The sequence below is a fragment of the Phragmites australis genome, chromosome 6 (assembly GCF_958298935.1).
Source record: "Phragmites australis chromosome 6, lpPhrAust1.1, whole genome shotgun sequence".
Taxonomy (NCBI): Eukaryota; Viridiplantae; Streptophyta; class Magnoliopsida; order Poales; family Poaceae; genus Phragmites; species Phragmites australis.
The window spans coordinates 25241109-25313197 of NC_084926.1; the positions used below are offsets into that span (position 1 = coordinate 25241109).

At 41.8% G+C, this 72089-nt stretch overlaps 2 protein-coding genes and 2 long non-coding RNA genes across 4 annotated transcripts; all 4 read right to left on the reverse strand.

Moving 5' to 3' along the window:
• Positions 1–15697: 15697 nt before the first annotated feature.
• On the reverse strand, positions 15698–16206 carry LOC133920568 (uncharacterized). Its single transcript, XR_009910124.1, has 2 exons — positions 15957–16206; positions 15698–15873 (listed from the first exon to the last, which is right to left on the reverse strand). It is a non-coding gene; the product is annotated as an uncharacterized LOC133920568 (long non-coding RNA).
• Positions 16207–16868: 662 nt separating this feature from the next.
• LOC133920569 (uncharacterized) lies at positions 16869–17864 on the reverse strand. Its single transcript, XM_062365173.1, has one exon. It carries the CDS (start codon positions 17764–17766, stop codon positions 17092–17094), a length of 675 nt encoding a protein of 224 aa, XP_062221157.1. The 5' UTR covers positions 17767–17864; the 3' UTR covers positions 16869–17091.
• Positions 17865–42658: 24794 nt separating this feature from the next.
• Positions 42659–47385, reverse strand: LOC133922167 (uncharacterized). The gene is made up of 5 exons (XR_009910401.1): positions 47078–47385; positions 46022–46082; positions 44544–44596; positions 43710–43789; positions 42659–43621 (listed from the first exon to the last, which is right to left on the reverse strand). It is a non-coding gene; the product is annotated as an uncharacterized LOC133922167 (long non-coding RNA).
• A 14367-nt stretch (positions 47386–61752) lies between these two features.
• On the reverse strand, positions 61753–63045 carry LOC133920570 (probable long-chain-alcohol O-fatty-acyltransferase 5). The gene has a single exon (XM_062365174.1). It carries the CDS (start codon positions 62944–62946, stop codon positions 61891–61893), a length of 1056 nt encoding a protein of 351 aa, XP_062221158.1. The 5' UTR covers positions 62947–63045; the 3' UTR covers positions 61753–61890.
• Between the last annotated feature and the right edge of the window lie 9044 nt (positions 63046–72089).

The following is a 72089-nucleotide window of genomic DNA, read 5'->3' on the forward strand; positions in this document are numbered from 1 at the left end:
CCAACAGTGACAGCATAACATCACTGTCGGATGGTTAAATGAGCCGGCAGAGTGATGTCCCAGCTATATAAAAGTCGCCCTCTCCTTCCGCAAGCTCGAGCACAACAGAGAGGAGCTCTATTCTTGCTCGATGGCGGCTATTTTTGCTCACCAGGATCTTGGTGGCTTCAAAATTTTGAGGAATCCTCATGCCCTAGGTGTTCCAAGGTGTGTAACTTCCTCTCCAATCCATTTCTATTTGAAATTTATTTGCTAAATTGCTCTAAATTGAACCTATGGCCATGATGTTTTGAGACAATGTAGATGCAATTATACCTCATTTATGATATGGAAGCTTCAATTCTGGTGGAAAGTGTCTTTATTATTGATTTACATTAGCTATCTGTATGAGCATATTTATTTTTGGTTTTTCATGAATTAGAAAATTTAGCATTGATATTAAGGTATAAAGCAAACTCCAATTATATTTTTTATATTTTAATTAATTAGCAAGCTCCAATATAGAAACTTTAGGTATGAGCATATTTATGGTTGATTTTTAGTGAATTAGAAAAATTAGCCGTGATATTTAGGTATGTAAAAAGCTCCAATTATATTTTTTTCCATTTTAATTAACTAGCATGTTCCCAATATGAAAACTTTAGGTATGAGCGTATTTATTTTGATTTTTAATGAATTAGAAAATTTTGCCATTATATTTATGTATGAGCATATTTATTTTTCATGTTTCCTTAATGAGTCATAGATAAGGTGTTGAATAATAAAGAAAATTTCTAGGGATGGCACCAACAAATACTCATCGGAAGCGAATGTGAAAGCATGTAAAAGGCGGCTCCTCCAACCCGGGCCAATTGGCGGTAGGAGATGACGAGGTAATTTATTTGTTGGTGATCACAAAATGTTCTAGATGTTATGAATTTGGATTTACAATAATGATATAATTGTAGATGGACAGAAGATGGATGTACGATGCGAGCCATGTGAGTGCAGAGTATAAGAACAGCATGGATTGTTTCCTGGTACAAGTCACGACGCACAAGTCAAATACACAGTCTCAATACATGTGCTGTCCATGTGTCGATTGCAAGAACAAGAAGCAGTTCTTCACCACACAGCAGATACATTCCCACTTGATGCCAAGGGGCTTCTGCCTAGCTATACCTGTTGGACCGAGCACGGTGAAGCTGAGATCATACAGGAAGGGCAGTACATTGAAAGAGAAGACGAAGACATATGCACTGATATGCCAGTCAACAAATACATAGATATGCCACCTGCCAGAGTTACGTTGGCTGATGATGATCTAAAGGAGATGTTGGCCGACGCCGACATTGATGATCTGGAGCAAATGTTACGCGATAGGGAGGGGAACTTCACCAATGAAAGAGAGTTTTAAAAGTTCCAGTGTATGTTAGAGGACTTTGGGCTGCGAGAAGAAGCACACAAAGTTGTGTACCGTGATTTCACTGCTACACAAAGCAATAGGTGGTCTGATACAAGCTTCACAGAGTTGTACTATTCTTGAAGAAATTGCTTCCATTGGAAAATGCGCTGCTAGAGAACATGTACGAGGCCACGTAGGTTGTGTGCCCATTAGGGTCGGAAGTACAGAAAATACATGCATGTCCAAATGGCTGTATGTTGTATCGCGAAGACCATGCAGACATGCAAGAGTGTCTCATCTATGGTGTAGCATGGTACAAGCGTGACGGTGATGATATCGACGGTGAAGGAAAGAAGAAAAGGCGTCCCGTGAAGGTGATGTGGTATTTTCCTATAGTCCCCCGTTTGGAGCATTTATTCACGAAAAAAAGGCATGCCGAACTGATGTGATGGCACGCCGATGAGCGCAAGGATGATGGAATGCTGAGACACCCTGCTAATTCTACGTAGTGGAGAAACATCGATAGAAAATACAAGAAGCCCTTTGCAAAAGATGTGAGGAATATAAGATTTGGGTTGAGTACGTATGGGATGAATCCATTCGGCAACATGAGCAGTAGTCATAGCACTTGGCCTGTGACTCTGTGTATCTACAACCTTCCTCCTTGGTTGTGTGTGAAATAGAAGTATATTATGATACCGGTGTTGATACCAGGGCCGAGGCAACCTGACAACGATATCGATGTCTACCTGAAACCATTAATGGAAGATCATGTAATATTGTGGAACGATGGTGTGCATGTATGGGATACATACAAACAAGAGAACTTCACCTTACGCGCAATGCTGTTCGTAATAATCCAAGATTGGCCAGCCCTTGGCAACCTATCGGGCCAGACTGTCAAAGGCTATTGTGCATGCGTGCATTTGCTTGGATGAAACAGAGAGCTTGTGGCTGAAGAATAGCCGAAAAATGGTGTACCTAGGTCACGGTAAATTACTTCGCAAGGATCACCCATACCACAGCAACAGGAGAGCTTTTGGTGGGAAAGTTGATACTCGATCACCTTACGAGCATCGCACTGGGAGACAGGTATATGAGATGGTAAAGGGACTTAGGGTTATCCTTGGACAGAGACACGGGAGTACACCGGTTCCAAAATCTATTCTTAGAGCACCTATGTTCAAAACGAAACCTGTCTTTTATGACTTAGCATATTGGCTGGATTTGGTGGTTTGATACGCAATCGATGTCATGCACATTGAGAAGAACGTATGTGATAGCAAGGCGGAGAAAATTGCAATGTGCAAGTGCTTGCATGGAATCAAAGTTCCATCTAGTTACTCCGCCAACATAAAGAGACTAGTAAACATGAAAGACTTGAAATTAACTGGCATGCAGTCTCATGAATGTCATGTGATGATGACACAGATGCTTCCAATTGCAATTAGAGGTATTCTGCGCCGAAGGTCTGAAACCCTATCATAAAGTTGTGTTCATTCTTCAACGCGATATCACAAAAGGCCATCGATCTGACCAAGCTAGATAAGCTGCAAGAAGATGTGGTCGAGACTCTATCCCAGCTTGAGGTGTTGTTCCCTCCATCATTTTTTGATATCATAATGCATCTCATTGTTCACATTATGAAATAGATACAGATTTCTTGGCCCCATGTTTCTGCATCAAATGTACCCTTTCGAGAGGTTCATGGGAGTTCTTAAGAAATATGTTTGTAACCAAAATCAACCGAAAGACTGCATGGCCGAGGGCTAGGGAACCAAGGAGGTAATTAATTTCTGCGTCGACTACATGAATCTCAAATCGATTGGTGTGCCTGTATCTCGCCATGAGGGGAGGCCACAGGGGAAAGGGACGATAGTTGCAAACGCATTCCACACTTACGACCCTATTTCATTCACGTAAGCACATTTTGCAGTTCTGCAATAATCAGTTGTAGTGGACCCGTATGTCGAAGAACACCAGAAGATACTACGCACCAGAAACCCAGGGAAGTTCGATGTTTGGATCGCGCGAGAGCACAGAGATCATTTTGGCGCTTGATTACGCAGACAAGTGATGGATAAGCAGATAGAGTGTGCTCAGTTGAATGTGGTGGCTCACGGACTGTCAACTACAATTCTCACATTCCAAGGATATGACATGAATGGCTATAAATTTTATACGAGAGCTTAAAATAATAAGAGCTCCAACCAAAATAGCGGTGTCCGTATAGATGCCTACGACTGCAATGGAAATAGGGAGACCTATTACGGATTCATACAGGAGATCTGGGAGCTCGACTATAGAGTGTTAAAGGTTCCTCTTTTACGGTGTCAATGTGTCAGACTCCTAGGGGGTGCGAAAATCGACAAGTACGGTATGACTGCAGTGAACCAAAAACTTGTTGGATACAAATGCGAGCTCTCGGCGGCGGCGATCCGCATAGCTCTTTTGCCGTGACTGTGCCGTGAGAAGGCTCTTGCAGATATTTAGGACATGATCTTCCGCCTCCTTGACTATATCTGGACCCAGAAAAGCCCGTTCGCCAGATTCGGACCAATTTAGCGGCGTTCGGCATCTCCGGCCATAAAGAGCCTCAAACGGTGCCATCTCAATACTAGCCTGGAAGCTATTGTTGTAAGAGAATTCCGCGAATGCAGGCATATGTCCCACTTCTTCCCATAAGTGAGAACACAAGCTCGGAGCATATATTCTAGAATCTGGTTCACTCTCTCCGTCTGAACATCCGTCTGAGGGTGATACGCTGTACTATGGAAGAGCTCGGTCTCCATAGCTTCTTGGAAGCTCCTCCGGAAATGAGAAGTGAACTGCGTGCCTCGATCCGAAATGATCTTTTTCGGAACCCCGTGAAGGCACACAATTCAGGTGAGATACAACTCTGCATATTGCTTCGCATTGTACTGGGCCTTGACGGGCAAGAAATGGGCGGATTTAGTGAGCCGGTCCACAATCACCCATATGGAGTCATAACCACTCGAGGTCTTCGACAAGCCGGTAATGAAATCCCTCCCAATCTCCTCCCACTTCCAGGAAGGAATGGGCAAAGGCTGGAGTGTACCAGCGGGCCTGAGATGCTCGGCCTTGACCCTTCGGCAAACATCACACTCGGAGACATACCGAGCTATCTCCCGCTTCATGCGAGTCCACCAAAAGCGAGGCTTTAGATCTTGATACATCTTCGTGCTGTCCGGGTGAATGGATAGCAATGAATCGTGGGCCTCATCAAGAATCTTCTTCCTCAAGGCCTCAACTTTCGGAACCACGAGACGGTTCCCAAACCACATAATTCCCTGATCATCTTCTGAAAAGCATAAGGCCTGGCCGATCTTCATCTTGTCTCGGATCCGGGCCATGCCCTTGTCATCCTTCTGAGCTGCCTTGATATCATCTAGGAGAGTGGACTTGATTTCCAAATTGGCAAGAAAACCATCCGCAACCATCTCGAGCCCAAGCTGGCGGAACTCATCACAAAGTGTGGAATTCCCGGGCTCGACCGTAAGACAATGGCAATGAGATTTCCGGCTCAAGGCATCGGCGACCACATTCGCCTTGCCAGGGTGATAATGCACTTCCAGCTCATAGTCCTTAATCAGCTCGAGCCATCTTCGCTGCCTCATATTCAAATCTGCCTGAGTGAAGATGTACTTCAAACTCTTGTGATCTGTATAGATATGGCACAAGTTTCCCAATAAGTAATAACGCCAAATCTTCAGAGCATGCATGACAGCACCAAGCTCCAAGTCATGCGTTGGATAATTCTCCTCATGGCGCTTCAATTGATGTGAGGCATAAGCTACGACTCGGCCTTCTTGCATAAGAACGCAGCCGAGACCCATGCGAGAAGCATCACAATAGACGTCAAAACCCTTGTCCACATCAGGCTGAGCAAGGACTGGAGCGGTCGTGAGCAATTTCTTTAAAGTCTGGAAAGCTGTCTCGCAGTCACTCGACCACTCGAAAGCATTACCTTGCTTCAACAACTCGGTCATCGGCTTGGCAATCTTGGAGAAATTCTCGATGAACCGGCGGTAGTAGCCCGCAAGTCCGAGAAAACTCCGGATATTAGTGACATTCTTGGGCTGAACCCACTTAAGCACATCCTCCACCTTGCTTGGGTCAACAGCAACACCATTCTCTGACAGAACATGCCCCAGAAATGCCACCTCCTTGAGCCAGAACTCACACTTGCTAAACTTGGCATAGAGTTGATGATCTCTGAGCTGGCCAAGAACAATACGGAGGTGCTCTACATGCTCTGCATCAGTCTTGGAGTATATGAGAATGTCTTCGATGAAAACCACGACAAACTTATCCAATTCCTCCATGAACACTGTGTTCATCAAATACATGAAGAATGCCGGCGCATTCGTCAATCCGAAGGACATGACGGTGAATTCATATAGACCATAACGGGTCGAGAAAGCTGTCTTTGGAATATCCTCCGGCCGGACTTTGATCTGATGATAGCCCAATCTCAAATCAATCTTCGAGAAGACTCTGGCTCCGGTCAGCTGATCAAACAAGATATCAATCCTAGGGAGCGGATACCTGTTCTTGACAGTGACCTCATTCAACGGACGATAATCCACACACATCCGCAAGGTGAGGAACTCGAACGTATGAAACCCTTCACAAGCAGCTCTTGCAATTGCTTCTTCAATTCTGCCAATTCATTTGGCGGCATCCTATAGGACTTCTTCGAGATTGGAGCTGCACCAGGCACGAGATCAATAGAAAACTCGACTGCTCGGTTGGGCGGCATTCCCGGCAATTCATCCGGGAAGACATCCGAGAACTCTCACACCACAGGAATACTCATCATATCTCTGGTAGGGACAGCCTTCAAAGCAAAGAGACAAGACTTGACACCCTCCAGCTTCAATTGAATCCGGGTGCCGAACGGACCATTTAGAGTAACTGTCCGCTGGGCACAATCTAACACGGCCTTGTTCTTGGAGATCCAGTTCATCCCCAATATGATATCAATTCCCTTCGAGTTCATCACTAGCAAATTTGCCCCGAAAGGCATCTCGTTGATGATCACTGAGGCATTGGACACACATTGCTTAACAAGGACCTTGGCTCCTGGTGCATCTATGAGGTAAGGCGTGGGGGTAGTGCTAACTGTCAACCGATGACGCCAAACATAACTTGCCGCTATGAAGCAATGAGAAGCTCCTGAATCAAAAAGGACAACTGCAGGTGCAACGACAGAGTTAGAATGCATATGCAACGTACCCATCAGGACGGTGTCACCCTCCTGAACGTCCTCTACAGTGGTGTGGCGTGCTCGGCCACGCTTGGGAATGTGGGTTGCCTTAGAAGACTGAGGCGCCGACTGAGCTAGTGGTGGCCGTGGAGCAGTCACCATGGCTCCTGGTCTCGGATACAGGCAATCCCGCATGTAGTGGCCGACACGGCCGCAGTTGTAACAAGGGCCGCCGGGGCCACCGATCACACTGCTCTGTGAACCGGTCGGTCAGGGAGGCTGTCCTTGTGGAGCGGAGAAAGACAGCTGCTGCACGAGCCACATTGGACGCGGAGCACCTAATGCCGGCACGCGAGATGGTGGAGGTAGACTCTCCGTGCGGGAACGCTGCGAACTCCCGCCCACAGAAGGCAAGGAACCCCTCTTGCGCTTCTTCTCCTCCTGGTGGTTCTTAAGCTTGAACTCCACCATGAGGGACGTGCTCACCAACTTGTTAAAGTCGGCGAACTCATGCGCCAACAACCGGTCTTGCATCTTCGAATTGAGACCGTTAACGAAGTGGTATTGCTTCCGCTCGTCGGTGCTCACTTCATCTTGAGCATATTGTGCAAGGTGATTGAACACCTGCACATACTCCATCACAGTTCGGCCTCCTTGCTTGAGGACCTCGAACTCCCGCCTCTTGATCTCCATGAGGCCGCTCGGGATGTGGAAAGAGCGGAAGGCCTCATGGAACTCCGCCCAAGACATTCGGTGGTTAGCGGGGTGCATGGCCAAGAAGTTGGACCACCATGCGCCCGTCGGGCCCTGAAGTTGGTGCGCGGCATAGAGCGCCTTCTCGTGATCCTCACATCTGAGGAGAGCAAGCTTTTGCTCGATCCTTTGGAGCCAGTGATCGGCATCCAGAGGATCCTCAGCCCGCGAGAAAACCGGCGGCTGAGTCCTCAGGAAATCTGAGAATTCATCTCAGCGCCCGGCTCCGCCCCCTCCATGAGGAGCCGTGTTGCGTACAAGAGCCTCCAGAAGCGCCTGATTCATCTGGCGGTTCTGCTCAATCATCATGAGCACTTCCGCCATAGTCGGCGGTGGAGGAGGGTTGTTCTCATTCGACCCCTCCGGATCATTCATATCACGACGAGTCCTAACCATTCTGTAACGACATAAGAAAAGGGAAACGTCAAATTCCAACTTAGCACAACGCATTCGCCAGATATATTGTTAGAATCCCGTAATACATGTATATGGATCATGCATGCATGAATGCAATATGAGAATGACGGTATGCTCGATCCTAGCTACCGTTTCTTTCTCGTGCACTTCTCTCCGCAACAAACATCGAAACTCACAAGCAGTTATACTTAGGAGCATAATATTGCATTTTCATACATATTGATCATGAAGAGGCATAAACAAAACTTAGTGAGTTGTTTAGGTGAAGTTGATCACTTACTAAACAACGTTCTAAATTCTGTTTAGGCTACTTAATTAAACCAGACTCTGATACCACGCTGTGAGGACCCGTCCAAACAGTATTCGAACTAATCATCGGGCGGATCATTAACATAATCACAACCTTGACGATTAATCAAAATACCGCTCCGGCAGTCCCGGCACGTGTTTTGTGCCCAAAGATCGGAACACATGCCTTCCAACATGTACATCACAACATAGCTTAATAAAGAGTGAGTAATAAACATTTATATTACAAGTATTAAGCATGCAACTGATTTCAATAGTTTACAACAAAAGCGAGCTAGGAGGAGACAAAACCCCTCAACTCCTAACCAACAAAAGATCTATGCAGCGGAAGAAAATAAACTATACAACAAAAGGATATGGAGCCACATGCCCTTAGGCTCCATACCAAGAGCATCGAGTTCGGAGTAGAATGTGCTACTCCTGCCCGCCACCCTAATCGGCAGGCACAAAGTAGCCAAACAGCGCCTCTTCCTCGCCAATCTATGAACCTGCAATAACTTAAGGGCAGCACCCTGAGTACGAAGGTACTCGCAAGTCTTACACAGTATGGGTATATATGTTCCTGACTCCAAGGATCATGCATTAAGCTGGTAGCAAGAATTAACATGGTTAAGTTAATTAAGCGGTAAGCAACCTGGACGTATGTGTGAGCAACTAGCTTAACCAACATATATGAAACTACCCTGCCATAACCAAAAACTGAGCATATATAAAAGTAACAACAAGTATATCAATGTGAACAAGTGCCAACTCGAACCACCAACCACCATACCCAGACCAAAATCACATGCCCACCCATCAACCTCATTCCATCATCCACAAACCACAACGAGAACTCTACGACCGGTGCAGATGAAACAATAGCATGCTCATGACTGAGAGCGCGGCATTTCGAAATGTTTATACACCCTGCAGGGGGATACTCCTGGACCCACACGACACGAGGACCATTTGGCTTGTGCCACCGGCCAAAGTGCACACAAGGGGTTACTCGTGACAACCTTTCCCAACCAGCCCCAACCGTGTGGGACATGCAACGCTCGGCGCGACGGTACTAGAACTACTCCCTGAGTAAACTAGTACCGCTTACAAGCTCGCCCGCTCACACCGTCGTTGTTCACGCCCACAAAGCCATAGCTGCGAAGGTATTCAGCTCGCCTTACCATTAGATCGGCATGTGGTGAGTAAGGTAAGTGCTAAAGCCAACAACCCCGACGATCGGTGCTTAACCGGTGCAAACGGTCTACGGTGTCCGGTTTTCCTCTACCGTCCTACCCAGGGGAACTCCACATCCGGGCAGGCTAAGCACCCTCCTAGCACCGCTCACACCTCGTCTCATACTCACCACTCACCAACCATACCATCACCATCAACATGTAATTGTAAACAGTAGTAGATCATATCCTCGCGTACAACGGAGAACACCGTCGTTCGACTTCTACCGAAATACCTAAGCATTGCTAAGCATAGCGAAGACCTTTAGACATCGACATCATCTCTAGGCTTCAAGGAACATACATGAACTCGTGACCAAGGTAGAAGAATGCAGCGGCATATGTTCTACCCAAAGGTGCCTGACACATGCATACATACATAAGCATAGATAACACTTTAGACTTTCAAGTTAACATGGTGTAATATGATAGATGCTTGCCTTGATGCACTGGTTCACAAAGGTGCGGCGCGTCGGGATCGACCTCGGCCTCCGGGATCGACGGATCGACGTTCTCTAAAAAGGATCAACGCGTGCAATGCAATGAGTATGAATGAAGTGCAAATACATACCACAATATGCATATAATAGATGAAACTTTCCTAGATAGAACAAGTCATAAGGAAACTAGCAAAATTGGATTCATCAATTTTGGACTTATGATGAATTAACGGTGAATTAATGAAGCTTTAACCTAATTAATTAATCTCAGAAAATTAATTCATTATTTCATGGCTGGAGATATTTTTAATAGTTATAGTAGGTTATTATGAAACCAACAAAATTTGTTTAATAATTTTTAGAGCTACAAAGAATTTATTATGAATTTTACAAGTTTCAGCAAGCAGTAAATGTGCTGTCTGGGTGTACAGCGGTCAGACCGAGGGTCACTGGCAGTCAGACCGCCAAGACTCACGGTTAGACCACCGGAAACATGGTTAGACCGCCCCAGTACAGAGAGTTTTGGCCCCTAGCGGTCTGACCGGCCTGGGGTGGCGGTCAGACCGCTGGGAGTCGCCGAGGGCACTTGGGGAGCTCACCGGCGATGATTCCGACGACATTTGGAGTGGGGACTTGGACCTAGAGCATCACATTGACTCCCTCTACTGCATAGGACAACATGCATACGCCGAAATCTACAAAAACTCGGCTATTGCTTCTAATTCATTAAGAACTCATGAACTTCACAATCCTAGCTCAAAATGCGAAATCCAACCATCCAAAAGGCGGATTCTTGCCATGGGAGTTTAGGGGACTCACCCAAAGTCCTTTACCAAGGTTGTGGACCGTTGATTGAACGAGGAAACGGAGGGAAAAGCTCGGGAGACGAAGAAATCTGGTGTTCTTCACATTTCAACCCTAACACCAAAAGACACCAAATTCGGCTCAAATCCTTTGGGAATGAGCAAACAAATTGGAGGAATGGAATGCTTGTGAGCTTGTGATCGCAATGGTACCACATACTCACCTCAAATCCCTCTCTTGAGCTCGGATTTTGGAAGAAAAGAGAGAGGGAGTGAGAGGGAGAGTGAGAGGGAAGGGGAGCACGGGTGGGGAACGTGAGGGAGAGTGAGGAGGAGAGAGAGTGAGCTGCCACACTAGAGGGAGAGAGAGTGGGGTGGTTGGCCCACTCTGGTGGGGCCCACATGTTAGAGAAAGAGTCCGTTTTAACTGCTAATTCAATTCTTTTCTCTCCCGAATTTCTTTCTCTCATCCAAATGATCTCAAACGAATTGCATTAGTAATTCGAATTATAATTACGCAAATTTAAATATAATGCTTAAAAGCATGATTATGTTTAATTGCGTGATTAAGAATTTGGGACGTGACATCCACGCCGTCGTCCTCCACCCCGCCACCGTCGCCATCCTCCTGCCCAACGCCATTCCCATCCTCCTCGACGCACAGCTCACACACCCTACCGCCCGGACCTTGCCATCTTGCAGGTAACGATTAGAGAAATGTTGGATTAGAGGAATGTTGGATTGCAGGTTGGATTACATGTTGGATTAGAGGAATGTTGGATTCGAGGATTGTTAGGGTAACTGGTCGATCATGAGGACCAAATTAGTTTGGAATGTTAGATTAGAGGAGGAGAGGAGAGTGGGTTCTAGTGGTGATTGTTGGGGTAACTGAATCATCTTTCTTATATTCAAGTTTGTTGATGTGCTGTAATATGGTATGTTGTTGATGTTGTGATATTGCCAATTGGACAGAGAGATTGGTTTATTTATTTGTAAAGAGAGTTCATGTGTTTAATAGAATCAATCATATGGCAATGTAAATCAATATTTTTAACTGAGAACATTGGGCCATGTACAAGGGTCATTATGATCCTACTATTAGATGGCAATGTAAATCGATATTGTTAGAGGAGCAAATGATGAAAGGAGATAATTCCCTCCATAATCTGATGCAAATGCTGTTACGTATCTGAGGTTGACCTAAACAGTTTTCTTTTACAGGTTCAGAGAGAAAGCATTCTTCGCAAGTCAGCATTTATATGTCAGTCCTACTAGTTCAGAGAGCAGCTTCTCTCAAGATGAGCTGGACGTCCTATCTGAGATTGGCCTAAACAGTTTGCCAAGAGAAAATCAGACCCAATCATTAAGGATGCTCCAAGCATTACGGACTTCCTGACTTCTTCTAGATTAATAGCAGAAGAACTAACACGACTTACTGTGGGAGCAGATATATCAAAGTCGGATGTTATATGGTCATTTGAGTTGGGCAAACCTTTGGTCAAACCAGGTATAGAAAGAAACCTTACAATTCAAATGCGTCGATTATATCAATGATACTTGGAGCAGTCTAGGCAGGGTTTTCAGGCGTTCCCCGTGAGATACAAAGATGAATGTTTTCTCAACGGGGACGGCTTCTTCTGGTTGGAATTCTTGCACTTGTATGAACTGTACAAGGAAGATGCCCTCGATGTGGTATAGTCAGAGTGTAGACTCTGTAAGTGAATTATGCATATAATTCACGTTATATGATCTTGCACCTTAAAATTGCATCGCTAACTTCTCTCTTTCATAGAATGGAGATCCAAGCATACGAACAAGACTTAGACAAGAAAGTAGGATTCATCGATCCTGGCCTTGTGAACCAGAAACTCGTAACGAAGAATCCAGACTTCACCAAGGCCTACTTATTGAAGTGTCTTCTTCACCATCAATACAAGAAATTCATACTCTTAACCTACAACTATGAGTACGTGTTTATGCGCAAGGGCGTCCTCATTTTATGAGAAACTCGATTCTAGTACTAATTTGCTATGGTGACATATTCTACTATTTTCATTGGATCCTCTTTGTCATCCACCCAAACTTGAGCAAGATCATTATGTTGGACTCACGAAAGAGAGATTAGACGACTTACAAACACCTCATCGACATGCTAAATAGGTTAACTTCATCATTTAATCTCCTCGACGATTGCATCTAAATTTAATTGGTATTCATATTGACGTACAGGGCGTACACAAGATACCGCAAGAAGAGTGTTATCCACTTTCTATTCAGGAAGGAGTACGCTGTAAAAACCGACTTTCCGGTACACAACACATATTCATGTCTTGCATTTCCTATTGAATAAAAAGGGTCAATTCATTCCACTGACGAATCATTTCCTCTTGAAGTGTATGAGGTAGCCACCCGGCAACAATCTCTGCGTGTTTTATGTTCTTACTTTCATGCTCACATTTAGCCCGAATGGAGACGCTATTAGGTTCAATGACCTTGAGGTATGAAATAACATATCGATGCCTTCTTTTTAATTTCTACATGTGTTAAGGACTAATTCTTTTGATTCTTCAAACGTCGTGCTCCAAACTATGCACAAGTGTGTTACAACCTGTTGAAATACATGCGCTTCAAGAACAGATGGTTGGGTTCTTATTGGAACATGTTATCAACCCAAACGGTGAGTTTCATGAACCGATCGTACCATACACACGTGCAAGACCTTCAGATGACACATTACCTTCTAGCAGAGAGTATACGACAAGGAGGAAGGCTACCAAGGGGCTTGACAATATATTCTATTTCCGCAATTGACACAATATTAATGAATGACATTACGTGTTCTACAATATACCACCGGTGTGTCAATGACATGTGGGACTAGGTCCCACTCCATCCTCACAATGGATGTCATATCGTAGAACCAGCACTTATTCAGTTGTAAATCATAGATTTTTCCATTTATTAACGAATGATATGAATTACTATGTATGATGCGAAGTTGGTATCGTCGGACGACTCTTGGACACGATGGCCTTCCAACGATGATGCGAAGGAGGAGCAAGAAGCAGCGTCTTGTAAACGTGTCCAAGAGGAGGAGGATGAGAGGCTAGCCTGTGAACTATGCACTGCGGAGGAGCAAGAAGTAGTATCCCGTAAACGCGCCTAGGAGGTGGAGGATGAGAGGGTGGCCCGTCAATGTGCTGCGGAGGAGGCCGAAGGCTCGAAACCTAGAGGTATTCAGGCGTCAGACTTCGATATCTTTGATACGCCGGTGAGCCTGAAACATAGGCAACGCTGCGGTCGATCAGGCATTCCAGGTCCTCCGCTCCACCACCATCAGCCCCCTGGCGTCCCCGGACGTACTCATGCCATCAATCTTCAGTGTGGGGACGTGGTCCTCATCGCGGTAGAGGTAGAGGGATACTGGACTGGCTTAACCAACTTTTTTAGGGGTGACTTGTAATATTTGTGTGTTTGTCGATGCCTCACTTGTAATATGTGTTCATTACTATGTATTAATGATGGTGTTTTTATCATTGATTTACAGAAAATATATGTATCATTGTATGCATGTATTGAGAGAGAGACGGAGAGATTGAGGAGAGAAAGAGAGACTACAGAGAGGACAGAGAGGAGGACCGCGAAGGGGGGAGAGGGAAAACATCGCCAGCTCAAACCTTCGATCGGTAGTGATTCCAGCAAATCATTCCCGACCGAAGGATACAGCCGGTAATGATGCTTGCGAATCACTGCCGGCTAAATCCTTCAGCCGGCAGTGATAACCCCCTTCACTGCCGGTCCACCGAGCCGATAGTGATAGTCCTTGACTATCACTGCCTCTTGCCCAGTACCGACTGAAATACCAGATTGAAGGAAGTATCCCAGCATCATTTCTGTCGTCTTTGAATCGCCATTTTGATGTCATTCTTGTTGCCGAAGCAACAAATTCGTTTGTTGAATATCTGTAGAAATTGGTAAGCACGTGGTTGTCATCCTTGCTGCCACCCTATTCGTGGGGAACAACAAATTTATGGTGGTGGAGAAAAACTGGAAGTCAATGCAGACTGAATCGTATCATCATCATCACAATATGTGTACACATTTCTTCAGACATAAATATGTGAAATCAAAGGAGAATGCCACCTCTGTACACTATAACACTCATTTAAGCTGTGCCGAGAATACCAAATAACACATGCGATCATTCTACACATACCTCTAATAATTCAAACTTACATAAGACCATCCCAATCGATTTCCGTCAGAGTCCAGAATCTCTTCACGAAGGGATTTTTTTCTTTCAATGCTCCAATAGTTTCCCTTTACGATTCCCGTTACGAAGAGATTCCTAAGGCTATTCCCTTTAGGATGGAATTCTCTTTTGTTTCTCTTCACAAATCCCTTTAAAGGGAAGCTGTTCTAGATTAGAGAAAATAAAAGGAATGAGAATGAAGAGGAAATTAGAAAGGAAACAAAATGAAAGGAATATGGTTACGATGACCTAATGTACTCCTTAAGGAAAAAAAAGCTCTCAGCCATCTAAACAAAGGACAAGCCATGATGACGTTGCTACAAAACATCAGATGACAACATAGGATCATTTGTATCCATATCTCACCATCATTCTATGACACAAGTTGATTGAGTGATGCATTTCCAAAATCAATTACACTATGTAACATATGAGAGAAATTAAACACAAATGAGTAATGAACCAGAAAATGAATAAAAATCAAGATGAAAATGTTTCAGCATGAGTCCATGAGAACAGAACATGCTTGTCTGTTGTAATTTCCTTTAATCACCCTACAGGAGCTATTTAAGGCTATATTGCACTCTATTTTCTTTTTATCAGTGTGACATTTTAAAACAAGGCCTAGTGACTATCAGTCTTACGAGTCACTAATTACACTGTTGTCAGCACATTGCTTTAAATTGGACATACAGATGTAGTTCCATGAATGGTAGTTTAGTACTTGCCCCGTGGAGCAGCAAGCTAACCCTGTAATCCATCTAGATAGCATGTAGTTCTGGCTACCCAATGTATTTCCCTTCTCTCAAACAAAGTTAGGACTAAATATTGCAGCAGAGCATGATAAAGAGATAACACCTCCATTTTCGTTATCACGTCGTGAAGCACAATCAAATCATGCAGACATACAAGGATCACAGCTCCATTATCGTTCGACGACCATGACAAAGGGATACTCCATCCTCACTTCTTATATTAGGCGTAATCACACTCTACACCAAAGTATCACAGCAGAATTGCTACCACCCTCAAGTAACCATATTGTCACCATCCTTGAAGCTGCTCCTATTACTGAAAAGCAACAAACTTCATGGTGATGACACTTGAGTTGGTGGTGACCGGCTCTTTGTAATTTCATCGAGCACCTGACGTACCTGATTGGACTTGATTCGCCATCCACCATGGAGAGGCCACTGGTCACCGTGGAGGAGGAGCCGATGATCGATGTTGAGGCAGGAATCCATGGAGGGTTAGGTGCTTGCCACTTAGGGTCCGTGGTGGGCAGACCTCTCATGGGCACTATGTGGACTGTGGATGGGAGCGGGGCAGTGATAGATTGGCGTCGCCTCGTCCCGCACTCCGCACCACGCCCACCAGTCGTTGCTCATGATGAGGTAGCTGGCGCTGAGGAGGTAGCCGGCGTCGATCCGCGGAGATGATGACAAGAAAAAAGTTATCATAACAAAATTTTATTGGAGGTTAATGATAAATAAGATTATCATATTTATTATAATTTTATTGGTGATTGAAAAAAAGTTTCGAACAAAATTTGAAAAAGGCTTCATTTCTATAGAAAATCATATAGATTATATCCAAACCATTTGACAAAAAAAATAACATATAAATAAATTAGGGTTGGAGGGGGTGGTCTGACGGGTTGCAACCTGCGGACCGATATTTTGTTGCCTACCGTGTTGAGTCTGAAAGTCAAAAGGAGCCAATTTTATAAATTATAGAAATTTTTAATCGATAAGTAAATTTACTGATCTATTGATAAATAGGATTATCGGGTCTATCGGTGATAACGTTTTCACAGGTGATGACGCCTGAGCCTGAGAGGGGGTTAAGTTCTCCGATTGCCAATACGGGTTTGCGGAAGGAAAGCGGTAATCAAGGAAGGCAGACCGAGGGGAGTACGCGTACGCGTGGGCAATCGAAGGAACGTCATTGTAACTTTCCATTTTTAAACAAGATTGCTGTGTTTGATGGGATACAACATACAATATTTATTGGAGCAACCTGTGTTTTTATAGTTTATTAGATTTAACGAAATCAAGAGATATTCGTGGCAGCAAAGAGATTGCAGCGTAGCGTATATAGGGTATAAAGCGTTCACAAATTAAAGAGCTAATTAGGTTCTGCTATTTACACCATGATGACTCGTTACACTTTCCACCCATCTTATGCAACCCACAATCACGGGCAGATTTAACGAATCTAACAAGAAACGCCTCTTCTGTTGCCTTTGATGCTCCTGGACGGTGCAACAGATCGAGGGGCGGAGGCTAACTACTGCCGCCGAAAGACGTGCTCCTCGCCGGTGTCGTGGTTGATGTGCCGGATCCACCGGCCGGCCGGCCGCCCAGCGCCCCGGCTCTGCAGGCTGGGCCCCTTCCCAACGCCGACGTGCAGGACCTCAACGCCCTTGCCGATCGGCAGGTAGACGGACCGCACGAGCCTCGTACCCGCCGCCATGGACGCCGCTGCCAGCGCCGTCGCGCCGCGCCGCCTCCCGTCGCCGTGGAGCACCACCACCATGCCCCTCACCCCGGGCCTGGCCGCCCGCAGCACGGCCGCCGCGTCCCGCCGCCGCGCGTCGAGCACCAGGAGGTCAACGCCGTCCAGCCGCGCCATCGCTTCGTCCGCGTCCCCGACCACGACCGTGGACGAGGAAGAGGCCGCCGTGGAGGTGGAGTCGTCGCTGTCCGGGAGCAGGCTGACGTAGCGACCGCCCGTGCGCCGCACGGCGGCGGTAAGGGTGAGACTCGTAGAGGCCGGCCGGGACGACGAAGAAACCGACACGTCCGGCGCCTCGACAACGAGCTGCGCGTTCCAGCCACCGGCCATGGCGGAGACGAGCTCGGCGACCTCCGCCGATCCGGCTAGGTCGTCGCGGTCGGCGAGCACCCTGACGCCGTCGATGTAGGCCTTGGACGCCATCTCCGGACACCACAGCAGCTTCATCTCTCTCTTCCTCTCTCTCTAGAATACGTTGCGACGAAGGTAAGGGAAGGGAAGTATAGTATAAATAGTATAAATGGAAGGAGGGTTTGAGTGGGGAATGGGGCAAAGAAAGAAAGCGTGAGCAGTCCGTGTATAAGCGGGCCCGGATGTATGCACGGATCTGTGGGCTGCGCCGGAGCCTGAGTGTTGACGAAGATCTATGAATTTTTTTATATATTTTTATTCTAAAATTTTTAAGATCACACGGCCGTTTCAAAACTAATAAAATCTATTTTGTGATAGGTGAGATCTTCCTCTCTCTAATTATTAAATATGTTGCCAGCCGGGATACTTTGTTCTCGCTTGTTAAACGGGCGAGACCTTCCTCTCGCCTGTTCAATAGGCGATGCCTTCTTTTGATTTAATTCAACTGCAGAATTATATGTATAATTAGTTTTTTAATAGAATTTGTATTCGGTAAATTGAAAAATAATACATATTAATTTTCTCAAATTTTTTTTATTTAGTTGGTGTAAAAATGTATGGAATTTTTTTTTTTATGAAGTGACTTTGTGATAATACAAAATCTAATTTATCGAACAATAGTAGTTATAAAGCACAAATATCATATAATCCGGCATTAATTTTATATACAATAATAAATATTACATAGAACATGGGGTTTTTCATCACTACGCGAATGAACCATAACCATAAAGATATGATAACAAATATTGGCATATACAGTACGCTTAAAAACTAACCTAATAGCGTGCCACTGTTAAACCTAATATACCTTAGAGAATAGAAATAGGTCGAATATAATAGATAATCTTCACTGAGTGCACCTTGGATATTTGCCCTTTCTTAGGGCATTGGGCCCCCGCCTTAGTGCGACGGGTTCTCTCCCACTTCCTTTCCCTCTCTGCTTCGCGTGCTTGAGCCATGGTGTGCTCCTTCACGGCGTTTCTGATCCGCTTCTCTTCCTGCCGCTTCATCCGTAGTTCCTCCTGATGTCGCTCGTACACACAGTGTTGGTAAGCTTCCCTCCTCCACCGCATCTCCATGTCCACCCACCACTTCTAGTCCTCATTTTGCTCCATGTCGAGCCATTGCATGAAGTCGCAGATAGGTGGAGGAGACTGGACAAAAGAAACAAGAGGGAAGATTAGTAAGAGAGTGCATGAAATCTTGTGAAAAGTGTCACATGAGTTATCTATGTCGCTATACTGGTGGGTACTCATACGGTCCATATCGAGGCTTATCGTATTGGTAGTTGGCACACATGAAAAAGCGTAGGTCATATGTGTAGGATATGTCCAAGCTATAGGATATGATGCGTAAAGCTCTGTCGTATAATATATGATTAAAGGTCAGGCGTATGACCCCAATGAAGGACTTCAATGGCGCCACCATCCATTCCTCTGAATGTTTTGACTATTATGGCCACTCACATGAGTGGTAGACTTAGTATCTAGAAGTATCAAATTAGTCACTAACATCAAGCACAAGCAATTCGTAGAGCAGATATATCTCATAATTATTAGAATTGTGACTAACATCTAACCCGAGGCATTCTTAATGGAATCCGATGTAATAGGTTAAAGCTGAGTTATTTGGTCTGTTCGTGTGTAAAGCATTAGTCAGGACAGAAGTGTTATCATTTCATGGTAAATGCTGAGTCGTGTGTTCACTTCATATCTAAAGCCTGAAGCACGACATATGTGTTGTCATTTCATGCTTAAAGCTCTGTCATGTGGTCACTTCATGTGTAAAGTGTGAGTCACGACAAGGATGCTGTGTTGCAGCAAGGTGTTGTCATTTCTTGCTAAAAGCTGAGGCGTGTGGTCACTCAGTGTTGCCTCATCTGTCCTCTACCGCTGGGACGTCTTGTTTACAAACACAACCCAATCGAGTCTCTACTAGTAGTTGTCACACATGAAGAAGCGTTTGCTATAGGTGTAGGAGATGTTACCACTTACAATGTCATTACATGTTCAGATTGACATAACCTGTTGCTACCACCTTTTAAGAGCGATATGTCCAAACGCTGCTGACTACTCAGAGTCGCTACATGAAGGCATCCATTGCATGTACTATCTTCAAATTAAATACATATACTTAGTCCATACACCATCGAGTTTTGTTATATATAAACAAAATCAATCGATTCTCAACTCACACATCTTCTTACCTCGAATTGAATTGAGACAATGGTGTTTCCCCATCCTCTCGATGGCCCCATCGATCCACCACCTCCACATCCCCATTTAGACGTCCATAGCAGAGATTTCTATGGAAACCATAATGCTCTTCCTTGCTCATTTTGGCCACCATGTCAACATGGAGATGATGTTGTAATCCATGTTTATGAGCATTTTGGTGACGCAGGCCGTCGCTTCTTCTGTTGTCCACATTGCAGAGTATGAACAAATAGTACCTACTTTCTTTCCTATTTTCTTAAAACTATTTACTTATCTCATCTATCACTTTTTCCACACGGCAGATTATGGGTTCCAATACTGGATTGACCCGCTGATAGAACCACACATTCAAGGATACATCTGTCACCTGCATATCGTTATCGAGGAACTACAGGAACAGTTGCGCGAAGAGAGATGCAGTAACATTAGAAGGCACTATATCCCACCTCTCATGGTAGGTCAGAAGAACAAATGGGAGTAATAAGGATGTGTTCTAGCGGTCGGCCGAGGATTTAATTTCGTATTTAACCTGTACTATGTTACCATTCTCTAAATGTGTGAATCCCAATATGTACCCAAGAGTAACCAAGAGCTTGCTCCCTCCCCCCCCCCCCCCCCACCACCACCGATGCTCTATGGTGACGTGTTACCTCAGCATTTTATTATATTTTCTTGTACCGTGTTGTTCATAATTGAATAAATTGTACCCCGTCATGTAACGTTTTATTGTATTTGCAAGTGTTATAGTAGTAGGGTTTTTTATGCGAAGGATTTTTATTTTGAAAGTTGCAAGTGAACGATTTTCTCGATGGCTCGGTGGCGAAGGGTGGAACTACTAGTCGGTGTGGTGGCGTGGTGAAGGTGGCAAATGGTTGTGTCGGCATCTGTGCCGACGCTTGTGGTCCCGTTGTAACGTCCGAGGATGAACTATAGCTCAACGATCTCAAGGCCTTCTCCATGTTCCGGATAATTCGGCCAGACGACGCGCTCATCTCAAACTTGGGGACCTCAACCCCACTATTGAGCCGTAGTCTCGACACACATGCCTGGGCATCAATCTGGCGTAGTATGTCCCTCTGCAAAGATAACTTCATCTACTTCACAATTTTTAAGCTAATAATTGAGGTAAATGATGAATCGCATAGGGCTATTCGTACCTCAAGCGCATGAGCCTGGTCCCTGTGTGTACGGTACGTGTCATGCACGTCCGCCACGTGCCATGAAAACTCGGCTGGTGTGTACGTCATTTGGACCCATGTCCAACGCACGAACCACGAGATGTACTCCACGCACACCTCCTCCAAGTGTGGCTGCTCCTTGTCCACAACGTGCTCAACAGCTGCGTCCCATTCTTCAACCCACCTCTACACACAGGACGCAAACGCGCTAGTGCAATGAGTCCCCTCCCCGTCAACCTACAGAAACATAAGTCTGTGACTACAAGGTGTACACGTGGGTCATATGAAAATGTAATTACAATGTTACGCACCTGTGTATGTTGATAGGCACCGACCTAGTCAACGGTAGCGGCCACAGCTAGAACTTCTCAAACTGTTGTATCATATGATTAGGTGAGCACTACTCGATGTAGATGTTGAAGACGAGGGTGCGAGTCATGAGCCAATACTCCCGATCACGTAGACAGAGCACCGAAAGTCCAAACGGAGCGCGTCGAAGTACCTCGGCCTGCGTGTACGACCATTAGCGTACATAGTCCACCTTCAGCTCATCAAACTGGTGAACGAAGTCCGGTACACGCGGTGTGTCTGCACGCTGGACCAACTCGGTTGTGCAACCTAACTATGTTAGACAATATAAGAAAGCAATCAACATAAACATACACAAATAGAATTTCACTTACCCTATGTCTGCACCACAAGGACCCCATGGTCGGGCAGTCGACGTTGTCTGCACCAAATTGGTACGTGCTAAGGTCCATGACGGGCCTACCAATGGCTATGCGCACGTACGACCACATTAGAAGCGACAGAGGACAACTTATCAGGATCGCGTTGTCATCGATCTTCGTGCACCCATCGCACAGGCCACGGTACGTCACAACCAGCACAGCTGATGCCCAGCTGTACTGTGGGACCTCTGTTGGGTCAGCATCTGCAACCTCTCTTGCGTAGGGGATCATGCTGCTCGAGACCGTGTTGTCATGGGTCTCGGTGAACATGACCCACCCAAAGAACCACAAGAGATACGCCTCCAAGTGTCGGGAGATTTCCTCGACGCCTGCCAGTGGGTAGATGTTATCCGCCTGTCAAATAAGAAAGAAGTACAAATATCTGCATCCTTTAATAACGTAAAGGAGATGAGAAACCATTAAAAGACATACATACCACAAACTGAACGAGAAACGCCTTCGTCGGGCCATGCTTCTCGTTCGGTGGGAAAGGCCTGAACGGGGCTACGCTATCTATCCATTGAACGATGGAGAAGCGGCTTAGCATCTCATCCAGCCAGCCCACACCCACGTGCCTAGCCCCAACAGCAACACCTGCACAAGGCAGACCCATCAGGAGCGAGATGTCCTCGAACATGGGCGCCATCTCACCGCACGAGAGGTGGAATGTGTGTGTCTCGAGACGCCACATGTCGACAAGGGCTGCGAGGAGAGCTGTCATAGCTAAACAGCGTCGCCACCTCCGAGGACCCCACCAACAGGTCCACCTCCACAAGTCGACACAGCGGAAGTAGGCCAATAGCACACAACCTACAAGCATACTACAGTTAGTGACCAATCTCGTGTCTAAATCCGTATGGAACCATAAATTCAAAATTAGCAAACCTCAGGATCCAACGCTCATCAATCCGCATTAGCTCATTCAGCACACGAGGTTGAAGTACCAGGAGTTCGTCGCCCTACAAAGCGATGTGGTACGAACGGTGCCTAACATCGATCTGAGGGTCGAGCAGCTCCGACTACGCCATACCTGCATGTTCACAAGTTATTTACATTTTTATATGCAAAAAAACAAAGAGTAAGAAGTGTCGACTGGTCTTTATTTGTAGGAACTGAATGAGTAAGTGTCTAGCATATAATATGATATAATACATTGTTCAAATGGTACATAAATATGTGAACAAATCGTAACATAACACGTTACAACCACGAACATTGTGACCGTCTTGGCACTAACATAGTAAAGTACAATGGTATGCACATGAATATCTGTCACACACAAAATTACAACATTAATCAATCTCAATGAGCCGACGAAGCTGACGATTGACTACTACGAGGACGTCTCAAATTTCTAGCAGACCCGAATAGATCTGCTTCTGCGGGGTTTACATTTTGGACACCAAAGGTGCATTTCTTGTAAGTGTGTCCTGTTCCGTTACACTTGCTGCACCATTTCATACGATGTCAGAGTTTTTGTTTCATCCATGTCATTACGGAGCTCGTAGTCCTGCGCTGCCCCTTCTTATGCTTCATATTGTTGGGATCTGGTATGAACAAATCATCGGCCTAGGTTCCTTCATGAAAGAACTATAAATCTCGAAACCATACAGCTCATGGTTCCAGGTGTCGAACATAGCTTTCTTATTGAAGTAGTCGCAAAGGAACCTCTGAGTCCTTAGCCTCATCACAGCATACGCGGCAATCACATGGGAGTATGGCTTTTGCAGTAGCATCAGCTTGTAGCAGGTGCGAACACACCTGTCACCGAAGATGGTGCACCTTTGGATAACTCTCTCGCTTACCCCCTCTCCCTGCATAGAATTTCGTATCTCTACTGTGTAGTTCCCATGGTCTTCATCGGTGCATCTTTTCCTTCTCTGCCTTGTCTTCCATGTAGTTAGTCATCTTCGTCCCATAAATCATACTAGTATTATTCAGCACCGTGTATGCTAGTGCATAGAGGTCCCTGAGATACTTGCATGCCCCTTGAAGTCTGAACTCTACAATCCCCACTAGCGGCAACCCCCTCACACCTTTCATCACCCAGTTGTAAACTTCTGCTAAATTTGTAGTCATAATATCGTACCTAGCCCCGTTTCTATTATCGAGAAGAGCCAACTTCTCCTTGGGCTCATTCTCAATCCACTGGCTAAACGACCTAGTAGATGACCCGCTCCTCTGCGTGATGCCAACTTCATTATCATTTGGCAGGGACTCAAGAGGTACTGGTATGTCCTCCTCTCTTGTCACAAGCCTCCCTGCACGCTCTTGTGTTTTCTTCTTCATCAGCTCGTCCAGTATCTTCCAAAGAGCATCAAACTTCCGCTACTGGTTCTGACCACACAGCCTCTTGAACATGTTCATGAGGTTCTTATTTTTGAATTGGCAAAAGAAGTTTACACTCAAATGCCTCATGCACCACCTACTCTACAGGTCTGGCCACATAGGTCCAATCAAACCATCGTCTGTTCCAATTTGTAGATCCAGAATTGCCTTGAGTATCCCAGCATGCCGGTCATGTATAATACACACGTTCGCCTAAGCACCAACAATTATCATCCTCACACAGTACAGAAACCAATACTAACTATTGCTGTTCTCACTCTCCACAAATGCAAAGGACAACGATAGAACTTGATTATTCCCGTCAACCCTAATAGCAGTCAGAATTTGTCCCATGAACTTGCCTGTAAGAGAAGTGCCATCGATGCACAGGATAGGCCGATAATACTTGAAAGCTTTGATACATGCCCCTATTGTGAAGAAACAACGCTTTAGGACATACTTACCAGGTTTTTACAGCAATAGATACTAATCAATATCGTAATATGTCCCTAGGTTCATTCAAGCAATAGTTTGCAGCAAATGTGGCAAATTCTCATATGATGCTTCATAGGTCCCGAACCTTATCTCAATTGCCTTCCTCTTTGCGCTCCATCCTTGTTGTAACTGATAGTGTACTTGCACTCCTCCTCAATTTGCTTGATTATGGACCTTGGTTCATAGTTCAGGTTGTCCAAAATCTGGGCGTACATCACATTGGTGACAAAGCCTGAGGTGATGTTACTGTGGTTGCGCACAAGTTCGTCCATCATGCAAGTGTGTTCGACCATAATCGACACCTCTCAATAGTCAACCCACTTCCACTTAAAGCCGTGCACCCGCCACGCGCAACCCTCATTCGCGCACTTCACATCATATTCCTTCTTGCTTGACTTGACAACATAAAACTACCGTCGAAGTGGCCCATTGAGTCACAGCATCCTTCATGGCCTCACTAGTAGGATACCTAGCACCTTGGGTCACCTCATTCTGCGTATACTCTTAGGCCACTTGATTCCCCTCATTCACCACAAGGTTGTTGAAGTTTGGATTGTTCCAATCCGTGGGAACCGAAACATCATCCTCATCATCCGAGCTATCATACTCCAGAATTTCATTAGCCTGAATATCATCCTGCTCCATCTATTCAATTAGAGAAGGGATTTGTTCCCCCTCTTCTGCCTCACTGGTCGATTCAGTCGGATAATCCGATGAATGTGCACCATCCGGATCGACATTTTCATCATACTCTTCCTCATCACCCTCCTCCTCCGCGTACGCTCCACCCTGCATCTCCCCAACTGCCTCCTCATTCTTTCATTGCATAAGCAACATAAGAGGCCAACCTCTGTGCACAATATCATGCAGATACCTCTTCCACAATTCATCTTCCCAGAGCGGGAATACCTCCCAATACACACCTTCTCTATAACGGTTGCCGATAATGCTAATGGCCATCTCTTGAACCTCGTGGTCTATTTTGAAACCCCGCATCAACCAGGCATACAAGTGTCCGATACTTTTCTGCATTGGTCTGGATATACCCTTGTTCATTGACTTAAATATAGATAGTACTACCCCTTCCGGACCATATAAGATTTCATTGTCCCCATAAAAATCCAAAACTACCACATATCCACCATACCTGGTAACCATCAGCAAAAACTATAACATTTGTGTGACATAACAAAAAGAATCATGTTGAACTACATATACAATGTAAAATTCATTACAAACATAGCCCAACATGTAATCTATACTGCAACAACATATTACCGATTTGCTACATCAAACACATCTAAATCCTACATCTATCATATCAATTATTACTACACTATGTCTAAATCCAACATCTAATACCTAAAATATGTCTAAATACTACTTCCATTTGCTAAAATATACGTATAAATATGATCTAATTGTTGAACTATATCTAACCCTAATTCTAAACCTAGATCTACATTTTATCCTACTTCTAGTGGCTATACTACCAGATATATAAAACAAAAACTAGATCTAATATCTAACCTATGTTAAAACCTAATACTAGTTGCTATCCTACAAGTTTGTTAAAAAAAAGGAAAAAATTACCTCTTTTTCAGCAGAGCTTCGCCATACAAATCCCTCTCCCCTCCCCTCTCCTCCCTCTCCTCTCATCTCTTGGCTGAATGAGTGTCAAATGAAGTGCTAACGTCGGCAGGGCCTACCGAGCTGGCCTAAATACTCAAAAGGTCTCGCCCACTCAGCAGGCAAGACCTTTTGGGTGGGCCCGCGTGGCGTCGCAGCCATGAAGGTCTCGCCCGTTCAGCGGGCGAGAACAAGGTCTCGTCCGCTAAATGGGTGAGACCTTCCTCTCCCCGATTATTAAATATACTATCAGCCAGGGCCCACAATTCTCGCATGTTGAACAGGCGACGGTAGGTAGACTTCATTATTTTTAAAATGGCATGTAATCTTGAAAATTTTGGAATATATCTTAAAAACTTTTCTGAGCAAACTTATCTTAAAAACTTATTTAGAAAACTTATCTTTATAACTTGTCTTGATATTTTTTTTAAAACTTTCTATAAAGAAAAGTTACGGGAGGAAAAAAATTTCAAAAGGGAAAACTTGCTATACCAACGGGTACCCGTAAAATAGTGTAGTCCGGGTTAAATGCAAAACAAAAGCAAAGGACACAGCGTACGTCCTGACCAGGCTCGCAGGAATAAATGTGGAAAGGCACAGCAGGTGCAGGTCCGACGTTGCTAATTCGCACGTGCACGTGAGCTGGTAAACTCTCTTCTGACAGCCCCTTCTTCTCTTTTTTGAATTTTTTTTTCTTTCGCATCTATCTATTTGTAAAAACTTTTTTAAAAAACTTTTGTATCAACACTTTTAAGAAAAAAAATTAGCTTAAAATTTTAAGGAATTTTTTTAAAAAAGTTTAGCTTAAACTTTTAAGAAAAAAAAGAAACGAGAGAATTTTTTATTGAAATATTAGTAGGCTCTGTGACCGTCTCATTTGGACGCACGACTAAATTGCCAGCGTGCACCTGCGAAACAGGATTTTCAGTGTAGGTCACGTTGCTGTCGCCACCCGACGGACGGACGGATGGACGGGGCCCACCGTTACGTATCCAAACCGAACTAGAGGCCATCTTTGTCGGCTCGTGAGGCCCTACCGCCGGCCGTGTTCTCGATTCTCCTCGATGACATCATGGCATTTGGAATTTCTCATTCTCAATCGATCAGGATGATTGCGCAGAGTTTGGAATAAAAGGTAGGGCACCCCGAAAGAAAGCCACTCGATCACGTGATTGAAGAATCCTGATCATATATCACTTGAATTCAATGGAAACACTATACTAGCTGTCTATGGAATTCAATGTTGCCATTTTTCCAAATGAAATGCTCAGGCTTCTCTTGAAAGGAATTTACACTACCATATAATCATTGAAAATAGACGATATGGCATAAACGATTTCTTAGGACATATCATCGATAAAATATCTTTAAGGTTACTAAATCAGATGTGTTTGTAACAAGATAGTCGTCTAGGTGTGACTGAATTCACAGAGGATTTTTATAAATTCATTTGTTTCTATCATATAGATACAGACGTCGTTTAGAAAAATCTATCTATAATATCATCACATACGATTTTTTTAAGATCCGTATGTGTCTATCTTATACATATAGATAGATTTTATAAATACCAGTCTGTATTTAAAGACTCACGAACGTTTTCAAATTTGATCGCTCGTCTCCTTGACTCTTTTGGCTTCCCACACACATGACCTGTTCATCTCACTAGGCTCTTTTAGCTTTCCACATGCACAACCCACTCGTTTAACTTCCTCAATATAAAGCGACGATGAGTGTTCTTTTCTTCGGTTGCCATATCCTAGTGTTCCATTGCACTGAGAAAGTGTCATCCTTACTCACTATCAGCGTTGGAGAAGCGAGATTTAGGTCGGAGCCGAATCTCTTTGACTGTACTGAAGTGAGTATCATATGGTTCTCATGATTTAGTTAGGGTTTGTATGGCTTTAATTGGTTCGATATGTGTAACTGATGGCAAAACCTTTTTCCACTATAGATCTGCAATGGTGCAGTTCACGGTAACTAGGAGATGATAGGATGGGTTTTCCCTATGGTGGCTTCAACGGCGTGAATGCTTCGTGTTTACTTCAGTAGGGTGGACTTCGTCTTCTTTGCTACTGTGAAGGCCCCCACCATGACCTTGTGTATGCTGTGAACTATGCTTTCCATTCTATTCTTCCAAATAAAAATTTCTCCATTGTGGTTCCACACATTTTCGTCAACTGTAAAATAGCCTTGAAAGCACATTCTTGCTAAACCATGGCTGGGAGTTTGGCAGCAGCACAGTCTCGTTCTGGCTCATGCGTCATCTAGTCAAAGTGCATCCAGATCCAAATGACTATGAACTGCTCGTTGAAGATGATGCTTGGGTTAACATTGTGCTAAAAGCAGAAGGCTGAGATGAAATCTATCCTCTCATCTTTTTGAAAGACGGCGTCGATCGACCCAAGTTTGTCGATCACTTTTCATCTTTATAGAAGATGGTGTCACCCTAATACAATCATTATGTTTTTGGACAACAGCGTCGATCGACCAATGATGTATAGCTAGAGATTGTGTTTAGCTAGTATGGGGGAACCGTCCAAATAATATTCTAATTAATCATCAGGAGGATCATTATTCTTAATCACAACGTCGAAGATTACCAAGAATATCATCCCGGTAGTCTTGACACGTGTTTTATGCCCAAGACAGAACACATGCATTTACAATATATAGCATCACAACACAACTTAATAAGAAACAAGTAATTAACATTATATTACAAATTCTTAAGCACTACCAAGTTATTATACAATTTACAACAAAAAAGAGCTACGAGGAGACTAAAACTTGCTCAACTCCTAACTAACAAAAGAAACTACGCAACGAAGCTAGAGCTATAAACGGAAAAAGGAGGATGGAGCCATATGCCCTTAAGGTCCATCACAAAAGTACACCAACTAAGTAGGATGCACTACTCATGCCCGCCACCACCCTCGGCAGGCGTGAAGTAGCCAAACACTGCTTCCTCCTCACCTACAAAACCTGTAGAACAGCTGAGTACAAAAGTACTCGCAAGAATTAATCCATATATAGCACATATAAATACCTTGACTCTAAGGATTATGTATTGAGCTGTTAGTAAAAAAAAGACCTCAAGGTTAATTACATTAATATGCTTAAGTAACCTAGACATATGTATGAGCATCTAAACTTAACTAACAATAATACCATTATACCCTACTACGACCAACTGTACATAAATGTAACTGGAACCATCATGAACATGTATGTAACACGAATCATCTTCCCCCATGACCAACGTATCCAACCACAAACCACAACTCTGACTCTACGATGGTGCGCATGGATAAAAGACGTGCTCATGACTGAGAGCGAGGCAGTTCGAATTGTTTTTACATCCTGCAAGGGGATATTCCATTACCCACATGACACGATGATCATTTGGCTTGTATGACCATATAGGTTCATACAAGGGGTACTTGTGACAACTTTTCTCAATATGCCCCAACCATTTGATACATGCATCGCTCGACGCGGAGGTATCCAGAACTACTCTCAAAGCAAACTAGATACCTCTGCAAGCCCGTCCGCTCACACCACCGATGTTCAAGCCCAAATGATCACAGCTACAGAGGTATTCGGCTTACCTTACCATTAGATCAGCATGTGGTGAGTACGTTAAGTGCTAAAGCCAAGGAAGGCTAACGGTCAGTGCTTAACCAATGCAAGGTGGTCTACGGTATTTGAACTCCCTCCTCGAACTACCCCGGGAACCTCCTCCAGGACAGATGATACCCCTAACACTGCCCACATCTTGTCTCATTCTCACATCTCAACCATCTCAACAACAGAATCAACAATGTGAAACATTAAGTAAGTCGTAAGCTCGCGAACAACGGCATCACCGTCGCTCGACTTCAACCGAGGACCTATGCATTTCTAAGCATGTCGACTTCTACCGTTAGTGGCTAAATCTTTCTAAGTATTCTCGTTTTCCCTTCCCTTTCTTCTCCAAAGGATCTAAAGCTTTTCTAAGGAGCTCTAAACCATCTCTAGTGTGTTTGTAACACCTTCAAACTAAACTTGTCGGACAATTACGTAACAACACAGGTGATAACACATGCGATATTGATTAAGCGATGCTTAATTACGACTTATCATTTTTGGGACGTGATAACTAGCTAGGTTTATGTGTTTAGAACAATGTGTAATGTGCATCTGAGTGATGTTCTTAACATTTGTGATATGAAAATATATGTATTTTTTGTTCTAAACAATGTGTCAATGTGTTAAATTTATGGATCATAAAGTGTGTATCTATTTCAAATTTCCTCCCATTTAAGCAACTTTGCTTCCTAGCTACGAAACTAGGAAGCAAAATTTGCTTGTAGAGGGGAAATGTCCTCACAAAAGGTGTTATTAGAACTCCGTCTGTAACAATTAACATAGATGGGTTTAAATAAAAATTATTTGTATTTCTTACTACTTATAGACAGGTTTCAATAAATATCATCGGTGACTCTTACTACTCACAAACTATTTCAATAAAAATTGTCTATGATCCTTACTTACGTAGAGAGAGATTTTCTAAAATCCATCTATGTGTAAGTCTATTGAAGACGATTCTAAAACTATCTATAACAATTAATGTCAATATTACAAACACTTTTATAACGACAGAATCCATAACCTTCTCAGATACTATTTAAAATTTGTATGGGATAATCTGTTCTGAGAAAGTTAAATTTGTACTATTATGTGATGAGTCTCGATGCATGCCAACTGTCTTGTTCCATATCTAGAAGCTTCTTGTTATGGAATTGACACCAAGAGTTGAGCATATTGAGCTACTATCTAAGAGGTAAAAATCTTGCACTTCGCGTACACTAATACTTGACATGCAATATTACGAGTCAAAAAAAATTCAACTAGGGGCGGCTCCTCATTAGGTAACTGAGAATAAAAGAAAATCTCAATAAACTATTTTCAGCCATCAAATTGTAATACAAGGGCCAGATCGTCTTCTTCGTCAAACTCTCATTTTCTCTGTTCTTCGTCCATTTGCTGTATAGATAACGCCCCATCTCTATCTCTCTATTTATGTGAAGAAAGTATAACTTTTGGTCTCTATATTAACACAGGACGTTAAAACTTCAAGAATATATATATGGTTTGAAACTTGCTAGATGGATAGGTTCCACCATAAGGATCCTAACTGCCACCCGATGAGGCCACCTCTCACCCTCTTTTCCGCTGCCAGAACAACAAACCATCAACTTTAGAGAGCCCCATTGTCCCACCCTTCTCCTCCAATACCACCGCTGGATCCGCGATCTCTGCTCCCACCACGCTAACCTGTGTTCAACGAGCTGCAGTTTTGCCACCATTGTTGCCAACACCACTAACCGCCGGTCGACCATCACCGCTGTCGGCAGCACCCCACCACCTTGCCGCCACCGCCAAGTTAGCTTACCGTCCAAGGTCTTTCCTTTAAGCCTGACCCCGAACTCAGAACCCTCCCACACCCATAACCTTGCTGGCGACAATGGACTGAAATCTTCCCCATTTTAAATATTAGACATTCCATTTCAATTAAGAGACTTGGTGATTCGGCCAAAAGCTGCGGAACCACAATCCTTTGTTGCAATTTTGCAGTCTTTCCGCTGGTACTGTCACGAGTACTCTTCCTTGCTGATCATGTCGCTGAACTCATGGAAGAAAACATTACTCAGCAGTGGGAACCGGTGAAAATGGGACGGCTATTTGAACTTCTCGTTCTGCCCAATCCATCGGTGTGCACGGTACAATTTCACGACACAAATGCATTCTGAACAGAAATTCCGTTTGCTCCCTTACATACTTTAAAACAAGCGGAACTGGAGAACATATTTTGAAATCTCTGTTGCTTCCAAATCACGTTTTTCACACCATAATTGACTACAGAACACAAAAAACTGATGTTCTTTTGGTATGTGGCTCTGTCCCACAGACCGAATAGCTCAGCAGTAAGGGCAAAATAGACGGCCACAACCACAAGCGGGACGCAAGGACCAAGTCTGACACAGCAGGAGAACATGAATTTATCGAGCAGCTGGATGTGTGTGTGTGTGTGCAAGGCATCTGAAAGTCTACAGAAAGGACAAAGAAAAGGAACGCAGGACTTCGACAAAGGAACGGACTTAAGCGGCAAGCCAACGATAGAAGATGCCGTACTTATCTATATAGAGAGACAGATAGGTGAGCCAGCCAACAAAGAAAGAGACAGGGACTTGTTTATCAGTCCCAAAGTCAACTATCCAACGGTGCAATTGGATGGTAAAATGTATATCGCATTTAGAACCGGCACCTTCTTTAGGTCCTCTTGCGCAAGCCAAAGTTGACCCTGTTTCACGTTAGTAAGAAGTTGCATAAATATTATTTTGCAGTATATATAATGCATAAGTTTCAGCAATAAACTAAGTTTTTTATGTATCTAGTTCCATGTAATAAGCTCAGGGTCTTTTTGGAAACTATGAATAGAAAAATGCAGGAATAGAAAAAACACAAGATTTGACAGGAATGATAAGTGCAAAAGTACAAAAAAAAATACATGAATGGCCATTTGGATGGAGGGTAGTAGAAACACATAAATTAGATGAGAGAGATAGACACAAAGGATTTTTCTATGAGGTTGGACCTCATGCTACGAATCTCATAAAATTCCAATGGATCAAACCATTACAGAGGAATTTCATAGGATTTTGAGGACACCAATCCTTTGTTCCAAAGAGCTTGGTATTAAATTTTTCTATATGAATTGAATCCTCCAAAATTCGTACCATTTTTCTCCAGTCCAAAGGAGGCCTCAATTTGATCCCAGAGTTGAGGTCCTGAGCTATAACTTTGCGTATGAACATTACTGAAAAAATAATTGTTGTCTTATTCGGTTCAAAAAACAATAGTGTCCTATTCTAGTCCATGTCACACCTATAATGAGCCTAAATGAGAAGGGCGTTGAAGTATATTTCCAGATAAAGTTGGTGATCCCAGAAAAACAGTACTTCAATTCTTAGATGAAGCTTGCTTGGAGCGTAGTAAATAAATTTGAACTGTGCACTAGTCGTTTGTATTTATGAATAAGTCAATTTTACACCTATCTTGCATGGTATATGCATGAATAAAAAAAAAACAAATTTTAACTCCAAAGCCGCCTGATTTGACATTGTCATCCTAAAAAGGACAGGTCACATAACCTTGTCGACCACAACTACGTTGCTCCGAGGTGGAATTGGTTTTGGCGCACAATGATATGACGATGTAAGAACCAACAAAAAATTAATAGTACCAGGCCCACATGCCAAAAGACTAAGAATGTGCAAGCTGAAACAAATAGATAGATTATGCAATCTAGTTTTTAACATTTTAGCTCTCAGATTATAACAATCCAGTAATTTTTCTTCTACCAACATATATAGATTGTGTAATCCAGATTTTACAATTCAGTTTCTTACGACCACAATCTATAAATTGTTTTTTACAATCTCTAGCTAAAACAAACAGATGTGGGGGGGGGGGGGGAGTGCAGTCGAACTTTTATATATATCTTTGATCACAAATTGATAATACGAATACATGGATTTAGCCCATAAAAATATTGTCAATAGATTTTCCTTCACAATTATGATATAAGGTTATGACCAAAGCCATGAAATATACGACTAGGCGAGCTATAGAGTCGGTTTAACATCAGTAGCAAATTGCTTATTTTTTTAATATATTGCACACATTTTCTCAAGACGTTTGAGCTGCACAATGAATTGGCTGATACATTAAATCGTGGGAATAAAAATAATATGATGGACTAACATGCAATCCTGCACTAAATTAGGTTCTTGTGAGTACTGTAACACAATATGTATTTTCCACAGAATCCCAAGACAAAAAATAGATTTGGAGACTGGAGTACCAAGTCACGGAACCGTCACAACTCCAATTGAGTTTATAATCGCATGGCAACTAAAGATTCCTGTTGCCGCCGTCAAGTTGCGAATTCTTTATTGGACAGAAATCCAGATACATAAAACTCTACGGAAAGTTGACAAACGAGTTCTTTACACCTAGTGGCCCTGATGCCACCTATGCCTCGCGTGTCATCGTTCCGACTAGAAGACGGTTATAAATGACTCTGTTACAACTCAATACTTTTTTTAGGGGTACAACTGGCAATACTTCACTAAGTCAGTTTATTGAAATGTTGAGCGCTTAAGACATGCATGCCCTTTGAGGAACTAGAATATGAATGCGTATAGAAGACGCGCGCGGTAGATGACCAACTCATTGCTTACAAAATGACCTAGTTGGGCAGGTCCATCGATCGAATGCATGCACCCGGCCCGATTTGAAAAAGAAGTCGTTCTCAACAATTGCAGCATTTTTAGCAGACTTTCACCGGTCTCCTATTTGAACATGTTATGTTATGTCCATCAGTCCATGTTCAAAATGCATAAAACTGTTATTAAAGCCATAGATGAACATATGTATCTTATTTTCTTTGGCAAGGTGGATCTAAAAAAGAAAGATGACATTAAGTTAATTATAAGTAGTATAACTCAAAATTTACATCCCCAAAAGCTACGGTGGTCATGGAGTTAAAGAATATCACTTAAGTGAATAATAGTTGCTTAGTGGTTATCAAAAAGCAGACCGTAAATCATTTTTACCAGTTTTCTTTAGAACAAAAGAAAACTAGGTTCAGCAAGTTAGTTCAGCACCTGCTAGATTAGTAATTTGTAACAGCTTTCATCGGGACTAGAGCTCAAAATTGTGAACCATGATTCATACTACCTCCGTTATATTTTACTAGAGTCTAGGATATCGACACGGCATTCAATAGATATATTTTAATATTAATTTTATAATTATTTATTACTGAATTTATTAAACATATAATCATATGAAAGTATTTTTTTTTTAAGAAACTGGATAGAATTCCGCCTTTTTTTTGCATGTGAGATGCATACAACCACCATCATTATTACAATGATTTGGCTAAAAGCCAACAATAGTAAAGAAGTAAAGTATGGTAAATAGCATCAAGCATCTATTCTGTAACTACAACGCTATCTATGCTTTGCAAACATGTCCATACCACCATCTCTAGAGTGTGGCACACCTTCAAAACATCTTCCCTTTGATCCTCTTTTTTAATAGTCTCCAGAACCTTAGCCAGTATGTTCCTTTGAAAATTGCCTACATAAAAGATATATATTTATTTTTTATTAAACACAATATCAATACGTCAAAGCCAAATATCTTAAAAATGGCCCCAACCAAGGTTCTTTTCATTCTCTTTGTTCCCACCTCCCATAACCAATTGCACACAATATGAGTTATATTCCTAGGTCTATTAATACTAAAAGCTATTCTAACAATGTGCCATATAGTCTTGGCTAGGGGACATTAAAAAAAAGATGATATATGTTTTTATTGTGATTGCAAAAGCAGCACATTAGACTGTCATTATAATTTCTTTTGGCTAAATTATCTTTGGTCAACATAACCCCATGAATTATATACCATAGGAATATCTTTATCTTTAAAGGGAGTTTCAGTTGCCATAACCACTTGTGGGAATTCGTAATAGGTTGATTCATCATTTGCTTATATATGGATTAGACTGAAAATAATCCACTTCCATTTAGAGCCCACTTGAATGTATCTCTCTTATTAGAGAGATTTGTGTGAACTAATTGCAAGGTTAAATTTTTTCATTCAATTAGTTTATCACCCACAATTAGTCACCGGAAAGATAAGTTGAGAGGTATGCTTCTCATTACTTCCGCGACTGTGGCCTGCTTGTGCGTCATAACATTATATAGAGATTAGAATTGCATGCTTAAAAGACTAGTACCCAACCAAGTATCATTCCAGAATCAAATATGGCTCCCATCGTGTACTTGAAAAGAACCTCATTTGAGGAATTCTTTTTTGATCTTCATAAGGTCCGACCAGAAATGTGAGGGCCTATTTGGTTGATGCCTAACTTTGCCACACCACACATTAGGCGTGCCATATATTCTTAGACATGTATTTGGTTCAACGCTATAACTGTGGCTTGCCAAACTTTCTTAGCTGTCTGCCCCACATGTCATAGACTCATTTTTTTGCCAAACTTTGCCACAAGTGTGATGCCTATTTTCTTGGCTACACTTTTTATGACAACCACACTTTGCCTAACCTTAGTTGTGGTATAGTTAGGCACCAACCAAACAGGCCCTGAATCATCTGGTTTTCCTTGTGCTCGTGTGAGGGCTTTGGAACCTAGGTGCTTGTTTCTGAGCAGTTTTTGCCACACCCTGTCCTCGTTAATGAGCTTGAAAAGCCATTTGCTAAGGAGGCATATATTCTTGACCGAGAGGTTAGTAATACCTAAACCACCCAGGTCCTTTGGTTGGCAAAGAATATCATAACATGCTAATCTGTATTTTTTCTTATGATTATCATCTTGCCAAAAAAATCTAGACCGTAGATAATACAGTCTCTTTAGGACACCATGAGGGATTTCAAAAAAAGACATCATAACCACAGGAAGGCTACTTAATACAGAATTGAGGAGGACTAATCTGCCCCGGCTGACGTCATCTTCCCTTTCCAACTGCTCAATTTGTGCTCAAATCTTTCCTCAACCTCCTTCCAATCACTATTACGTAACTTTCTATAATGCATTGGAATACCAATTTTTTTAAATGGACGTGTACCAATATCACATCCAAATAACTATACATATTGTTCTTCACATTCTTTTATTTCTCCAGAACAAAACAACTCATTTTTATGGAAGTTTATTTTCAACCCTGAGAGTTGTTCGAATACACAAAGGAGTTTCGTATTCTTTGCTTGTTCAATATTATGATCCATAAATATGATAGTGGCATCTGAGTACTGCAGAATTGATAGTCTATTGATATTAATATTGCTTACGAATGAAGGGTTTATTGATATTAATATTGCTAGCATATTTGATACAATATTAAAAAGAATAGGAGAAAGTGGATCTCCTTGTTTCAATCCTTTATTCTTTTGAATGTAAGGGCCAACCTCATCATTTATCTTGATTCCTACATGACCCCCGAAACAAAGCTTTGGATCCACCAAAACCATTGTGTCAAGAAACCCTTCATTCGTAAAGATTATTGTATAAAGATCATTTAACTTTATCATAGGTTTTCTCAAAGTCAATTTTCAAGATTATGCCATTTTGCTTCCTCCTATGCAATTCATGGATGATTTCATGTATAATTATTACTCCCTCCATTATGTTTCGACCTAACATAAAAGCGGTCTGTGTGGGCCTTATTACTTTTTTTCGCAACTGTACCTGTCCTGTTAGTGCCAACTTTGGTAAATATCTTAATGCTGACATTTAGCAGATAAATGTGATGGTACTTTTGAATTTTTAGTGCTTCCTTTTTTTGGAACAAGTATTATGACGCCGAGATTAAGGCTATATATAGCAGTCTCCCTTGATTGAAATCAAAGAACAAATCCAGCGGTGGTCACCATCTCCACTACAGTCACCTCTACCCCTTGTGCCAGGCTTCAACACATCCTCTGAGCTGTAGCCACCTCGTGTTCGCCGAGCCCGTCATGTGCACCCAAACTCAAGAAGCCGCTCCTCAGGGGTAGAGATGATCGAAGTGGAGCGGTGATCGCCGTCTCCACTGCGGCTGCCTCTACTTCATGGGCCCCACCTCTCACGAGACAACGTGCGGCAACGCGCCTTCCTCTTCACTTCATCTCCTCTCCCTGTCTCCTCATCTCCTTTCCCCGTCTCTATTGTGCATGTGAATGTTATGTAAAGATGATTGTAGCAATAATTAGATCTAAATGAATGGTAAAAAATACAAATTTTTTGAACATGGATTGTATTTTTGCCATTCATTTAGGCTTACTATTATCACTGCGAATGTAGATTTAGATATTATCATTCGTTCAAGCTAGATTATGGTAATAGGCACATCAAAATAAGTGGTAGAAAGTACATTTTTTTTCAAGATGATTGTGTTTTCGCCATTCATTTAGATGTAGTATTGCCACTCAGATTAGCAAAATGTAAAACAGACATTTTGTCATAAACAATACTCTATCTCGAACATTTTGATATGGGATCTTTGTCTAAGTTCGAGATCAAACTTTGGCAGATTCTCATGTTGAAGAGTTTATGATAGAGTATATTTGCATATGTGGATAGATTATCACCGCTGGTTCTAGCCGCTACCGGTTTAAGGCTAGAACCGGCAATGATCAATGTGTTATTACTATCATTTCAAGGTTAGAAATAATAGTTATAATTATCGATTACCACTGTCGCTAATTCAGTGTCGGTTAAAAACAGAAGGATATCAATTTTTAATTCACAATGATGATATTTTTTTAAATAGTGGTTATGATATGAAGGGTCGCGTGGTAAGTGGTATGGCATAAAATATGCAGGGCGGTCTGCTAATTTGCATGGCAGTGGATCGAGGACATGCATCGATGAGTCTGCTGCCTTGGAGAGAAGAAAAAAGGCTGACTGAATAAAAACAGGAAAAAGGCACAGTGCTAGATGCATGCACGTGCGGTTCATTTTTCTTTTTGTCTCATTTGTGTAGGTGACGTCATATGTGCGGTTGAGTAGGGATGAAAATAAAAATAGTAAAACTCTAAATTTGCCTGTTTTCAAAAAATTTCAACCGTAGATGTCGAAAGCGGAAATAGAACGATAAAATATACCGAAATGATAGCGAAAATGATTTAGGCTACTCCGGATCATTTTCAATTTTTTTCATTTTAAACTGAATCCAACCGTAATTCTCAATATTTCTTCCAATACCCACGGTCCAATAGTCCAACAAAAATAACCACCACTAGACCTCCCATCGGTCCGGTCACCCGTCCCGTCTCCCCGCTCCTTATTTTTGCGGTATCCCACTCCTGTGTTAATCGGCTAATCACTCGAGACTCCCAATCGGCCCACCCATCCCGCCCGCGGCCGGCGCGCGCGCTACGCCATCCGGACTTCCAGAGCATTGTTTTGGGAACCGTATGATCTGTTTGACGTAGGAACGCGTATCCGGCGGGGCCATTTCGGTGCAACGGCCGCGTGGTGCAAGGTCGTGCAGCCCGCGGCACAGGGCGCAACACGGACAACAGCTACAGTGCATGGGGTGCATCGCGAGTGAAACACGCGTGCGGACGGCTTGGCCAACAGTGGATGGGATGTGGGGGCGTACGTGCGTCCTGGTGTGTCGTCAAGGCTAGGCTTGTTGGGCAGGAGCAATAGCTGAGCTGTGTTTGCGACATCGGGGTCGAGCGCGCCTGTATTTTGAGATTGGAGAATGAACGTTTGACGCTACTCCTCCTGGTGCTAGTACTGCAACAGCGGTGGTCAGCTGCGGGTTTATTTATTAGCAACATAGAATTAGTACTAGTTACTGGATGGTCTCATGTACCATGGTGGGCTCGGTAATGCGTAGCCGTAATGCACCGACTACAGATCAATGGAGCCGCAATACCAGAGGCGACTGACACGCACACGAGGGCCACCCAGGTTAGCGCCCATCGCGTGGACTCTTGATGAGCCCGGGAGCTGAGATTAGCATATAAATTAGACATGCCCCAGTTAAATTAGCATACAAATGATATAAATTTAGGAGCCAATTTTAGTATATTCTCTTCTGCTTATAATGAATTACTTGTGCTACAAACTTAACATCAAGTTGTTTTTTTGGTTTGAATTATCGATTTCTGATCGATACCGGTATATTTCTGTATCGATAATATTATTTTTGGTTTTCTCGTACTATCGAGGTCATATTCGTTTCTAACATTATTATTATCAATTTTATTTTCGAGTGGAAAATATAAAACTGAAAATGGTTTAAGTTATTTTAGATCGTTTTCGAAGTTTTCATCTCTATGGTTGAGTTTATTCTGGTTTGGACTCGCGCATGGCCCAGATGGGCGCGCGGATTCAGGTGCGCAGAGAGTCGGCCTAGCAGAGCACATTGGCCCACTCGGGCGTGTCCCCAGTTGGGTAGGTGGAATGTAGGAGTGCTTGCGGTGGTGTTCGGTCCAGGCCGAGTTCTGTGTAGAATCGGTCAGGCCGGCTGGGAAAGAAATGGAAAAAACAATCAGCTAGGGAATTTTTTTATATTTTCAGTTTCAATATTTGTAAAAATACATGTCCAACGGGTGACACAAATATGTCCCCTTCCAACAGAAGATAGCTTAAAAAATAAAAAAACACTACATTTTATTGCTCTTAAAATTCAAAATACTATCAAAATTATCATGAAATTTTCTTAAAAAAGTATGTTGTTGAGAATGCTATAATCTACCTCTGCAAAAATGTTCAATACAATCCGATACTTTACAATAAAAAAAAAGATAAATTTTATTGTACACAGTCCCATTGTATCATGTTTGTCTGAATTTTTTAAGAGCTAAATCGTATTATCCTCTATAACATATTGTTTTTTAACAATTTTTCATGACTATTTCAATAATATTTTGAATTTTGAGAGCAATAGAATATAATTTTTTTTTGATTTTTTGACTTTTTTTAAAGATGTTGCTTGTTAGATGGACGATAGTCACCTAACAAACAAATGACTATATCTTAAATGTGCAATATTTTAAAATAAATATGCAAATATTAAAAATAAAAGTAAAAAAGATTCATCGGTTAGGTACCGAGGCAAGAGAACCAAAGTGAAACAGACCATAGAATTTAGGAGTTTTTGTTTTTAACAAAAAGAGAACTCATCTAGGGTTTATAATTTTATAGAGATTCTTATAGGATGCTGTGGATATACATTTTGTGAACTCATCCATATAATAAAGATAAAATTTTGTAAGCTAATGGGTTGGTGATTTCATTCCTTCTCGGTGCTTTTTCATTTTTCATTTTGTGTGTATTTTCTATGGATCATTCAGTCAACCCAATTTATTTTTGTTTGATACATCCAAAATTATCCTAGAGCATCTAAGTAAAATTTTGAAAATTAACATTATATTACAAATTCTTAAGCACTACCAAGTTATTATACAATTTACAACAAAAGAGAGCTACGAGGAGACTAAAACTTGCTCAACTCCTAACTAACAAAAGAAACTACGCAACGAAGCTAGAGCTATAAACGGAAAAAGGAGGATGGAGCCATATGCCCTTAAGGTCCATCACAAAAGTACACCAACTGAGTAGGATGCACTACTCATGCCCGCCACCACCCTCGGCAGGCGTGAAATAGCCAAACACTGCTTCCTCCTCACCTGCAAAACCTGTAGAACAGCTGAGTACAAAAGTACTCGCAAAAATTAATCCATATATAGCACATATAAATACCTTGATTCTAAGGATTATGTATTGAGCTGTTAGTAAAAAAAGACCTCAAGGTTAACTACATTAATATGCTTAAGTAACCTAGACATATGTGTGAGCATCTAAACTTAACTAACAATAATACCATTATACCCTACTATGACCAACTGTACATAAATGTAACTGGAACCATCATGAACATGTATGTAACACGAATCATCTTCCCCCATGACCAACGTATCCAACCACAAACTACAACTCGTGACTCTACGATGATGCGCATGGATAAAAGACATGCTCATGACTGAGAGTGAGGCACTTCGAATTGTTTTTACATCCTGCAAGGGGATATTCCATTACCCACATGACACGATGATCAATTGGCTTGTATGACCATATAGGTTCATACAAGGGGTACTCGTGACAACTTTTCTCAATAAGCCCCAACCATTTGATACATGCATCGCTCGACGCGGAGGTATCCAGGACTACTCTCAAAGCAAACTAGATACCTCTGCAAGCCCGTCCACTCACACCACCGATGTTCAGGCCCAAATGATCACAGCTACAGAGGTATTCGGCTTACCTTACCATTAGATCAGCATGTGGTGAGTACGATAAGTGCTAAAGCCAAGAGCGACCAACGGTCGGTGCTTAACCAATGCAAGGTGGTCTACGGTATTTGAACTCCCTCCTCGAACTACCCCGGGAACCTCCTCCAGGGTAGATGATACCCCTAACACTGCCCACATCTTGTCTCAGTCACCTAACAAACAAACGACTATATCTTAAATGTGCAATATTTTAAAATAAACATGCAAATATTAAAAATAAAAATAAAAAAGATTCATCGGTTAGGTACCACAAGGCAAGAGAACCAAAGTGAAACAGACCATAGAGTTTAGGAGTTTTTGTTTTTAGCAAAAAGAGAACTCATCTAGGGTTTATAATTTTATAGAGATTCTTATAGGATGCTGTGGATATACATTTTGTGACCTCATCCATATAATAAAGATAAAATTTTGTAAGCTAATGGGTTGGTGATTTCATTCCTTCTCGGTGCTTTTTCATTTTTCATTTTGTGTGTATTTTCTATGGATCATTCAGTTAACCCAATTTATTTTTGTTTGATGCATCCAAAATTATCCTAGAGCATCTAAGTAAAGTTTTGAAAATTTTGGTTGGTTGAATTTTTATAATTCTTGCATATTCACAATTTTTTGGGTTAATAAATTTTTGCCACCAATTTCTACTTGCGAAAATTATAACTCTTAATCCATAGACCTGACTGTCTTGATTTTTATTAGAATAAGTTTTATATCGTTGTCTAGTTTTTACAATTAAAGTTTGAGGGGCAATTGAACAACAGATCTTTCTGTATATCATTTTAGTGATGTGAAAGCAATCTGTCCTGAACTGATTTTGAGAGTAAACTGAAAATTTAGTTATGGTGAATGAAAAATTAAATTTAGGTTCTGCAATTATTCACCCTTTTTATTGTATATTTTACGCATAAGTGATCGTACCCTACTCATTAGTCCAAGAATATGCAGCACCTGAAAGCACTAGGTTTACAAGTGCCACTAGTCTCCAATATAATGCAAACGTTTGACCATGCCTCTGTTGTCAAATAATGATGACTATTGAAAAGCTAAATGTGCAGCCTGCCCACGAACCCTCGAACCCAAGTTCGACGCTGACGCTGGTGCTCACGGAGAAATGGAGCGTTGGCTGGTTTGGTAGCGGATGCTTTAAAGTGTTCCGCCCACTTGAGCTCGAAGCGGGTGCTCATCTTCTTCTTAATGAGTATGCCAAGACTCCGAGGCCAAACGTTCAAAGAAAGAAATCAAAGCCAGACGAGTCCAATGTTGAATGTGGATTTTCTAGCCATCTGTCATTAACCGTTAGATTTTGCATCAAGATCATTTGACCATCTTTCCTTGCTTTCTCTCACTTATATTTCTACTAGAAAATAGCACACCGCAGTGTAGCCCCTTGTTAAGGCTGGAGTGTGCAATAAGAAAAATTAATACTTGATACTTCTAAAAAGTTTGAAGCCATGTTAGAATCCATGTAAAAGCAGATAATTTACCTTAGCTGAGGACCTGCTGCACAAAGTATACAAAACCACCCCTGAGTGCAGCTATATCGAGCAAAAATCAACTGCATAGGCTAAGAAAACAAAGATCATCAACACAATAGCTTGCAAGTCTCATATAATAACATGACATATGATTATAAGATATCAAATGGCTATACAACAGAAAATGGAATATAACAAACTGCACATGCATATAAATAAGCATTTGGAGCTTATTTCCTTCTTTTTTTAAAGTTATATAGTCTTGAAACCCATGCAGTACCACATCCAGCTCATATAACAGATACATAGCAGGATAAGTAGAATGATAGTATGCTCAGAATATACCATGAAGTGGGTACGCATAATGTATTTATTGGTAATCGGCAAATTGTACTGATCAGCAGGGGCAATATAGCTTATTTTTTCAATAGAACCAGGAAGATAACAAAATCCTGACATTTGTGACAAAGGATTTATTATTTTTTATTCTTGGCTTTCAACATGGACTTTCCCTTTATAATCCTAATTGGCAACTGAAAATATACCATGCAATATGTAGTTGCATCAGTCCAATAATTAAGTAATATATTTTGAGAAAGAGCTTAGATGCAAAAGTGATATCCAAAGTAGAACTGTGAGGTATGCATTTTTCAGATATCAAAGCAAAACGTTTTGACATTACTTTGCATTAGCTGGAATTTAGTTGAACTGAATGAAGTGCAGATCAAGAATTATGACACCAAATGGCTGAAGTGTTGAATCCCAATTAACAGCACATGCTGTACGTACAATCATTCTAACAAACTATCATGAAATCGAAAGGCAAAGAAAGATCAACGGTACCTGCAGTCAGCATCGGTGTTGACAGTGCAGAAGCAACCGTCCAGACGTGGCGACTGTCAGAGCTTCATATAATTAGTAAAAGGAACATTCAATAATAATTGAAATAATATTCAGACTTGAAGTATCCCATTAAGTAAAATGTCAGATCAGATCTGTCACTCGATCTGTCACTCAGAAGTCATGCTTTGACTTCTTAAAGGACAAGCCATGCTACATTTATAATGCATTTCAAGATCTGTCCGAATTCTTTAAAAGGACTCTAGTTCACTTAACGATGGTCTAAATCATCTAGCCTGTTAATTGAACCCCTAATTGCAGAATTATTAATCTAAGATTAAAGTTCATAATTTCATATTTTTGGTGCAGTTCCTCCTAACACAAGATTATTTTTCCTACTTTGGTCAAGAAATGATGCTTGTCAACTTTTTGAATTACTTCAGGGGTTATATGGATTTTTAGTTTAACTTAAAGCAGATCTAGTTAAAAATAGTTTTAGAGGCTGAAACCATTTTTTATTAGATATGGATAAAACAACTATAAAAAACACGGTTATTAGTTAGTACATGAAAAACTACCTTTTCTTTACCTCTTCCCATAAAAACTTGAATCATTAGGACAAATAAAGACCAGTTTGTTAAGTGCTATCCTAACAATTGTGAACACTTAGTTTGATTTCACAAATCTATTCAGGGTGGAGCTCTTATTTCTTACAATTTATTAGTATCATATATACTATGACTCTGTGTTTAACAATATATAGGATTCTCTAGCCTTTTTAGAACAAACGGCAACCATCTGCGATAGAACGAACAAAAGCATCATGATGACATCCTAGTACTTTCAGACTTCATTCCTCCATAATCACTTTTAGTCTATCTGTCTACTGTGCACAACATACTTTCTTTGCAAACCCACCTATAATTCTAATTTCATAAATAATAGTTCAACTAAAAATATTCATGCTTGAGTGAGTTGTATTCACAGTGTGACCTCATGACTTGTCTCCCTTTCAAAAATATAGAATTTTTAAAGAATACACAAACCTAGATGATCCATAACTGTTTCTAAAGGTGCATATTATACTTGAAGTTACAGCCATCATAAGGAGCAGCACTACATCTTACAAATAAGTATTAACGTACTAAAAAATGCAGTATTAACCTTCAAAATATCAGTGTCATCATATTTTGATATGCAGAATCGCTAAATGTTCAGAATAGATGCACTTATACAAAGGAGCATGGAAGAGAGAACTTTAATAGAAAGTTGCAAACCTTATTGCAGGCACTGGGACAGGTTTATTGATTAAATATAAACACATGAAAATGTTTGAACAAAACTGTGTGCATATGATAGTAAGCATAATGGTATTTCATTATGTAGATCTTCAAAGAGAGCACAGTGATCAAAGTCTTAATAACATGAGACTTGGTAGGGTTATTTTGCAGGAAATGCGCTCAGATGGTGGTGCTCCTTACCTTTTTGTGATAATGAGCTGAATAAGAAATGGGCCGAGCATCCTGAGCCATAGATGTTTTCCTGGAAGCAACGTGTGATTCAGTATTTCAGTAAAATGAAATGCAATCAGATTAACTATTAGCTATTAACTATGGCCCATGGATGAAAAACTGAACTACACTACAAAACTCCTAACACTTGGAATATCATGTATTTGTCAGTTCTGGCATAGACACACAGTATATGATCTGACAACTTTATTCTCTTGGAAATGTGAAGGACTTAGCACAGATTTCTCTAATATATATGGCAATCTACTAAAAGCACTACTAAAGAATATCATAGTGGTTTCAACATCTGAAAATGGAAATATTTTGGATCGGTCTTAAAGGGTAATGGCTTGAACTCTCGTTAATAAGAAGTGCCTTTGAACTGAATCCGGTTTCCACACAAACTAAACACAATGATGATTGGTCTAAACCCTAAGGTCACTTTCCCAAGGCCACATAACAAGCTAATTGTACGCGTAACACAATATCAATTGCACAACGGGGAGATGCTACCACTGCAGGGGCTGAATTGATCTAACCAAATGCAAGTAACATTGTACTGGGACCAATTAAAGCAATCTCACTTGTTTATGCAACGTGGCAAATTATGGTTTATGCAAACTGGAGGTCCTTCAGTCCGAATAAAAGAATTGCCAAGCCAGTTAATCAGTTCGTTGGAGGATAATTGCATAGTTGGAGGAATAAACAACGGAAAAAAGGGGTCATCGTCAGCTTGCCTCTGAGCTTCGAAATAACAAATGGCAAGTCCAACTCAATGGTATGAGATTAGCCTCGAGGAAAGTAGCATGAATATTCAGAAGATTTAAGTAGTATTAGCCATGGCCTCAGTAATCCCGTGCCTTTTCTAAACCGTGGAGATGGACGGCGATTTGACCACACCGCTCTCCTCCTTGGGGACTGCAAATTAAGAGCGGGATTATAAATCCTCTCAGTGGATGTTCGAAGACGCCATCCCCACAGCTAGTTGCGGCAAGATTGAGCAGAAATGGGGCACATGGGACTCACTGGCGGTGGAGGAAGGCTTGGGTGCGGGCGTGACCGAGGCGATGGAGGAGCAGGTCAAGGAGGAGGCGGAGGCGTTGGAGAGCGGAGGAAGGGGCCGGCATCCAGTTCTCCTAGGTTCGATTGGAGTTGAGGTGCCGGGGAGGAGGTTGGTAACGTCACCGCCTACATATCGGAGTCGTAGAGCACTAAGTCCAGCGCTACCAAGCGGCAGCGGAAGGCAGCGGCGGTTCAGAAGAAGTAGGCGACGTGGACATCCTCACCGACTTCGAACGCGACGGCGTTGAGATGGAAGAGATGGCTTCTTGTACAACGAGAGCAACCCTGTCAACATAATGATTTGGCCAGAGACCCTGCTCGAATAAGCTAAGCAAAATGACCCTAAAGCTAGCCTACGCTAATGGATCTCCTAGGTCAATTGTCTGAAATGGTCACATTTACAACAATAACTCATGTAATTTTGGCAATGAATTGATGTGTCAAAACTAAATACTTCTTTTTTATAGTAATAATTGAGAAGGCGATCCTGTGAGCAGTCGCCCGATCACAAAAACCACTGACTAGTCCTTATTCATTCCCCCACCTCCAATAATTCAATTTCTAAAAGTTTGATCGTTCGTTCTATAAGTACTCATTTGACAAGCTCAGGATCGGCTCTAAAATTTCAGTGACCTGAAATGGAACTAAAAACGGGTGCCATTAAACATAAACATCAAAATATTTTTATATACATTGCAAAGTTACTATTTTGGGTAGAGTCCGATTGGACGTATTCCAGGTTGTTTTAGCTAATGATTGAATGTATTCTAGGTTATTCCAGCTTGTTGTAAACACTTGCAGGAACAAAATTATTGTAAATGTTCGCAGGAACAAAATTGCAAGGGATCGAAGTACAGGTACGTATGCTTGCGTTAATACATGCTAGCTAGGTAGAGATACTCACTCGATCAGCTGTATCTATATGCCTATGTACAACTTGCTATGTGCAGCTCTAGTTACTCACCGGTACATGTAGCAGGTAGCTTACAGCTATAGTATTGCTTTGGAGCTATCTGCTTATAGGTGCCAGCACCAAAGCACAAACGCTGCACTGGTAGACAGTTGCTTACTGCTAAATGGTTGGGTTTAACTGTTGGTGGTTGATCGACTGCGTGCTTCTGTGATTGATAGCGCGAATGGTCAAGTTTTGTGACGGTGATGATTGGGCGCGCGCGGGAGCTACTCTCGTACCGTGCAACGGAGTTGAACCCATCGATCACCAGAGCGAGCGGGAACCTATATTTTAAACGTACGATCTTATTAAGGGTCAGATCCGTTTGATGTGGAGTAGAAACTATAGAGAAGAAAAACCAGCGACAGAAACTCATATGGCAATGGCTGACGCCGGTCCTCGAATCGAAACTACGGGTATATGGAACGTCTTGGAGTCATGGTTTCACGAAACAAAAAAAAACTAGATTGTCTGGGCGAAACACGAAATAATCAAACAACTAAATAGACTAGACATGTAGGTAGGTCACTTGATTTTTTATGAAACAAAGAAACCAGACCACCTGTGTCCTACTATATGGATTGTTAAGCCTACATACTATTTTGAATCTAATTCTATCTATTGTCGTGTGAATTATTAGACATATATATTATACACTGGTACATAAAAGGGACCGCTCGATTTTGGGGCCCGAGGCGGCTGCCCCTCTCAACCCCCTCAGGGCTGGCCCGGGACAAGCTACTATCTAATTATGAGATTACTATCATAGGTCATCAGTAAATATGGTTTATTTGAAATATCTGATATACTAGGTAAAATTCATACAAATTTAAATAAAATTCAAATAAAATACATGTAAATATTGTACATTTTTTCTATTAGGTTCATCGACAGACCTAATAAATTGGGTTTATCATTGGTTTATCCCCGATTTTTTTTCCCTGACATGTACATGTTCATAATGGTGAGCCGTGCGCATGGACAATCAAGTGATTATCTATGGTTGCGTAAGAGGCCACGAACTACAGAAACTCCTAGACCACAGGTTTCTAACTACCTCCGGCCTCAATAAATATCTTTCAGCATGGCTCTCTTTCTTCTTACGAAGGAATTTTAGCACAGCTGTGGAGAGAAGGGATTACAGTCGCAGCCTCGCAGGATATAATGAGGAGAGAAAGGATTTTAGCACTTGCTTGAAGGCAGAGGCAAGAGCTAAGCTCTGTTGCTTAAAGAAACATATATATTACAATATTTGCTTGAACACTACAGAGCAAAGAAACATGGAGCTCAGAGTTTTTTTTTTTAACATAACCGGCAGGGGAAGCTGTTGGTTATATTAAAAGATCAGAAAAGCCCGACGGACAATAGCACATAGGTGCAGCCGGGGGCAGGGCCTGAGGCAAAAAATCACAAAATGGTGATAAAACCTAATGTCACGTCATAAAAGCACCTCAAATAGCGCATCCTGCGAAAGCCCAAATCTCGATCTCGTTGAAGATGCGTTTCACTATTTTGACCCCTAGCTACTCTCTATGGCTGAAGATGCGTTTATTCTGTTCCTTTCAAATTTCCTAGGTGAATAGCATAATAAGCGATTTTAAGGGTTTCCTTGATGAAGAGATACAAAGAGGTAGAGAATCCCACCAATTGAGAACCGAGTAGCTTTGAGCCCACGCTTCAGGGAGGATGGGAGGCTGCTTTAGTTTTGTGCCTAGTCTTCATCAAACTTTCCCAGTGAAGAAGCAATCTATGGTGAGGTGGAGACAAGTTTCATTCGTGCTTGTAAACAGGCCAAACAAGGTTGCAAGGCCATCCCTTACGGGTGACGTGATCAGCAGTCCAAAACTTATTCTAGATGGCTAGCTAGGTAAAGAATTTATTAGAGAACATCACCCACACCTTCCGGATCAACTCTGAGCTCCACGGGACAAAAATACGTTCCTTTCAGGAATTTATTAGAGAACATCTGTTCCCAGCATGGCAGCACCGAATGACCGCTCAGCTCCTCCAACGGTACAATATACCCTCATATCAATTTCCATCTTCATCAACATAATACAGACCAAAAAGGATTAAATCAGGTCAAGCTTCACTTTCATGAGATGATTTATGAATGGGACAGCTGTATTAAGCCTATTAAAGGACAGTCAAAGCTTGCACTCTCATACAATAAAATCTAACAACTACAATTGCAATATAGCTGTTGTGAATCAAAATACAGCTATATTACAATTGTACTCCCTTCGATTGCAAATGTAGGTTATTTTAGACTTGTACACAGAGATTAAGAAAGTAGATCAAATGACCTTGTTGTCCTCTATTTATTTTACATTGAAAAAAATAACTCATTTATTTGTGAGAGTGGTAGCATTTATTAAATAAGGGTAAGAAGGGAACAAAAGAGAAAAAAGTGCATAGAAGTTCGAGAATGACTTATATTTAGAGAATAGTTGAGGAGGCTAAAACGACCTACATTTGTAATTAGAGGGAGTATAAGTTAACGGGCCAGGGTGATTAAGTATTTATATCATTTGCGTTCGTTGTCTCTCTATCATAGAAACTCCATAGGATATTTGTATCACTTATTTGCCACTTAGAACCATTTTATTGGATTTCCCAGTATCGAGTATTTTTGTCATTTACATCCTATTAATGTGCTTATTTCCCCTTCAAGATCACCGAAAGTGACGATTTTTGTTTTCATTTGACGTCATTTTTTCACCTTGCCTCATGCCACGGTCACCTTCCACAACTTCTTTCTTCACCCTACACGTAGGAGTGAAAATGGCATGAAACAATTGAAAAATTGCCAAACCATTTTCAATTTCACATTGTTTTTCTTAGATACAGAGTCAAAAACAATAACATCGGAAATGAATACAATGTTAAAAATATCGTAAAATAAAAAATAGGTATGTCAGAGCGGAAACATGCCTATATCGATCCAGAATTGATAATTCAGAACGAAAACAGCTAACGTACCACTTAGCCCCATGCATAAGAGAAGTGTCTCACAAGAATTCTGGGACCCCACATGTAAGCAATTGTTTAAGCCACCCACAGGTCACAGTTCCTCTCTTTCTCTCCCTCTGTCCCATCCACGCACGAGGAAACTATTAGGGAACAAATAGGCTACGCTAGAACAAATACAAAAAATTCTCCCCATTCAACCAGGAAACCGTGCGAGAAGGAGATCATGGATCGTTACCGCTAAACACGCAGTGCAATGGAAGAAGAGTCATGCGAGCCGACAAAGAGGAAGTAGTCGATCTTGTTGACCATGAAGAGGAAGCGGCAACCACAAAGAGGAAGTAGTGACCACAAAGAGGAAGCGGTCGATCTCATCCTAGCGTTTTTGTCACTGATCAGCACCATAACAATGGTAGCAACGCCTCCACGGTATCCACACGTACAGAGAAGGAACGCCGTATACCGGTGTGCTAGCACCGTGCATGGCTAGGGTTTCATAGGGAGGTCGGGGAGGAGCTGGTGGCTAGAGTTTTTGTGTGGTGGAATCACTGCGCTCACGACCCTGCCTCCTCTTATATAGAGCATACTAATGGGCCTTCTATGTTGGTGGCACAAGTCAATAGCGCACCTAGCTAGACATATTGACTCCTGAACATACATAAAGATTATATCAGCAGAACCTTGATATACATATACACCAATCCCTTTACCTCACGACATCAGTTAAGCTTAAGACAAGATATGTACCATCCTTGTGATAGCTCGACCGTTCACTCGTTCTTGTAGTGTATTACTATCTCGTGATCAACTCTTTAATTACAGTGGTATGGCCATGCACTCTTTTAATTCATCCATATTGAGGGGCCCAGAGATATTTCTCCTATTATCTAGGAGGGGCAAATTCTATCTTAATCACTCACATCCCACGACATGTTTCATAGCATACCTGAAAGCTACCTTTGCAACTACCGAGTTACAGAATAGCATTTAGCAGACCCTAAGTGTGCTACTACAAATTATGGGAACCAATGATGATCTTAGGTCTAAGGATCTCGAAGGTAGACCATTTAGACTACAACTGATGACACAATAAATAACATCCCAGCAGTGTTTCAAGGTAGGTCAATCCGATACCATGCTCTCTAACATGTGTCCACATTATTGATTTGATATCTCCATACATATGATGTATGAAACACAATCATCTATCAGTCAATGTGCTAATCTATGAATCATTATTGTCCCACATAATGATATAGGATTAGGGATCATTTAGAATAACATCATAATAAAACAAAGAGTTTCATAAACAAGTCACATACTTATTGATTAATATAAATGATAATTATTCAAAGAACCAAATAAGCGATTATTCAAAAGCAAATAAACATAGACATGATACAATCTCTCACATGCACTAGACTCAATCATGCAATTATCTAATACCCATGGAGCTCATGTACGCCTCATGCTTGGGCTGCGAGAGAGGCTTCGTCAACAGATCAGCAATATTCGAATTTGTGTGCACATTGCATATCTTTACATCACCTCTATCTATGATCTTTCGGATAAGGTGATAGCATCGTAGTATGTCTTTTGACTTCTAGTGCGACCTAGGCTCCTTGGCTTGTGCAATGGCTCCACTATTATCACAATTGAGATTCAGTGGACTAGACACACTAAAGACCACACCCAACTCAGATTTTTTTTTTTTGATCCAAACAACCTCTTTTGTAGCTTTAGAAGTTGCTATGTACTCTGCCTCCATCGTTGAATCAGCAACCGTTTCTTGTTTGAAACTCTTTCAACTCACCGCGCCTCCATTAAGGCAAAATACAAATCCAGATTGTGATCTAAAATCATACTTGTTGGTTTGAAAGCTAGCATTAGCGTAACCATTTATAATGAGCCCCTCTTCACCTCTATAGCTAGGAACATATCCATAGTTCTTTTGAAGTACTTTAGGATATTCTTAGTTGTTACCCAGTGAGCTTCACCTAGATTTGATTGGTATCTACTAGCAACACTCAAAGCATATGAGACATCTGGACGTGTACAAAGTATGACATAAATGATGGATCCAATAGCCGAAGCATATGGGATCACACTCATGTTGTCCTGCTCATCAGGTGTTGTGGGACACTGACTCTTACTTAGACTAATACCATGTGATATTGGCAGAAAACCTTTCTCGGAATCCTGTATATTGAACCATTTCAATACTTTGTTAATGTACGTACTTTGGCTTAATCCAATTAGCCTTTTCGATCTATCTCTATAAATACTTATGCCCAATATGTATGCTACCTCTCCTTAGTCTTTGATTGAGAAACTCTTTCTTAATGAAGACTTGACAGCTTCAAGCATCGGAATATTGTTTTCGATCAATAATATGTCATCCACATGCAAGACCAAAAACACAAGTATGCTCCCACTAACCTTCTTATAAATACAAGGTTTTTCTTTGTTCTTCATAAAGCCAAACCCTATGACTACTTCATCAAAATGAAGGTTCCAACTCCGAGATGCTTGCTTCAGCCCATAGATGAACTTTTGAAACTTGCATATCTTCCCAGCATTTTTGGATTGATAGAACCTTCAGGCTATGTCATGTACACATCCTCACTTAAGTTTCCATTTAGAACGGTCATTTTGACATCCATCTGCCATATTTCATATTAGAAATATGCAACAATTGCTAGGATGATCTGAATAGATTTTAGCATTGAGACACGCAAAAATGTTTCATCATAATCAACACCTTGAATTTGCTTGAAACCTTTAGTCACCAATCGTGCCTTATAGATATGAATGTTTCCATCCATATCAATCTTTTTCTTAAAAATCCATTTACACTCAATTGTTTTACACCATTGGGTGGATCAACCAAGTTCCAAATTTGATTCTCTCACATGGATTCAAATTCGGATCTCATGGTTCCAAGTCATTTCTCATAGTCCGGTCCCACCATTGCTTCCGTATAGTTCTCGGGCTCATCATTGTCCAACAACAATATATCACGCTACCCTGTGGTAGGAGCGTGAACCTACGTGAGGCTGGTGGCTCAACAGTAGGTTCTACAATATTTTGCACATCATGTTGAGATTCAGTAGGAGCTGAAACGCTTTCTAGTGTTTCCTGAATTTCTTTGAGTTGCACCATGCTCCAACTAACTCTCTTTGAGAGAAACTCTTTCTCCAAAAATACACCATTCTTGGCGACAAACACTTTGCCTTCTTCTTGGTTATAAAATTAATATCCTTTGATTTCTCTAGGATACCCCACAAAGAAATATTTATAAGAATTGGAATTAAGCTTATTGGACATCAAACATTTTACATAAGCCTCACAATCACATATCTTAAGAAAAGACAATGTGGGACGCTTCACAGTCCATATCTTATATGTTGTTTTCTCTACAACTTTAGATGGAATCTTGTTTAATGTAAATATAGTAGTTTCTTGAGCATATCCCCATAAGGACAATGGAAGATCATATTGGCTCATGATGGACCAGACTATGTGTAATAAGGTTCGGTTCCTTCATTCAGATACCCTATTCCATTGAGGTATTCTTGGCGGAGTCCACTTTGGAATGATTCCATATTGCTTTAGATGATCACCAAACTCATGGCTCAAATATTCACCTTCACAATCTGATCGTAGAAATGTAATTGTCTTGCCCATTTGATTTTGTACCTCATTTTGGAACTCCTTGAACTTTTCAAAGGATTCAAACTTGTGCCTCATTAAGTAGATGTAACCATATCTAGTAAAATCATTGGCGAAAGTAATAAAATACTGAAAATCACCTCTAGCCGTAGAACTCATTAGTCCACATACATTTGTATGTACAAGGGCCAACAATTTATTCGCCCTCTCACATTGACCAGCAAAAGGCGTCTTAGTCATCTTGCCAAGTAAACAAGATTCGCATGTATCGAATGATTCAAGATCAAATGAAGCTAGGAGACCATCTTTATAGAGCTTCTCCATGGGCCTCTCATTTATGTGACCCAAGCAATAATGCCAAAAATAAGTGGGATTCAAATCATTATGCTGAAATCTCTCCGCATTAATGTTATAGATAGGTGTATCCTCAAGATCTATAATATAGAGTCCATTCAACAATGGACAACGACCATATAATATGTCATTTAAATAAATTAAACAATACCTGTTCTTCATTATGACTTCAAAACCACTATGTTCTTCCAAACATGAAGAAGAAATAATGTTTCTGCCCAAGGCTGGAATATAATAACAGTTATTCAATTTTAAAACTAATCCTAAGTGTAATGATAAGGGGTAAGTGCCAACAGCCAACGCATCAACCTTTGTTGCATTGTCGACATGAATATCCACCTCGCCCTTTGCAACACTTCTAGTCCTTCTTAGTCCCTACAACGATTTGCAAGTATGAATCGTCGCACCAGTATAAAATACCTATGAAATATTAGGATGAGTAACAAGATTAATTTCAATAAAACTTATACCTGAAGTGGAAGTCTCATTCCCCTTCTTCTTCTTGAGTTCTTCCAAGTGTAGCATGTAGTTCCTCCGCCAATGTTCAGGCTTAAGGCATGGTGACAAACGTCAGTAGCAGTAGGACTAGACTTGGACTTTCCAATAGGGTTCGGCTTAGAGCTTGAGATCTCATCTAAATTCTTAGCTTTGGCCTTGCATTTTCTTTTCTTACTATTCAACCATCATCATATGACTAGAGTTTTTCTTAATGCTTTCCTCAGCAGTCTTTAGCATCCCATGCAATTCAACCATGCTTTTCTCTATGCTATTCATATGAAAGTTCAAAATGAATGGCTTGAAGTTTACAGGAAGTGACTGGAGAATCACATCAGTATCCAACTCTGGGCTAAGGAGAAAAGCAAGTTTTTTCAGGTTCTCAATGTAACCAATCATCTTGATCATTTGAGGCTAATTGGGCTACTTTCTGACAACCTGCACGCAAACAATGACTTTGAGGTGTTGAACCTCTTAGCCCTAGGTTGGTTCTCAAACATGCCACGGAGTTCCACAATCATATTGTAAGCATCCGTATTCTCATATTGCTTTTGAGGCTAGAGTTCATTATAGCAAGCATGAGATAGCTAATATCAAGTGGACCATTAGTGTGCTTCTCATATGCCTACTTTTTAGCAGTTGTGGCACTCTCTTCTAGTTCAACAGGATAGGGAATCTCCAGAGCATATATCCCTTTTCTCTTGCTTGAGAACAATTATAAGATTATGTACCAATCAATAAAGTTTGTTCTAGAAAGCTTATCTTTTTCAAGAATCGATCGAAAGTTAAAACTCAAAGTGTTACTAGTGGTAGGTGCCATGATCTACAACATAAAATAAAATGCAAATTCATCACTATGTTTATGTCAATATTCTATTAAATAATTTAACAAAAGACGCTCCACTATATGTTTTACAATTATTTTCCCACTAACGACATATAGTGTTCCAAGATCGATATTAATCTAAGTTTTAGTGAGCTTTGATATCACCGCTAGAAACCTGGTGAAACAGGTAGACAATAACCTGCTAATCAAATCCCTATGTGACTCTTGTTTGTTGGGTGACATCGAATGCTCTAGCATCCAACACCATGCCCCAAAGCCCAAAACCATTTTGATAGTTTTGTTAAATAACCAACACTATGCTATAGATGTCCCACATCCACCCCATTCAATAAGATAGTTGAATATACACTACTTTGGTAGACCTACCACACAACGATCAAATTTTAATAAGTGTAACTATTAGAAGGGCATTGATTACTCTTAATTTTTCTGAGGAAAACTACTCTATCATGATAATCATATCCACCACATATAAAATATGAAAGAATAGTATGAAGAAACATAAAAAGCATCACAGATAATTCGATTAACTGTGACAAAGTATGACATTTCCCATAGTGATCTCCACCATCAAGCTTCCTGTTCTTATAGCCATCATGCTTGAAGGTTCCATGATCATATACTAAGCTACTACATCTAATAGCTAGTAATAAATTACATGATAATATCAAGCATCACATGTTGACACGAAGGCCGTTATACAATAACATACCAGTCTTAGACTGCAATTAACCATGACTCACATGCCATGAAAATTATATATATGCATTACATACATAATAAGGCCATACAAGTCACATCATTCTCTGCAAAACCAAATTAAGAGTAGAATCAAATTCTAATGTATCGATGTGAACATGTTATTATTATAATCTATGTATGTACGTTATGCAATGGTGGTCTCACTGAATGGTCAGCCGGGGGGGGGGATCGAGGGGGTAGCCACCCCTGCTATTTTCAGGGAGCTGCCCTGGTAACATCTTAGAATTACATAGATCGTATCTTTGAAATTGTTATAAAAATCTCATCGGATTGATCATATCAAGCCAATTCTGAGTCATTCAAAGTGCCTCAATTTCTACTGGATCATATTGATCATCGCATGAGACTTTCTAAAAATGACAACAACACACACAACTCGAATCTGTTGTTCTTCCAACCATGTAGCAACATGCGCTATTAGCCCTAATAGTGATTCCAACCGGTAGGGGCAAGTCGCACGCGTTGCCAAGTGGGAGAGTGAGATAATATTTTTAGTCATATGGTTTCATCGATTCACATATCATCTGATCCCAATTACATCAAACCGTGCATCAACCGATCCATCATATGAACTGACCACAAGAACAATAATAGATCCAATCTATTACTACAATATATCATCTATATGTGACTGATCTAGATAAAAAAACTATACATGTAGGCTCTAATATCACTGTTAGGGAACAGGTAGGCTATGCTAGGACAAATCAAAATTTCTATACCATGTTCAACCAGGAAACTATGCAAGAAGGGGGTCATAGATCATTACCGCTAAACGCATAGCGTAGTGGAAGAAGAGCCATGTGCATCCACAAAGAGGAAGTAGTCAATCTCATCGACCACGAAGAGGAAGTTGTTGATCTTGTCCTAGCATTTTCATCACCGATATGCACCGCAGCAATGGCAATAGCGTCTCAATGGTATCCACATATACATGGAAGAAATGTCGTACGCTGGTGTGCTAGCATCACGCCCGACTAGGGTTTCATAGGGAGGTCAGGGAGGAGCTAGCAGCCAAGGTTTTTGGGTGGCGGAATCAGTACGCTCATGGCCCCTACCTCCTCTTATATAGAGCACACTAATGAACCTTCCATGTTGGTGGCCCATTATGACTATAATCCCTCATGTATCAGAGTCCAACTAAGCCCACGTACTGATCTAATCTGATGTGATGATTCCTCTAGGGCATATCACCTACAGAAACCACCAAGCCATGCTCTCTATCTTCTTTTTCCCTTGGTACTTGTAAGCCACAGAACAAGCACAAGAACGTAGAAAAAACCTCAAAATCGCAAGCTGATTTCTCTCCGTTTCCCATCTCCATCCTGAACATATTCGTCTCTGTTGCTCCCTTCATTTCCCATCACCTTCGCAAGGGCTCATCCCACATATGGTTTGGCAATTCGGGCTAGGTCAGCTCCCCCTTAATGCCATGTCATCTCCCCTCCCATGCTCTCCTCTCCTCCCACGCTACTCCTCTCCTACACTCCCTGATCGATCCGATCCCTGGTGGCCATAGCCAGGCCAGCACAAGTGGCAACCCTAGCGTTTAGCTATGGCATGACGAGGAGGTTCATGTTCTCTTCCAATGCCAAAATTGCTCAACGTGCACCCCTTGCCCTCCTCCTACCTTCCATTACATCCAAAAGAAAGCCTACATGTGCCCTTATGGCCCAGCTGCTTGTGGGAAGTTGCCCAATACTAGGGCCCTAGGACTAGCATGAGATCCAAAGCCCCCGATGCATCTGCTGAAACAACTCTCCCTTATGTCTTCGACACACATAGCAGTAGTTTTGTGCACACTCCCCCTTATACAAGTTACCATCGATGATCCGATAATTCCTCACCCTGTGAGCTATTCTCTTTGCTTTGATATCGTCTTTGGTGGTCCTTTAATCTTGCAGATAGGCTAGCAATGGTGTACGCCAATCTACTGAATTAGTACAGCTATGTGCGTAAGGGGTTCCTCGTGGGCCGCTACCAGAGCATTAAGGTCTTTGAAGAACACCTCCAAGGGTAGAAGGGTGCATTGGGCTACAGCCTTTGCTAGCGCATCGGCTTCTTGATTAAAGGATATATACAATTTTAAGAGAGCGAGAACACATATATAGTTTTATTGAAAAGCCACATGTGTGTTGATATCTCCTAGACAAAGACGGGTTTTCCTGAAAACCAGTATGTGTTGTTGAACGACATAGACGGCTCTAGATGAAAAACAGTCTCTGTCTAGTAGCCGTCTACATACAGATGACCTTTTTAGTAAAACCGTCTGTGTGTTCTCGCTCTCCTAAATATAGATAGTTTTTTATAAATATCATTCTGTGTCGTTCAACAATACACAGATGATTTTTTATAAATATTCGTTTGTAGTATATATATTTGAAAATTCATTAAATATTCATACCAAGTCAAATGAAGAAACATTTTACATGAAATTTGTAGTTTTCGATAAGATCTACAACTTTGTAGTTTATAGCTTTTTCATTTGAAGTTATTTAGATGCCTAAATAATTTTTCAAAGTTTGGACAACAAGGGTCACAAGGATAAAATATCCTATTGCTATTAGCAATAATTTATAGGTTAGATATGAAGGAAGCTATGGGCGAGGCATGAGATCATGGGTTCGACGTCTACAAACAACACGCGTGTGTATTTCGTGCAAATAATCACGTGACTTGTGGCTTGCAACTTTGTGGGGTGGCTCCGGTGCAAAAATATTTTTTATCTTTCCTACATTGAAAATATTATTTTTTAAAAATAATATCATAGACAATTCTTATTAAAAACCATATGTGCTATGTCATATTACAGACGGATGGTTACCCGCCTGTGACAAACTTGATATCACAGATATTTTCACAGAGACAGCTTTGTTCCCCGTCTGTGATATGCTTCAAAAACTGTCTGTGATAGCATGATATGTGGTAGTGTAGGGACTATTGCTCACACTCGGACAAGCTCCCTCCTCGGAAGCTTGCCTAGGCATCACCTTCGGGTTCTGGTCCCCGATATGCCCTCCCCTACCCCCACACGATGATCCTTGCTGAAAGGCTGCACACTGGTGAAAGATCTAAGTTCTTCTAGGAGCTCTTGTACCTGCTTCGCTGCCTCCTCTGCCAGATGCTTGTATCTGGCTTCACTGTTATCATAGGCTTTGGCTTCACGATGGACCTCCTCTGTCCCTCTGTTCTCTACTAGTTACTCTTGGCCTACCGGGCCATCTTTGAAATCTCCTATCTTCTTTGCATTTCCCTTCCTAGTCTACGACGGAATGGTTTGCGACTTCCCTTCCTCACCACGTGGTCGTGGGTTCAATCCTATGATCGGAGCCAAATATTGGGATCTAAATCACAATACAGTAAACATTTATTTTGTGGAATGATAATTGTTGATGCCATCGTATCAAAGATGTGGGGTATTTATAGCCATATCCCCACCTCTCGGGTTCACATTAAGTTAGTGCCTCTGTTCATAAGAATATTTTTATAATATTTTTTGGTACGATAACCATTACATTATTACATGTTGTACCATTATAGGATACTACACGTGTCAGATGACCCTTCGGTGACTTGGGTAGCTACCTTGGGTTCTTTCTTCTACCTCGTTCCTCTGAGCTCTTCATTCCACATCAGATGGCTCCTCGGGCCTCACCGATGCTTTCGACGATCCTTGATCTTGCGACCGAGGCTTTGGCCTCTGGGCTCCTCACTTCGCTTTGACCTTCGGGCTCCTCGCTTCGCAGTGGCTGTCCCTTTGGCTCCATACCTACACCTAAAACTGACCACTTGCTGTCTCAAGGGGTTGGCTAAGGCCGGTGAAGTCAACAAGGGGCTAATGTTCCCCTAACACTATCTGCATAAGTGATGCTCTCATCCCAATGAGCACTTATTAAAATAATAGGTTCTTATATTTTATGAAGCTCTTCTTTGACCTTAAATTGCAATTCTTGAAGGTGTTTCATACTCTTAAAGTACATAACATACCATTTATAAAACTAAATCTTATATACTAACAAACTATATTAATCTTATTAACTATATTAATATTAATCACTAAAATATACTAAACCTATTTTAAGGTCATTGATCTTTCAGGTGAGGAACATTGCCCTGGTGAGGAGGGGAAAGACAGCTTTGTACCACTGCGATGCGAGTGCGAGAGGGGCGGGGACAGAATAGGAATGGAAGGAATTATTGAGCAGTTGGGCCTGACAATCAATGGTTGCATTCACAATTTTCCTTATCTACAGCTTCTAGCAACACTTTTCTAGCGACATGGATTTCACACACCCGTTGGCTAGTAACCGAGAAACAACCTGCATTCTTTCTCCAATCTCCAGATAGGATTACAGATACGTCAAGGTGGTGCTGTACATGAGACTCGCGCTCGTAGTTTATACCACAACGCGGTCCTTGCGAATGCTAGACTAGTTATTGCCAAAAAAATAAAATAAAATAAATACAGTTGATTGTCTCCCAACTAGCCAATGGCCATGTCAATGATATGAGTCTGATATCAGCTGTCTGGGATCCGAGATCTGAAGAACAGTATTCAATTGCGCAAAGTAAGGGACAATTCACAGGTCACAAAAGAGAAGTAATACGAGCACACGCCTGCGGATCCGCGCGCCGACCACACAAGACATCCGTCGGATCTAATTGTGCGGCCCACATAACATCCATCAGCGCAGTGAAAATGAAATTACAATTTCCCTCCGCTCCTCACATGGTCGAAGAGACGAGATCCGTGGCGACGGCGAGCCGCCGGCCAGCCTGCTCCATGAGCGCCACCATGCCCTGGCACTCCCGCAGCACCATCTCGTCCATGCCGCCCTTCATCAGGGCCGGGAAGAACAGCCAGAACCCCGTCCCGGCCACGAAAGCCAGCGTCAGCGGCAACGCGACCGCCCGCGGGCGGCGCCACCACCCCGGGTGCGACGCCCACCAGCGCTCCGCGGCCGCGCACGTCCCGTGCAGGAGGAAGAACGCGGTCACCTCACCGCTGGGCGCGCTCCGCATGATGTAGTAGAAGATGAGCTCGTGCATAAGCCCGGACACGAGGAACGCCGCCAGGACGCCCGCCGCATTGCCGAGGCGCGCGCGAACGGGGTCGAACACCGACGGCCGGAGGATGGACGAAACCATGAGGTTCCACCGCCGACCCCAGAAGTCCCGCAGAGACGACGCCAGGTACGGCCGGTTCACCTGAGGCTCCATCTCCATCCCGAGCAAGTCGTGGATCACGGTGTGGACGGTGGCCAGGAGGAGATCCAGTGAGAAGTAGATGTGCAAGGTGTACAAGACGAGGAGCTGGTACCGGTTCATCGCGTTCTTGAACTGGTACGAGTAGATGATGACGGGGATGACAGCGCCAGAGAGGAGCACCCTGACGGGGGCGTGAACGCGGGAGGGGACAGGAGCTTGACTCTTGTCTTTGTCTGCGGTGGACTGCCGGAGCTTGACGGGGAGGGAGGCGGAGCAGACGAAGTGAGGGAGAGACAGGGATGGCTCGAGGGGCCCGCGGCCGACGGCGAGGAGGAAGATCTTGAAGGAGCCGAGCCAGGTGAGGAAGAAGGCCGAGGTGCCGCGGAACGTGGAGGTCGAGAAGGCGAAGGGGATCGCGTAGAGCAGCGCAACGACGGGCAGGAGCGCGGCGAGGCGAGGCGCGCCTGGGCGGAGGTGACCCGCGGCAAGGCGGGCGTAGGACATTGCCGCCCACGCCGCCGCGGAGACGTTCACAATGCTGCCGAGCTCGCCGTCCATCAGCGCCGCCGCCATGTTGATGGACACACAGAAATCGATGGGGTGCTCTGCAGCTGCTACTGCTGCCGAGGGGTTTGTTTTTGTATTTCCTCGTGACCTCCTGAGTGGTGTCCGTGAGGTCCGAATCTGATACCGCCACTTCTGTTCTGCGTGTTGTTTTGAAGGGATGGGCATGCCCGTAAATATCTATAGATCTACTTTAGTTTAATTTAATTAATTAGTAATTAAATTGAATTAGAGTGGATCTACACGTCGTTTCAGTCTATCATTATTGTTTTGGAAGCTCAAATTTAAACAAATCAGTGGGCTGCTTTTACCACTTCTATGTTGTTGACACTTGACACTTCATAATTTTCCTTTTTTAAGTACAATTTATGATTTGCTACTCATGACTCTTATATGCTAGTAGTTAAGATTTGCCATTCTGTGCGCACAAAGGGCAAGAACCACAAAGTGCCTAGTGGGCATGACAGCCAAGTTTAGGATATGGGGTCAACCCGTGCTCGCGAGCCGTGTTGGCAAATCATCATTCCTTTTTAAGTAAAGCAGGTCACCTGCAACACCTTGCCAGTGATAGCTAGCTATGCTTCTTCCTCCACACTTCCCCTTGCTCTCTCCTTTCCAGACACCAGTGGCCTCCCAGGCCGCACTCCGCCAACTTCGAACTTGTGCATTTCCTCGCCCGTCTTGCCTTCTTGTAGCCAACAGTGCCAACACCACATCGTCACCACCGTAAGCTTTCCTTAAGTGATTGTTTGTTTCAGCTGGAGATTCTGAAAAAAGTTTATAGAAGTTGAATTGTGAAAAACTGAATTGTAAAAAGCTGGATTATGAAAAACTTTTAGATTGTAGATTTAAAAAATTTTAATGAACAGTTTAGTAAAATAGACTTTCACAATCTATCAAAAACTAAGAAAAATCAGCTTCTCAGATTTCCACAATTCAACTAATAAATTTTAAAAAGATATAATCAAAAGCTGTCTGTTTGTTTCAGCTTCGGATTGTAAAAACTGAAAGCCACGATCCAAAGCTGAAACAAACAGGTCCTAAACTTGTCCCCATATGAATGCTGACTCTAACCTGGCCTCTCACCTGAACCCTGGCCATAACCTTCCCTTCGTCCTGATTCTGACAACGTCTTAATCATTGGTTTCGACAGTGTTGCGGCATTCGACCAATAATTCATGCCGTGAATTAGAGATTTCGGTACCAAACCTCATTTGACTCGAATTTGAAACTTCGAAAATCTATTTGGCTACTATAAAGTGTCAAGGGCAAACCAATCTTAGGAGCCGAAGTAATAATTAATTATTTAGAAAAAATCAAAATAGTATGGTGAAATGCCTCTTTTACCCATGCGCGACTACAAGGTATAAAAAGGACTTGTGGTTCTACAAAATAGTGATTGTACTTATTTTCTGTGAAAATTTGCACGCACCAAATTTTTTGGATGGTTTCGATCATTTTGTTGGCTTTATGCAAGTTGGAGCACACTATTAATATGTACCTAATACTTTTGAGAGACGAGAATCATGTTATCAGGTGCTTAAGGAATTAGGCTCTTTATTTCATATGAAATTTGTGAGAGGTTTTTTCTATTTATTATTGTTTAATTATAGTCGAGTGTCCGTGAATTGCTAGGGCAACACAATTTTCACTTAACACAAGCACATTCATTAATATTGCTAACGTCAAGGACAATGCCGTGCATGCGTGCATAAGCTAAGGTGCACTTGGCTATCAAAAGAACAAGGAAATATACGTTGAAAACACAATTCTAGAAACAATACTTAACTCATTAGCATAAACGCCCCAGAATTCCGTAAACAACTTTATTTGATTACAGCACATGGATCTTTTTCATTCTGGCTACTACCAAAGCCCTGCTCTCGATGTAGGCACTAAAGAGCCATAATGTACCATCCTTGCTTAGATATACTTTTTTCACATCAGCAAGAAAAAGACACATTTCAATATTAACCCTAGTGTATCATCTAGCATTCAAAAAAGATTGTTAGGGAAAAAAGATAAGAAATGATGTTTTGCTGGCTTGAAGTGAGCCTAAGTTTAAGTTTGCATAGCTAAAAATAATAATTTATCGTCTCCTATCAGCAGCGAAGCAGTAAATAACAAGCAGAGCCTTAAGAAACTGCTAATCAATACCCGTTGACCAATCATAATGGGCAACCACAAAAAGATTGAATCCAACCAAAAAAGGAGAAAAGAAGGCAGTGATTGAATCAATCAAGAAGTACAAAATAGAATAAATAGAGGGAGTAATCCACCTGCACGAGGACATGACGATGGTTGCACTTCTCGGCCTTGGTAGCAATCTTCTCAGTGCCATTTCACGGCATCTCCTTTGGTCCGTCTACACAAAGAAACAGCGAAAGAGTCGGCAAAAATAAAAATATTCACCTTGACAAAAGCATGAGATCGTAAAAGAATATATTTTACGCTTACAGTAATGCTTGGTGCATAACAAAGTATTATATTGCAACAGCTACGTTAATATATTTGCACTACACCAATGAAACCAAAATATAAAAAAGTAAATTTCATAAAACTGTAACTATTTGTACCTAACTATAATAAAACTATAACTTTTAGAACTAATTCACAGAACTATGTTGTTGCACGAGCCAACCTGGACGATGAACACTACGCGAGAGTGGACACAGGAGAACACACAGTAGTTTTTGCGCAGCATACTTGCTTGCTGCCTTTTCTCTTTCTCCTCTTATTTATACGGTCAGTACCGTTTTGCTTACAACTGAAAATGAACGAGAAAATAGCTAGGAACGGGTATTGCGGCCGTGCCATCCCACGTCCACCCCTACATCGCTATGTTTGCCGCTGCATGAGCTGAAATCGTGCCATCCCACGAACTCCTACAACGGCCCGATCTAACTAACCAAAAACTAAGCCAAGACGTGCACATGCACACGTTGCATGGTGTGTTATTTCTGCACTAAAGAAAGAAAAACAGTAAAGAACTAGGCTCAACGGGATTACATGCATAACAATCACCCCCTTAAGCCCGTTGTGCAGCCTTCACCTCCACGACACCTAGCATCTGCCTCATTTCACCAAATTTGACTTGCCCAAGTGCCTTGGTAAGAAGATCTGCAAGTTGCCCATTTGTGCCAATATGTTCAATGTCAGCTTTTCCCTCCTCGATGCACGACCTGATGAAGTGGTACTTCGTGTCTATATGTTTGCTCCGCTCGTGGTGCACTGGATTCTTTGAGAGTGCAATAGCTGACTTGTTGTCCACCTTGAGAGTGAACTTCGCCGGAGCTCGCCCAACCATCTCGCCGAGCAGGCGGCTGAGCCAAACACCCTGGCACCTTAGGCCTTGAGCAAAGTGGTGTTTATGGTTTGTCATGGTTATTCACTGACTCATGGGAAAAGCTGGACAACCTTTGCAGAGTGTAAAATCTGATATATCAGTCATGCTCACGGTCATGAGAGACTTGGATTCTCACATGATTAGTTGGTTTTGGATATGTGTATCAAACTTCCTGGGTACACATAAGTCGCACATGGTTTAGTCCATTAAAACCGGGTGTGATAGAGGTGGTATTAGAGCCATACTGACTGTAGGACCGTAAGCCTAGTTAGAATCATCGTCCTTAAGGTTTCTTCTAGTTCATTCAACCATCGAAGCTTTTTCTTAGTTCTTTTTTCTTGTCTCTTGCTATCTTTAAGGATATTTCTTATATCCTATATTCTCCTCTATGGATGGTTCATCAACTGCTCACTGCTCGCAAGTCAACTGGAGGCCGTCCGCCTGTTCTTCAATGTGTTCTGACCGAAGAGGAGATTGATGACCCTACTTTCCACAACATGGATCCCATTCCCGACGTCTATGAGAGTGATGGTCTTCATGATGGACACCTTTCTCGTGTACTGTGGGGAATACTTTCTGAACTTGGACATACACAGAAGCCAGTCTACAAGGGAGTTATGAAGTAATACTCTAGATATGTAGAATGGAAGGTAGAAGTCACCATATACGACTACAAGCAAAGTGAAGATGAAGGTATGGATGTTCGTCGAGTTGTGGGCTCTGCAATATCCCTAAGAGCAACCTTCACCGCCAGTGTTCGAGATGTAGCACGTCATGCCATATCCCATGTCCATGATCAGTAAAACAACAAGATGGCCAACTCTCCTTATGCCTACTTCCCTCGGAGAACTCGTGGAAGTGATAAATCGTTCGTGAAGCACACCTTTGGAGAAAGCCCCAAGCTACATGAGCAAGTGGCGCTCACCATGGCTTTTCGAAGATGAGCTAGACTATGCCTTATGGGAGTTGGTTGATGTTTGTTGCACCTCACTTTTGTCACTTCACTTCTCAAGGATGAACAACATGCCAACTAAGAAGAACATGTAGAAGATGAAGATGAAGCCTTATCTATTCACTCTCTTCGCAAGAGAACCTGCTTGCCATAGAAGAAGGATCAGGCAATTCCTTCTCAGGATCCTGAACTAGAGAGGAGTCCTAGTAGTAGAGTATTTTAGTAGAATCATCTTAGTGTCGTTAGAGTTGAGCATCGTTAAGGATAATAATGATAGTACAATAATTATTATGGTGCTAAGTGTGTGATTTGGATCTTTTGTTTGAGTGTCGGTGTGTGATATGGAATGCTTTGGCAATTTGTCCACATATGCATATTTAATATCTATATAATATAATTCTCAGTTGGGTTCCCTTAGTTAAATCTTTTCTAGTCTCACTTATCTTCCTCTATCTTTCTTTTCAACCCTAATAAGATGGTTGACACAAGAAGGAACATCAGTGGTAACAATAAGGTTGACAACAATGACCAGAATCCACCCCACCTCCTCCAATGACCCTAGAACAGCAGATGACTATGGAGACTCAGATCTTGCAAGCTTTAGCTCAAACCATGCTGCAGATATAGCATCAACAACCAATTCATGCTCCTTAACCCCACCAACCATCAAGACTTGGAGAATTCAAGAGAACTCGGCCCCAAGTTTTTAGTCATGCAATAGAGCCTATGGATACAGATGATTGTTGAAGGACATAGAAAGGAAGCTACAAGTCGCACAGTGCACTGACAGAGAGATGGTTCTCTATGCTTCACACTAACTCGCCGGTCAAGCTTTGGACTGGTGGGAAGCATACTATGACGTACATGATAACCCATCAACTATCACCTGGATGGAGTTCAAAACCAGTTTTCGCACTCACCATCTGTCATTAGGAGATGTCTGTCTAAAGAAGAAAGAACTTATGAGCTTGAAGTAAGGACCAATAACTATAAGGGAGTATGTGACCAAGTTTACCCACTTGTCTAGGTATGCACCAAGTGAAGTGGATACTGATGAGAAGAAACAAGAATGCTTCTTGGAAAGTCTGAATGATGCTATAGAGTATGCCCTACTTCCTTAAGAGTTTGCCAATTTCTAAGATATGGTGAACAAAGCTTTAGTAGTTGAACACAACTGTTGTTAGCTGAACAAGAAGAAAAAAAAGATATCATTCCAAGGACAAGGAAGCAACACACGTCCCCGTGTGGCAACATAAGCACCTCAACAAGGACCTATGTCGCGCTCCAACAACTAGTACATGCCTCAACTCAAGCTCCTGTTCAACGCCCCAATAATCAGACACCTCATTCAACTCACCCTTTACTCAAGTCAAGATTAGCCCAGCTACTCCTAGCCCAAGCAAAGGATGTTTCTACTGTGGAGATGAAGGTCACTATGTGACTAAATGATCTAAAAGGATGCAAGCTCAGGCCGACCCCCCCCCCCCCCCAATAACACACCAAGGTCTACTCCAGGCCAAGCTCAGTCATGCAGTGGAAGTTAGACTCCTATTTAGAACAATCATGGACAATAGAACTTCATCCGTAGGAAGGTCGACCATGTTATAGTAAAAGAAGCTCAAGATGCTTAAGATGTGATATACGGTATGTTCCTTGTCAACTCTCAGCCCGCATTGGTCTTATTTGATTATGGAGCTTCGTATTCGTTCATAACTACTCAATTTGTTGCCAAGCATGGTTTGCCTATGGTTATGATAAAGAGTAATATGCTTTTTAGTTCTCCTGGTGGAGATACAAAAGCACAATATATGTGTCACAGGATGAAACTTAAAATAAGGGGTAGACTTTCTAGCGAATCGTATGGTTTTGGAATCTCGAGGCATAGATGTTATCCATGGAATGGAATGGTTAGTCAAGTTTGATGGAGTAATAGAGTGTGCTAGAAGAGCAGTTCACCTAACTAATGGAGATGAAACTAAAGTTGAGTTCATAGCTACTATTCTAGTAATAGAAGAATGCTCTCTCAATTCACTTGAAGGTACACCCATTGAATAGATCAGTGTTGTTCGTGAGTTTCCCGATGTCTTCCCCAATGAATTACCAGGATGCCACTGGATCAAGATATTGAGTTTGTTATTGAATTGGTACCTGGTATGACCCCCATAGCTAAAAGGCCATATAGAATGTCCGCTAATGACCTATTTGAGTTAAAGAAACAAATTCAAGAGCAATTAGGTAAAGGTTTTATTAGACCAAGTGCATCACCTTGGAGAGCCCTAGTTATTTTTATGAATAAGAAGAATGGTACTTGAAGAATGTGTATAGACTACAGAGCACTCAATGATGTGACCATTAAGAACAAGTATCCATTACCCATGATAGAAGATTTGTTTGATCAAATAAGAGGAGCCTATGTGTTCTCTAAGATTGATCTAAGGTCTGGATATTATCAGCTGAAGATTCGATCATCAGATATCCCCAAGACCGCCTTCAATACTCGATATGGATTTTATGTGTATACCATCATGTCTTTTGGGTTGACTAATGCACCGGCCTACTTCATGAATCTTATGAATAGGGTATTTATGGATTACCTGGATAAGTTTGTGGTAGTGTTCATTGATGATTTTCTAGTTTTCTCCAAGAGTAAGAAAGAACATGAAGAACATTTGAGAATAGTGCTACAGACACTTAGAGAGCATCAGCTATATACCAAGCTTAGCAAGTGTGAGTTTTGGTTGGATTAAGTCGCTTTCCTCAGCCACATCATAACAACCAATGGTGTAGCAGTAGACCCAAGCAAAGTGAAGGATGCGTTGAATTGGTTAACTCCTACAAATGTATCAGAAATTAGGGGTTCTTTGGTTTAGCAGGATATTACCGCTGCTTCATAGAAGGATTTTCCAAGATAGCTCAACCTCTTACCTTGTTGCTACAGAAGAATGTGGTTTTTAAATGGAGCCCAGCTTGTCAAGAAGTTTTGAAGAGTTGAAGAAGAGATTGACTAGAACCCCAGTGCTTGTTCAGCCCGACATCAGCAAGAACTTTGATATCTACTATGACACTTCGCGACAAGGACTTGGATGCGTTCTTATGCAAGAAGGTCACCTTGTGTTCTATGCTTCAAGACAGTTAAGAAAACATGAAGAGCATTACTCTACCCATGACCTAGAGTTAGCAGCTGTGGTTCATGCATTAAAGATTTGGAGACACTATCCCATTGGAAAACGATGTGATGTATATACAGATCACAAGAATCTGAAGTATACATTCACCCAACCGGATCTAAACCTTCGTCAGTGTTGATGGCTAGAGTTAATAAAGGATTATGATGTGGGAATCCATTATCACCCAGGAAAGGCTAATGTAGTAGCAGATGCTTTGAGTCGGAAGAGTTATTGTAACTCAGTGATGGTTCAAGAAAGTGAACCGGAGTTATGGAAAGAGTTTGAGAAGCTCAACCTTGGATTTGTGGCAGATATAGAAGCAACTACCATAGAAGTTGATTGCACACTTGAATAAGATATTCAGAAGGGTCAATTTGAGGATGAAAAACTAAAGAAAATTAGGCAGCTTATCAAGGAGGATAAAACACAAAGCTTTACAGAAGATAGTCAAGGTACCATGTGGTTCAAAAAGAGAATCTTTGTGCCTAATCAGAAGGACATTAAAGAGTTGATTCTGAGAGAAGCTCATGATTTAGCGTATTCCATTAATCTCAGAAGCACAAAGATGTATCAAGATCTCAAGGATCGGTATTGGTGGTATGGAATAAAAAGAGATGTAGCAGAGTACGTAGCTCCATGTGATACCTGCTAGAAGTTTGAAGTAGAACATCAGAGATTAGTAGGATTGCAACAGCCTTTGAAAGTACCAGAATGGAAATAGGAGGAAATCGGTATGGATTTCATTATCGAATTACCCCATAGACAAGGAGGATATGATTCAATATGGGTTATAGTGGATCGGCTGATGAAAGTTGCTCACTTCATCCCAATTAAGACTACATATAGTGGAGCTAGACTAGTGGAGTTATATATGTCGAGAATAGTGTGTTTGCATAGAGTGCCGAAGAAGATTATTTTGGATAGAGGAACTCAGTTTACTTCCAAGTTTTGGAAAAAGCTGCATGAGTCCATGGACACGAAGCTAAAATTTTGTTTTGCCTATCACCACAAAACTGATGGTCAGACTGAAAGAGTAATTCAGATACTAGAGGATATGTTAAGAGCTTTCGCTTATGGTAAAAGTTTGCCATATGCAGAATTCTCGTGCAACAACAGTTATCAGGCAAGCCTTCAAATATCTCAATTTGAAGCCTTTATATGGAAGAAAGTGTAGAACACTGTTGTTCTAGAATGAGATCGGGGAAAGTCAAGTTTTCGGTCCAGAAGTTCTACAAGATGTAGAAAAACAAGTTCAAATAATTCGGGAGAACCTATGGATTGCTCAATCAAGACAGAAAAGTTATGCTGATAACATACACAGAGTATTGGCATTTGAAACTGGAGATTATGTCTATCTTAAGGTTTCACCTATCAGAGGTCTTCGAAGATTCAAGGTTAAGGGAAAGTTATCACCAAGATTCATTGGACCTTTTAAGATACTGGATAAAAGAGGAGAAGTAGATAAATAGTTGGAGTTACTGCCTCAACTATTGGACGTACATGATGTCTTCTATGTTTCTTTGTTGAAGAGGTGTCTTCAAGTGCCTGAAGAATAGTTACTGATGAAAGAGTTGGATGTTCTAGATGATCTATTCTATATAGAGTATCCGGTAAAGATTGAAAGATTAGAAAGATTTACCAGAACCAAAGTTATACGGTTGTGCAAAGTACAATGGAGTCATCATTC

What these genes read in the sequence shown, in the direction of transcription:
- LOC133920569 (XM_062365173.1), bottom strand. Translation starts at nt 17,766, where the DNA reads ATGAAGCTGCTGTGGTGTCCGGAGATGGCGTCCAAGGCCTACATCGAC.
- LOC133920570 (XM_062365174.1), bottom strand. Translation starts at nt 62,946, where the DNA reads ATGGCGGCGGCGCTGATGGACGGCGAGCTCGGCAGCATTGTGAACGTC.